The 70,603-nt window shown below is 47.6% G+C and overlaps 2 protein-coding genes across 2 annotated transcripts; one reads left to right on the top strand and one right to left on the bottom strand.

Annotated features, from left to right (window-relative positions):
* The first annotated feature begins 21,830 nt into the window (after positions 1 to 21,830).
* GGT5 (gamma-glutamyltransferase 5) lies at positions 21,831 to 39,090 on the top strand. Its single transcript, XM_010156201.1, has 12 exons — positions 21,831 to 21,991; positions 30,580 to 30,710; positions 32,355 to 32,444; positions 33,555 to 33,744; positions 34,285 to 34,442; positions 34,867 to 35,016; positions 35,420 to 35,553; positions 36,140 to 36,342; positions 36,764 to 36,855; positions 37,634 to 37,743; positions 38,611 to 38,718; positions 38,944 to 39,090. The coding sequence occupies exons 1-12, from the start codon at positions 21,831 to 21,833 to the stop codon at positions 39,088 to 39,090; spliced, it is 1,674 nt and encodes a 557-aa protein (XP_010154503.1).
* Positions 39,091 to 44,920: 5,830 nt separating this feature from the next.
* On the bottom strand, positions 44,921 to 55,662 carry GGT1 (gamma-glutamyltransferase 1). The gene is made up of 12 exons (XM_010156200.1): positions 55,499 to 55,662; positions 54,736 to 54,863; positions 54,413 to 54,502; positions 53,207 to 53,399; positions 51,881 to 52,038; positions 50,849 to 50,998; positions 50,075 to 50,211; positions 49,047 to 49,234; positions 48,126 to 48,253; positions 47,150 to 47,262; positions 46,115 to 46,228; positions 44,921 to 45,064 (listed from the first exon to the last, which is right to left on the bottom strand). The coding sequence occupies exons 1-12, from the start codon at positions 55,660 to 55,662 to the stop codon at positions 44,921 to 44,923; spliced, it is 1,707 nt and encodes a 568-aa protein (XP_010154502.1).
* Between the last annotated feature and the right edge of the window lie 14,941 nt (positions 55,663 to 70,603).

Below are 70,603 nucleotides of genomic sequence, written 5' to 3'. Positions count from 1 at the left end.
CTTGCACTGTCACTGATGCTCAGGTTAAACCTTTGAGATATGCAAGAAACCAGACTTGTGTGGTTCTGGTGCTCGCAATGCTGTCGCTAGAGCTCACACAGCCTTCTTAGTGTAAAGCTAAGAAGTTGTAAAGTTGTAAAAACTTACAACTCAATTATGTGGGGCCTCCGCTGCATTTTACGGACCTCCAACAGGAAGTTTGGGTACAGAGGGAGTGTTACAGCAATGCTTTAGTAAGGGGCTTACCCACTTTAAAATGAAGCAGTGTTTGTAGCGAAAGATAACATCTATTGTAAAGCCAGCAGATATCGGAGGGAGGAACGGAAAACCTTTTGGGCACTCCAGCTTCTCTTGCAGTCTGACTCAGATGCAGCAGTTATGCATCCAAGATGGGAACAAGCCACTGTAAATTTAACCTGATTAAGTTAGTCAATGAATCTGAGAGAAAAAGGTAAATGAGAAATAATCTAATTTAAAGAAACAGCATAGTTTTGTGATAAATTAGACAGACCTTGTTCCTTGTACAGGATTAATTTAATCTCTTTCTGTAAGGAGAGGTTAGACTGTCGTAACAGTGAAGAACTCTGGTTTTTTGGCTGGAAAATTGTTTGGGTGTTGATACGTCAGGGATGGATGAAATGATTAGAAAACATGTAGTCTGTTCAGCTAGACTACCAGTTCATGAGAATTCAGCTGGAACAAATGTGGGTAAAAGGGGAATTTTCAGAACTGTGATGTTTCTGGTCCACCTGAAGCGACTTCCCTTTCCAAAGCTGTCCAGCTCATGCAAGTATCAACATTATATGATCCCTAACGTGCACAGACCTGCTAAGGCTGTAAGTCAAAGTTTCACATGGATAAACATGAGACTTCCTTTGTAGTCTGAGAAAATATTAACCCACTCCTATGTAAGGGCTTCTCTTCTGAAGGAAACTTCAGCAGGCTCTCAGCATATATTTAACCTCTGCAGGGTGATGTATCTGCATGTCTGCCTACTTTCAGTGTGTAGCTCTTTGTACATTTAATTTATTTAGCCAGGAAAAAGGTTTTAAATATTAAACTTCTCAGAGTAAATAAATACATATCTAGGAGCAGGATCTTACAGAAAACTGTAGATTATCAAAGGATAGGACTTTCTGTGGATTCCTCTTCAGATTATAAAAATTCTTAAGAAACACGAGGCTATTGCACTTGTGCACTACTGGTGCCAGGACACCCTCAGGCAGAAATGGATGGCTTCATAGAAATGTTACTCTAGCTTATCTCTTATGTTGCAGCTCTCTTATTAGATCAGAAAGCATTTTCTTTGTCTTTTAATATATAGTGAAAATTGCAGTAAGTCTTGGTGTGACAAGACCCAGAAGCAGGGGACAGTGGTGCATTGGAATGGGTACCTGCTGAGCCATGTAATCTTCAGGGGTTGATGGAAAGCAACAGGACAGCTCTGCGGGAAAAAGTGTTCCTTGATGCCGCACGTCATCTACAAGAGGAAGAGAAAAAAGACACAGGGTTTTACATATCAGCTAATTTCTGCTGGGGTATATGCAGTAATCTCTCCTAGTGGTTTCTACATTTTTTTTTTACACTTTCGCCTAGCTTCTGCAAACAGAGATTGCTTAAGATGTTGCATGACAGCATGATATCAGTAGTCTCAACTCCAGCTTGCATCCCACAGTCTTGAGAGTACCTTAAGAATAGTCAGATTTAACAAGCAGTGTATTTTGTTGTCTTTTAATGTGTCCTTTGAGTTTTGCAACTTCAGCAGTTCCATCTTCTCAATATGAAGTGCTATAAATTTGTTTTTAATTAAAACTATATTTCTTGCACAATCACACGAATCCAGGAGCTTGAGGCATAAGTAATCTCAACATTTGAACATTTGGGATAAAATATGACTACTGGTGTCACAGTGTGTAAACATAATGCATTATGCAGGGAGCTAAAGCAACCCGTGGATCCAGAGTCTGAGGGATTTTGAATATGGTGAGCATTACTACTGAGACTACTCTCTGAGTTTTGCTTTATTAATATAGAAGTTGAGGTTTGGGCTTCAAGAAGTAAAACAACATTTAATCTACCATTTTCCATTCTCGTTGCTGGTGATCTGTATTCTGATATTTAATTTAGCAAGGTTAGCCTGAGGGGAAAACTACTTTGCTCCATTTGCAAGGAGCTTTTCCTGTTGATTTTGAAGGAAATGGCACTTCAAGCTGATAAACTAGGGCTCCATTTGGTTTCTAGGTATTTCCCCGTATTTCTAAAGCAAAATCTTAATGCAGTAAGATAAGCATGAATTGCTCAGCGCTGACTAATACTTGAAGTGTGCAGTTAGAGCTCTACTTGCTGTTCGTGTTTTGCCAAACTGACATTCCTGTATCTCAGGTCACGAGGTTTCTGCAAAATGCCATTGACCACAATGTCACCTTTTCGTGTCTGAGTTGCAGTTCCATACTCAGGGATAGATGTGGATGCTGTGAACAAAGGGGATTGCCTTTGGCTGCACCTGTCATACTGCACTAAAGGGAGGAGTGGGGTCCCTATGAAATGCTCCTCTGACTGTGGACTTTGTGACAGAGCCCCAGATTGGCTTCTGAATTCTGTGCATTTCCATCTGTAGAGCTTGGGCCTTCCAGAGAGAAGCTGATGTATGTCAGGTAATCATTTTTCTCACTTAGAACAAATGTTTCTTTCTGTTCCCACACATTTCCTATTGTATTCCATAACAACACGATATTCAACAGTGTGGTGGAGAAGCATCTGTCCCTCAACAGAGGAGACAGTGCTATTCCTTGCTAGGCTGTGCTGGGTACCTAAAAACATGATTGCTCTTTTTTGTGCCTGAAAGGCAGTTTCTCTGTCTACAGGATTTGTTGTAGGTGGGTTTTCCCAAGGATCTTATATAGCCATTACCGTGGCAAGATGTCCTGGGATTAGTCTGTAGCACAGAATCATAGAATTGTTTGTGTTGAAAGGGACATAAAAGATCATTCAGTTCCAATCCCCCTGCCATGGGCAGGGACACCTTCCACTAGACCAGGTTGCTCCAAGCCTCATCCAGCCTGGCCTTGGGCCCTTCCAGGGATGGGGCATCCACAGCTTCTCTGGGCAACCTGTCCCAGTGCCTCACCACCCTCCCCGGGAAGAACTTCTTCGTGATATCTAATCTCAACCTCCCCACTTTCAATTTAAACCCGTTACCCCTTGTCCTATCACTACAGGCCCTTGTATAAAGTCCCCCCCAGCTTCGTTGTAGCCCCTTCAGGTACTGGAAGGCTGCATCCAGGTCCTTTTATAACCCCAGTAGTCAAAAAAACCCTAACCAAGTAAATGCAGCTCTAAGCTGTTAAATAAGATGAAATATAATAAAGAATAAATAAAAGCCTTAGGAAGGGAGGCAGTTCAGATCCGTAATATGGATGAAATAAGCTGTAGCTGGTTGGTTTTGTGACTGATAGAGTATTTCATGTTATTTTTATCCATCCAGTTAAAACCAGATACTGCCATTTTTAAAGAGCAGTGAATCTATTTAATGATACCTTTAATAATCTCCTCTTTCCTTTTGAAAGCACTATTTGGGAAGCAGAATGTCTCTCCCACTGATGGCTGTCTGCCAACTAGCTTTCATCTTTATCCTTTCTGATTCTGCAGTCATTTACCCATGTGAAGCACTTGCTCTTAGAACATGCAGTTTTTAGCTCTTGGCAGTCACGATGAGAGAAATCAATGTAAATTGCTGGGGTGAGTGACCAGGAGGTGACTTTCAAAAGCCTTGAATAGTGGGGGCTTCAGCCTGACAAGCAAGATGTTGTATGCATGAAAGGGAAACTGCATAGAGCTTGTAGAGGAGGATCAGTGACAGGACCTTAGAAAGGAATATGAAAAAGAGCGAATAAAGAAGATCCACTGAGGTAGAAAGGAATTATTTCTTGAGACTCATGCAAGAAGCTTCTGAGAATACCGGATGGGGTTCTGGGTCTGCAGAGACCAGTGGAAGAACCTGGGTTGACCTCAATACTGGGAGATAATTGTCTTCAAAATGACTTGTCTGTAGACCTTTTAAGATAAGGACTAAGGGAGCTAAGTATTCTCTGACAGAAGTTTCATGAAGTTACTCAGTACTCTTCTCAGGGCAAATCCAAAACACCCTCATACCAGCTACTGTGAAGAAAATTAACTCTGTCCTGACTAAACCCAGCACATTCTGCTATCGAGCAGCTTCAGAAAGGGGAGCCTTGAAATGGCACCTGGAATTTGTTTGCGTACACTTATCCACACCACAGTGATTTGGGACTAAGCTGCCTGATACCTGAAGGAGAGATGCTTTATTTTGACTCTGATTTGCTACTACCAGATCTGACTGCTCCAAGTCAGGTGAGCATTTATGAGGTCTTTTTAGAAGGTCTTGATTCTAGATTTTTTTAAATTATGTGCAGCATCCCTGGAAGAAACATTGTATTTCGCATCCCTCGCGATAAAGTCATGCTGGTCAGCTGAAAGGATGCATGGAAAGGACTATGGGACATCTTTCTAGTAGAAGAATGCAGATTCAGTTATTACAGGGCTTCCAGTGACATACTGGGAGAATATGTGTATTTAACCTAGAAATGAACATCTGTCATCGATAATTTCTTCATGTAAGTTTGAATTTTGCCCTTCATCTTGGACTCTGAATCCCCTTGAGTTTGTGAGATGGGTGCTGTTGATTTGACTCTGTCGCCCCTCAGCTGCTCCTCTAGAAAACTCAGCACTGCATTTCACATCTTCCCGTGCTGATTCACTCTTCAGAGCTTTACACAGGTTTATTCTCCATTCCCTTTTCTTTATTTGACCTAGTTGTCTGTGTGGGGAAACCACAGATCTGCATGAAGATGTTTACAGAAATGGCCTGGACAGTTGTATTCAGCCAAACACATTTTTAAAGATAGTTTGGATTGATATGATCTTTAATTTCTTTTCAGAAGCTGACACCTTCTCGTTCCCTGAAAATGGAAGGTGGATGTGTTTCCTTGCAATACAAGGGAAATGCCACTTTGAAGCTGCTTTGCTAATGGTGGTCAGGTAACACCATTTTGAATGCATCGTATTTCCCATTATCCATTATTTGCTTCTTTTTTTTTATTTATTTTTAAGTCTGTAAGCAAAATTGTCATGATAAAATCTTACAGTCTTATGAGACCGGTTCTTGCATAACGTTAAGAGTTTCTGCTTTGGATGCAGAGCCAAGCATTGAAGAGCATTTGAAATGTTGAGATGAGAGAAACTGTCTTGGAACAGGCTGTTCTTATCCTGAACCAAATTTCTTGGGATATTTCCAGAAGTACAGAACATAACTGCGAAATGGGACCCAGGAGAAAAATTCGGGACCCAGCAGGACATGACCTGTTCCTCTATTGCTTTGCTCCATTCGGTGTCAGAGCCAATCTAAAGCAAACTGTCTGCCAGGGGCACCAGGCTCATGCCTGCCATGTGTGACAGCAATGACACAGCTGGCTGGAGCAGATTAATTACCAACTAACAGTTCATCTTAGGCACGTGAAGTTCTCAATCGCCACATTTCCCAAGTTGAAGTTTATTTTGTTCCATGAGACTGGATTTAAAATAAACCCTGTAGTTCTTCACTGAGTGTCAGCCTGTACTAAATGTAGGGAGGTCAGTGGGATTGTAACAGGTTCAGGATGGTACCTGAGGGCTTACAGAACTATTATAAAAATGGAACATCACAATGTTCTGTTCTCCAAAATACTAAAACTTTATAAGCTTGCATCTCAATATGATATACTGATCATGAGTATCACAAAAGGTGCCTTTAAAATTATTCAAGTTTGGAGAGTAACTGAAGTGTTCGCCAAAGAGGAAACATAAATTTTTATTCCCACTTTGGTGGGAAATGAATGTGATTTGTAGGATTACTGTTGGTTAAAATAAAATAGTTTATTGGAAGGGATTCAGAGGAGTTCCATGTGCAGTGTTATTGCTGTTGTGCAGTATAAATGTATGGCTGTTAGCTACGAACAGCTCCTGCTCTACGGAGCTCAGTGACAGAACGAGACTGGGAATTGCACATGGACTGGGCTCTCGTTCAAGAAGAACAGAGTTCAGGTTGTGTGGGCAGGTACCTCATGCCTTCCTATCCTGTTCTTGTATCCTTCATATTCAGAAGTTTAGGAATTGCTGAACAAGCCACCACAGAGGGAAAAAATATTGGCAACTGTAGATGTTGAAGGTGATGGTAGCCCGATGTTATTGAAATGCTGTTCCCCACTGCTATGAGAGGACTTGTAGGTGAAAGGGTCAGCTGCATTTCATCCTGCCAGTGTTTATGTTCTCTAGTTTGCATGGAAGAGCAGCTGAACCAAATCTGCTTCCTCTGACTGCCTTGCGCTTTGCACCTTATCTGAACATCTCCAAGGGTATGTCAGCTTGCTGTGAACAAGGGATTCACAGAGTGCTTAAACTAAGCATGTAAGAAATCTCACAGAAGGCACTTAAGCATGCATTTAAATGCTTTGCTGGATTGCCACTAGTCACATAGCTTTTTAGAGCCTCAGTTTCCCCTTTCTGTAGAGGGCTTTCCTACTTCACAGGAGTGTAGTGAGGAGAAGCGTTAATCCCTGAAGATTGCTCTGGCATTCATGTGACTGTATATCATAAACACCTTCAACAGAGCTCTTCTAGACTTCTGGTTTTTTAAACAGACTATTTCCATTAACCTTTTAATCTTATTTATTTAAATTCTTCTGCAGCTGATTAAACAGCAAGCCATACAGGAACATCTTTCAGTACCTCAGAAGTAAGGTCAGTCAGCGAATGATCCCAAAATCAGTGCTATTTATGAACTTGCTCGTTTTCATAGACAAAAGGACTCGCTTGATGCATGATAACTTTGCTTTGTTTTAATTTTGGAAATAATCATAAGAGGAAGAGTAAGACATTTACAGATAGAGAAAATAAGACTTCTATGTAGGTAATGACAAAAATTTTTTGGGTTGTCTGACTTTAAAGGTGTACATGAATTTTGTTGCCTGCCTGGCTGTGAAACTGATATGTCTTTCTAAGACTCCTACAGAGAGAAATGCAGTGCCTTTTTGATATGCACACTACATTTTAATCTTCGCACTCTTAATCGTGTTAGCTTTTTGACTGTAAAAAGAGAGCTGTGTAAGTGTTGTTTTCCAGGTGGAGTGAGGAACATTTCCTCCCTGGTTTTATCCTAATTCTGTCACTGACTCGCTCTGTAGCACTAAGTGAATTACTAGTATCTTTCTGTGGATAAGTCACTTCTGTATCTCTCAGCCTCTGCTTTGCTAAGAATGATAACAAGGGTTATATGACTGATCTGTATGCACTGAGGCAAACTGGAATTCTGCTACTGGGTTGCTGCATTCTACTGCTTGACCTGAGATAGTCACATGAGCACTGGACACCAGAGGACAGCATGTATTGTGCTTGGGTAGGAGAGCTTTTGCTTAGTGCTTCTGTGCATGAGAGACAGAGGTAAGAGAAACAGGTTGATTTAAGAGTCAAGTAGAGACACATAGATGAGCGATTCTGATGGCCTGATTCAGTCCAAGTACTTAGGTTTTGGGGCTAGAATTGTCTAGAAGTATATTAGGATTGAGATCAAGGAACACATGAGCTCCTGTTTGATGGATGCAGTGTCCAGAGTAACTTGCTTTGTGCAATTCTTTGTACACAAAAAGGCATAACTAGAACAGCCCATGGATTTGTGGGTGTCAGTCAGCCTCAGGGGTTAAAAAATCAACACCATGTATGTCAGAAGAGCTTTGGCTGGACCTAGAGCAGTATCAATCATCTTCTCCAGGGCTATCAACTGTTCTGTGCAGCACAAGGACATGATGATGTAATGCCAACAGTATTAGTGAAGCAATGATTAGCCAACAGCCTGGGGAAGATCCCTTAGCCCTCTTCCTGTAGGTGTCCTCATCTCCCAGTCTATTAACTAAATTGACTATTAGTTCCTAAATGCATGGATGGATCGTGCATAGATGTTTCTTATAATACAGCCCACCTGACAGGACAAAGTACTCATCAAAGCATTATTAGAGGACAACAGTAGCTCTGCCACTGGGGACTCTTGGGTCCATCTCCACCTAAACTTCACCAAGTTTTGTGGTGTATCCCGTTACAAAGTCTGTACAGGCACAGAATTAGGGTTAGGAATCTGAGAAAGAGAAATCCTAGATGTACAGTGAGAGAGAGGTGCTCAAAAGGGGTTGCCAAAGTAGTTGGAAGGCTGTTGGTAGGGTTCCCTCAACACAATGTCACCTCGGATTGTGGCTGAGATCCTGTCTTAGAACCCAGTCTAGGTTTAGAGTCAAAATTAGGGCCCTGAGAATGAGAAATTCAAGCCATATAGGAAAAGTGGAGTTCAACAGGGGATACCAAAGAAAAGTGAGGGCTTCTACTAGGGCTGTCCCCTGAGTGGTCCTTTGCCTGGGAGACTGGAGTACCCCATGAATAAGTGCCAGCCAAGGTGTAGGTGAGGGATAAACCTGAGTGGCTCTTAGGCAGGGACGGTTGAGGTTCTTCTGAACCAGAGCTTTATACCCCTCTGGCTCCTTCTAAGCTGTATTTCCTGTGCTAAGCATGGATGGTGGGCATGGCAGCACCAAGGTGGACACCACAGGGCACTGGAAATGTAACCAGAGCCAGAGGTATACTGTGCCTGCACAGTAGCCCTCAGTGCCTGGGGGAAAATTCACCCCAGCTAAAAGGATGAGGGCTCTCACTGCTAGAGGAGAAAAGGACATGCCATGACTATTTTCCCCTCGCACAACCAGGGTTAACACAACACAACCTCATCACCCACTCATTTTTCTTGGGACAGAGCTACTCTCCTGTGTAAACAGAGATTAAGTTCATTGCATCTTCATAAGGGATCTTGCTATCAAATTGCATTTAGAATTGCAGAGAGGTCCAGGGAGAGGGCAGGGTTCCCAGTTTCACTAACAAACTTTGTTCTCAAGCCTGTATCTTTTTTTTTTTTTCAATAACTTCTCTCTATTTCCCAGAAATGAATTCTGCTTTTAGCATTCGTGTCTCATATATCCAGCATGCTGAGAGACTCCAGCTCAAGCTTCTTTACTTCCTGTCCTTAATAGCTTGACCCCTAGGCATTCACATTGCTTCACCACCATCACCAAGCTGTAGTTTTGCACTTCCTTGCCTATTGCTAACTATTTTATATTGTTCTCTGCTGTTCTCAGAGTATTTGGGTTGGACATTCCTGTTACTTCTAGTAAAAGGAAGTAACTAAATACCAAGGAACACAGAAGAGGTGACCCTGGCGTCAGATTGCATGAATGTTGCTGTATATTGATAGAGAGCGCAGGGCTACTGGAGTGCTAGTTCTTCAGCATACCTAAAGCTGTGGTCATACACATTTCTCCTTGTAGGGAGTTACTGACAGTGTCTTGAAAAGCCAGCCCTTTGACAAGGATCCTTTTGCTCTGTCTACACTCTGGCTAGAGCAGAGTTAAGTCAGCCTTGAAGAAAATCACGAGTTCACCCATTATCTTTTAAATACTTCCATTTCTTTTACGTCATTTTACTATCACTTGACGGCTGATCAGAGATGCCAAATTACAACCGCAAGGAAAACAATACTTCTGTTCTCTTAGCAGAACAATATTTGCAGGATGAGAAGCCATGCTGAGCTGTCACAAGCAAATAGGCATCTGCTTGGAGCAAGGAGGAGACTGAGGGTTAGTTCCAACTTTTGGCCTTGGTATGGAGGATGCTACTGTGACAGTAGTTTTAAAATTGTAGATACCTGCCCTCTGCAGCAATTAGTCACTGTTAATCCTCACTTTGCTGAATCACTGAAGAACCACCATTGGAACTGTTTGGCCTCAAAAGCAATTTCTGTCTTTAATTTCATGTTGAAGCTGACTGTTATGGACAGCAGCTCTTAAGTATAGTCTGACCTAATATTACTCTCTGTCATGTTCTCTGTTGGAAATGTTTTCCAGTCCATCATGTGTTTTCAGTGAGACAGATATGTTGTCACTTCTTCTGTTGTGGTTATCAGTTCAGCAGTTAATATCTTTCATCTCAGTTGACTTCACGTGTCAACATAAATATAATTGGGATAGGAATTTTCTTTTGGATGTCTAGTGTGTCATGGGAAATGAAGTTTATAATTTGTAAGATGTGAATTGAGATGGTTCTGTGTTTATGTTGAACTCTCCTGTCACGGCATATTTGCATTTATCAGCAGATCCCATTTAACTGGCCAATGCACCCATGAGGCATGAGCTAAACATTTGCTCATGGGTGCAGGGTTATGATTGAATGGATAAAGCCTGTGATTTTAAGATAGCAGTAAGCAGTTGCTCAAATCTGCCTTTTTCTTTCTTGTTATAAATCCCTTTTTAGTTCATATTCCAGGACCCCTGCTGGGCTGTGACTGTACTTCAACTTGTTTTTCAGAAAAGCCCCTAGAAGTTGGCTCAGTTAACTAAAGGGTCCTTCACAGGACAGGCAGCTCTTTCAGTCTCAGTGAGTTTCTTTTTCTCTGATTGTTCATTTAGAGTAACACTCCCAAAGCCTTTATTCCAGTGGCTCCTCCCTGGGACTTCAGGAATCAAGATGCTGCAGGCAGGAGGGTGTTAAAGGGGAGATGATTAACAGTAGGTTTCAGTAGAAGTATCAGTTTTACCTGCTTTGAGTGTGGTTCTTCCCCAATAACCTTATTGCCCTGGACTCACGGGAGGTGCAGCAGTAGGTGACAGGCCTGACAGCACAGTGCTCTCAAATAATGAAGAGGCAGTGTTTCTTGCAGGTCAAATACTTTGACAAGTCCTGTTTTTCTGAAGTGGAGACTCAGCACTGCTATTCCACTGCTGGACTAACAGCAGTCTAGGGGGCCTAGGGTGAAGAGCCCGAAGGGATGCAGCACAGTGAGGGTGTGGACTGCTTCTCTATAAATTCAAGCATAACCAGGAGTGTTCACAGCCACTGGAACGTCACCGTTGGTGCTGGCAAACTCAACAGGACATTTCTAATAGTGAGTTTGGCCTGTTCCAACCAGCAATTCCCTCTAACAGCTCCCGGGTGTGGGTTGGCAGTTAGGGAAGTCAAGGAACTATTCTCAAAAGGCAGACTGCTGCAGCCATCCAGTTTTAGGAGTAACCAATTTACTAGCCTGGACATGGCTGCTCTGTGCCAGCTGACCTCTGTGTGCCCAGTCAACATTCCAGTAGAGCCCAGAATGAACCAAGCCTCAGCTCCTGTTGAAGCAGGGCTTGACACTGATGGAGTGATAGCTGTGGGTCACTCCCACGCTTTCCTCATCTCCAGATCCAGAAGCTGGTTTTCTAATAGGGCCCCGAGGAATCACAAGATTGCCTTTGAGGCTTGCAAAAGGAGGTATTTGAAATATAATTTTGCAGATACTAAGGCAATAGTTAATTGTTATGGATAGTTCATTGTTGTGTCATACTTAACGTGCTTTATTGTGGTGCTGTGGCTTTTGGAATTGTAACAGCATTAAAAAGCAGATAAAAAACAGACGGTTTCCTTAATTTTCAAATAGAATAAGTTTTTATGTATTCAGTGTTTTGCTCTGAAAACCTTTAGCATCCGGTAAATCAGAAGCCAGGTGAAATTAGAGGAATTCTTGAAACTAAATTATCAAGGCTACCAGATACATAGACCACACTTGTGGTTCAGGAATTGTCTGAGTTGCAAGTATTTGGAGGCTGGGAGGGCATTGAGGGGAAAAATCACTACACATTCACTGCTATACTCTTCCTGCTATAGTCTTCCCTGGATATCCGCTGCCCGCTGCTGCCAGAGGCAGGATGCTGAGCTATGGGGCTCTCAGTTAGACTCACCTGTCTGGTTTTGTGTTCTTAGATAAATGTAGTCAACATCTAAGGCTATTACATGGAAAGGGTGGAAATTGAATAGAAGCAAATGAGACAAATATTGTTTAGATGAAAAGGTGTATACGACCACAAAACCAGGTCAGGGCCGCAGTAAATATCTTTACATTTGGATTGGAACTAGATGATCTTTAAGGTTCCTTCTAACCTAAACCATTCTATGACTCTATGAAAATGGCTGATTGTTTGGTCTTGAATAAACAAGCCTCCAAAACTCTGTGTTGGGCAATCTTGGCCACTAGTATGAGCGTGATGTATGTGTTTATGTGCATGTCTGCCCCTGTTCAGACTGACTGAATTTCAGGGTCAGACAGGGAAATATAAAACACGTACAGTCTGTTGAGAGTCTGGGCTTGGCAGGCTGCTGGAGTCCAGCACAGATCTGCCCTTGACTGCAGCAAGTGTCAGACCTTGAGGAGGAAAGAGGGGAAGTTTGACTTGGCTCCGAGACTGTTAAGTGGCACCTTTTTAGCACTTGACATGAAAATAGAGGCTGACATCCAGGAACTGAGTATCCCTTATCTCTTCTTAGCCACCTCAGGTTGTGGGGAGTGAGAACAGACAAAAGAGGGAAAGAAAAGTGATGATTGCTTTTTGGCAGGAGCAAAGGGCATGCTGGGAGTTGAGCCCAGAAGTGTTCCTGTTGGACTTGGGGTACACCTTGGTGGTGGCTACCTGGGTTTGAAGGTCTAAGTTTCCTCATTCCAGGAGGTGATAGATGCTGCGCAGAGCTGCTGAAAGGAAAGAAATGCCCCTGTGGCAGAGACATGGCCAGGCTCTGCTGTGTCAGGGGGGAGTCACCAGGGACAGAGTGGCCCTGGGCACCAACTGACCAAGAAAGAAGAGAGATGAAGTTTTAATAATAAGGCACTGCCCTTACTTTTAGGCAACCCAGAGGATATCTGTAACCAATTATTGACTCCACATGGTATGTGGACCGCATGCTTTATGGTGTTGTTATTGCTGTGCAGCACTCAAAAGGCTGCACCAGGGATTGCCAGCTGGGAAGGTCGTGTGTACGTGATGTGGATCTCAGGAAAGCAGCATAGAGGAGGATAGATGCTGTCTGTGTGAGGAGAACACCTGCAGTCACCTGGTGGGAGAGCTGTGGATCTCAACTCGCTGTAATTCATCCTGGGGCCTGAACTGACAGAAAGGTCGGTCACTACTGGTGTGCAGTACCCAAAACAGTCTGTCCAAACTACGTACTAAATGTGGAAGTATTGCAAAAGCTGCTGGTGCAGACAGGGAAGGAGAAGAGGGCCAGAAAGCAAGCTAAGATGCCATTAGCCCATGGTGTGGCACCAGGAGTTGGGTTTTGGCTTCTTCGATACCAGAGAGGATGATGTGTGAGGCTGAAAGAGCAAGTCCATTTCCTTTTGGTTTCAGCGCCATTCTGGCTGGTAGCGTGAAGCTCTTGAGATGCACTCTGAGATCCTCTTTCTGTGCTCCAAAAGCTTTCCAATTGATTTCATTTTCATTAAAGTAGGAGACCCTGACCCGTCACTGCTGGAAATCTTTTAATCTGTGGCAGACAAAAGCCAGATGTTTCTGTGCGCATTATTTACTTGAAGTCCTTCCTGCACTGACCCTGTTTCTCTTCGTTAAACGCTGCTGCTTCCATCTGCCCCTTGAGATAGAGGCCAGTAGCTCTGCTTTTTCTGCAAAAACAAAACCAAAAAAGAACCTCTCACGGTTTTCTTGAGTCAACTTCTTTTCCTTCCTTTCTTTTGATGACTTCTATGGAAGCCTGTGCATCACTAGCTTAAGGTTTGAACCCTGAGAAGGTGTGTGGTGAATAAAGCAGAAGTAAACTAAAGCAGAGAGATGAAATGTATGGTGCTGGTACAGCTACGTGATTTGGAAAGGGATTATGTCATTGTTGGGAACTTTGATTTCTTTACCCAGCAGGAGCCTTGCTCAGGACTGTGGTTTTTAATGTTTGCTGTTGCACTGTCCCACTTCCCCAGAGCTCTCTCACAGGATTTGCAGGAGGTGGCAGGTACCGAGCTTTAATTACTGCTCTAAATATTTTTGTTTTCTGTATTTCTGCTTTTCCTATTTGTGCTATCTGTAGTTAACAGACAGTTGTTGCTGTCTCTGAAAGAATACTCAGTGCCTATTTATCTGCTCAGGTATTTTTGGACATGTTCCAACATTGTCTTGGCAATCTGGTAGTATTATACATAGCATCCTATACAGCGTTCACCAGCCTAAGTGCTGGTCTGAGGAGCCAATCCAGATTTTGGATATAAAAAAATGGAGGAAAACCCCCAAAGACTTACTTAGGAAAAATTTAACTGTCTAGAAGTTATTGCTGACAATAACTTTCTTGCATTTTCCAATTTGGTAAGCTGAAAATGTCTTACTCCAATATGGCAAGAAACCTAACCAGCTGTTGTGCAAAGAAAGGTCTTAAAATCAAATACACAGTATAGAAAAGAAGGGAAGGATATGTGTGAAATTCTGAAAACAGCTTATTCTCTATCAAAATAAAACCACATAGTACTCATCCAGGTCAGCACCATATTTAACATATTAAACATATTTAACATCAACAAAGATTAATATTCCGATTCAGAATGTGGGGAAGTAGGGTTTTTTTCCATTCCCATTGCTCATTCTCATGAATGAGCAACAGTTGAATTCTTGCGATTTCTACCCTAAGTTCCAGCTGAGTAAATTCTGGGACTGTAATGTCAGCGTGTCCCTGGAGGAAAGGGTGTAAAATTTTGAAGGAAGAAAGGAGACGTTTACAGTGATCACTGTGTGGGAAAGTGGTTAAGGATAAATAATACTACAGCTCCAAAGGGAATTGTGCAAGCGACTGGAAACACCAGGATTGAAAGGATTTGAACACTCGGGAATTTCCACAGTAAAACAGCAGTGAAAGATAAGCAGTGGAGGACAGAAAACAAATTCCAGAAGACTCAGTTTCTCCCTTCCTGCATGCTGTTCTTCCACTTTCTGGTGAAGAAAGCAAACACTTTCATGTATTCTTGCACCAGAAAAGCGTTGTTTCACAAGAGCTCCCAGAAGGAAGGGAAGTCATTATGAAGCGCTGCTGTCATCCCTGGACTAAGAGCCAGGAGTCTACATCTGTAGTTGCACAATCAGCAACAACCCTCTTTTTTTGCACCAGGACATAGCAAGGGCTGTTTGTGGAGCTGCTTTTTCTCCTTCTGCCAGCCTCTCCATTGCTTTGCTTCTGAAGTAGGTGAGGATCGTAAGCGCAGTTAAGGACCTGCCCTTCACCCCTTCCCACGCAGAGAAACTCAGCTTGCACTGTGCTTGCCAATAAGGATCGTGAAATCCTTATTGACTTGCATCACTTGCACATCTGGCTTGTATTTCCAGGACTTACTCTTCCTGAAGAGCTGGATGTGCAGCAGGGAGACAGGGCAGTGGTGCTGAGTGCTGAGGCTGTGTTTAAGCAGGGACTCCTGAGAGGGGAGTCCCTGGCAAGTGTGAGTCTCTCCAGCAGCTCGTGGCTTCCCAGACACACATCCTGGTCCCTTCCTACCCTTTCAGCAACACGTTCTCCCTCCCTCCACCTTTCAGTACCAGCTCTGATGCTGAAGGACGTCACTGGATTCCAGTGAGATGGCTGGGGATGCTGTGCGTATGCTCTCGCTTCTCAGGAAGAGTTGCAGGAGTCTGCTGTCTCCAGAGGAAAGTGGGATCTGTTAGGCTCTGCGTGTTCTCTTTGGAGAGGAGATGAAATCCAGATGCTATTCCTGGTCTTTATTCCTGACTCAAAGATTTCAATGTGATTATGCACTTTGGAAAAGCAGCCGTACAGCTCTGTCATTTACCTGGGAATCCCAGAAAAGCCTGATCTCATTCTCTTTTCAGTTCTCATTTAGGGGATTTTTTAAAAAAGTATTTCCCCTCCTTGCTACTTCTTCTGAGAGGATGAAGTTGTTTTCAGATGGTCTGACAAAGACAAAAGTCCCTATTGTTTCTGCATACCCTTACCTAACATCCAGATCTTGAAAAGAAAAGAAAAAGTAGTGCCAGCTGCACAAACAGCGTAATGCAGACATAGCTCAGAGTCGCAAGAGGCTTAGCGTGTGCAGCCTGTGGGGTGTTTCCCTTCCTATCTCCTGCATGGTGGTGCCATGTGTTGGCTGACAGCGTGAGGCAGGAGCATGGACCAGGGACCCAGAGCATGTGGAGACGGCAGGGGGGAGATGGCGGGATGTTTGGTGGGGGAGAGTCCCTGCTTTGTGGAGGTGGAGTTAGGAACCAGTGTGATAGGGGCTGGAGGAGCAGGGAGAGGGCTGGGGAGAGGACACACAGGCAAGCTTGTGGGTTTTGCCAGCATTGAAATAGTTCTTTACATGTCTCCCTCTGCCATGAAGGACAGCCCAGCTCCAAGCCCAGGTCTTTCAATCTCCCCTGGCATGGGTGTATTGAAACCAGAGGAGTTTCCAAAGCCTCTGTGTGAGGATAAAGCGGACTGCTCAAGCTGACCTAAGGTTTCACTGCTGCCCAGGCAGGGAGGTCCCTCTGTATTTCCCCTCAGTGCTTGTTGTACCTCCTCTCACCTTTTAACAGCCTCCTTTTGTTCAACTTCCCCTGAGTTCCCAGGGCTCAGCTCTCACGGCAAATCGCAGTATTTCAGGTGCTGCTTGAAAAAACGGAGGGTAACTTCCCTTGGTGTGCTGACCACACTCTGAAGGAGTCCAGTACCTGCTGGCCAGGTTTGCAGCATGAGCATGGGTGGTTCCTGCTGCAAGCCAGGCCCCTCACAAGAGAGCCGGTGCTGAGCATGGTGTTACTCTGCCCAGGTGCCCTCCTCTTTACCCAACTTCATGTTCAGGTTCATCAAGGTCCCTGTAGATGATGCTCTGCTTGTCCTGTCAGCCACTCCCCTTAATTTGCTTTTAGCCAGAGATTTGCTGAGAGTGCATTTTTGTCCTTGGTTTTCTTTCTGGCTTGCCAATTGTATTTCAACCTGCACACTTTTTTCTGAACATCCTTCTAGGGCTTCGGGCATTACAGAGGTCAGGATTTGGGCACGTTGTTTTCTTCCTTCTGTAAAGATCCCTGGCAAAATTACGCATCAGCTTCCTCAGCTGATCTGTTTCCCTTGTGCGTTCAGAGCGGCTCGTGCTGCCTTATGCTGTGCCATGTGGGAGCCGAAGGACCTCCAGGCTGCACGGGACCCAGGGACCGTCTCCACCCAGGACAGCTCTTGAGCTGGGCACGGCAGCGAATCATTATTCCACTGATTGTGGCTCACTGAGATCTTATAAAGCGTACGATGGCAGCTCTATAGGTTGTTACATATAGGTACATGTGCATTTAACTACAAATATGTTATGTTTAGTACTTTAAGTGAATGTAATGCTTTCATTTGAGTGAACCCCCCCCCACAGATATCCTTTGGGGTTACTACCATAATACTTTGGCCTAATTTAGCCAATACAGAGTTCAGAAAGAGTTTAGTGTCCCTGTCTTTGGATGCACACAAGGCTCTCTTGTTTTCTAGTGTCAATACTTTCAGCTGCTATAGTAATTGTACTAATGAGGCTTAGTCTTTAAGAAAACTGCTGGATTTGCTCCAGAAGAGCACTCGAGTTAGAGTGAATCAGAAGGTTTCACTGTTAATCTAATCTTGAGTGCAGCTGCACTGTGACAGAAAGCATAAAATGCTGATGCCGTGCAGTAAACTGCGCCCGGTCACCCAACAAAGTTCATGGGGTGAAGTTTCTGTTAGGCAGTGGTCTCTGCCGTGTGTCCCACTAAGCAGAGAAGGGAAATAATCGACTTCCAATATGTTGGTCAAACTGTATAACAGAGGATGTTTGGGATGGGCAGAGCATTATTTTAGGCATTACTTTGTAAACAGGCGGGAAGGAAGAAGGAGGCAGCAGCTCTGCCTTTAACCCAAGAAAACTCAGCAAAGATATGGGAGTTCCTGAGATTCTGCTGGGTCCTTTTTTTTATTTCAGTGAGAACTGACGCGTGTCCCGTGACTGTCCTTTCCTTTCGTTCGTGCTTGCAGCCCACAAAGAGAGATAATTCGCAGTGGGAAACTAGAAGTAGGGTAGCTGAGGAAAACAGTGCCTGAGTAGTGTTGGACTGCTGATACATGTCCTCTTCAAACTGTAGCTTTGCTGCCTCCCGGTCATCCATCACTGCCCTGCTGCTGCACTTCTAACACAGGGACTGCTTGGGATCACCCTCAAACCCCACTCAGGGCTTGTAGGAGGGATCTGTTTAACCATTACAGCTGCAGCCAGAAGTGTGTTTTCACGCCTTGAGATAAAGTACTGCCAAGTTTCTCAGCTAGAACTGGGAGAGTTGTTCCTGGCATGCTTTGAAATTAACAGGAAAACCAAAGAAATCTTGATTCAGAAAGTACTTAAATGTAAATCTCAGTGGAACATTTAAGTCCATGACTAATTTTAGAGCATGTTTCCCTTTTCTGATTTCAATAATGAAAGAAGCAGTTTGATTTTCCTGAATCGCAGGAGTTTGAGCTTAACTTTCATCATCAGTTCTGAGAAATGACAGAGGAAAGAGAGACATGAATGAGTTGTTCATCAGTACCAGAATTTCCAGTTTCTAAGTATCTGTTTTTCCATGTCGGAAAACTATAAAAGCTTGGTTTCTGTGGGAGCAAACCCATGGCCCTCAATAAAGAAAACCTGTTTGCATGCAAAGGAAAACATTGCGCGAAGGTTAGCGTTTCCCAGTTTCTGAAAGATTGTACCGAGACAAAAGGATCACGTGGAACTCACAGCCACAGCTCTTAGCAGATTTGAACAACAGTTTTCCAGCATGCTGCCTATATTTTTGTAATTTGATTATTTTGTAATTTGATTTTTGTAATTTGATAATCAAATTCTTGGCTTATATATAAACATGACTGGAGGAGACGATGAATGGCGTATGAAGTGCATCCAGTTTGGCTTTTGGTTGTATGCTATTGGAAACTTTTCCTAGACTCTTGTCCAACAGTTTAAACTTAGTTTAGAGCTGGGAAATGCAAAATGTACTTCTTATTTATTACAGTAAGATCTTGGTGACTGTAGACAGTGCTCTGCAAGCAAACACCAGCAGAAAGAGGCATCCTCTTGAGTATGTTGCAATGTAATTTGGACAGTGCAAAGGCAAAGGAGGATGTTGAGGACACTCGCATGAGAATGCTTCACGAGTTTGGGGTGTGTGTAGGGTTCTTTAACTTATACTTTTAAAAGATGAAGAGTGGTAAATTGAGGGTCAATCTCTTAGCTGTTCTTTACTGAGTAGAAATGTCTGGCTTTCTTTCCAATGATGCTCTGCTCTTCCCCTCAGTCAGTGGAAAGCAGCACTGAAGAAAAGGAGGCATGGAGAAAATGCTTGAAATGCCATTCATGCCACAAAGCTACTCTTTTGCTGCAGACAAGGCAGCAACCTTGTTTTCTTTACACTGACCCTGGACTGTCATGAATCCTGCTTCAGCAGAGAGATCTCCATCTTCTCAGAAGATGCCTCCTTGAGGTGCATCTCCAACTTTATTCTGCTGAATGAAAAGCATGTGTACAGCACGTGTGGATGCTGGTGCTCTTTGGGGTTGGTTCTCCACCTCCAGGATCCTGAGGCTGGTTATGAGGGCTGGCTTTCAACTGGCAACCAGCTTGCTTTCCCTCAAACATGACTGATACCAGCCACCTTCTGAACTCAGCTTCAGTGTCAGAGAAACAGGCTCTACAGATGGTAGCTCATTGCATCAAGAACATGTTGGAGCTTGAGGTAAGCTCCACATTGGCTTAGTGCACTGCTTCCAAAACAAGCAAAGGTGCACGCTGTCCCCAGCGAGGCTGAAGGAGAAGCTCCTAGTGCCTCCAGAGCCTTCCCTGGTCCCTCTGGTCCAGGGATGATGATGAGATTAGACTAACTGCCCCATGTACTCTCCCCACCAACTCAGCCCTTCAACACCTCTGCAATAACCTACAAGCAAGGGGAATTTCTTCCCAACTCCTTCTCTTGGTATTTATGCACTGCTCTTAAAATCTGAGGATTTCTATCGCTTGATGATTTCTTACCCTCCATAAGGCAGCTGTGGTACTCACATCAACCTTATCAGTGCCTGTACTTCAGATATTAAATAATTTTCTAGATTACACATTGAAAGAAGGAGGCTCAGACTTCATTTATGTACCTAAAAGACAAATGGGTTTGTCTGTGGGAGGCATCTGTTAGTTGGAATAGATCATAACCATGTCTTGGCCTTCCCAGACATGGTCTGGGAGATGACATTCTCTCTTACCTTTCTTGCCTCTTCCAGGTCTCCTCCTTGGCAGCACAAGGGTAATTTTCCAGATACAGACGTTTGAAGTGCTGAGTTGAAAGCCAAATTTGATGGAAATTTGAAGACTGCAGTTGAATTCTCCATGGCATTTGATGAATGCAAATGGGCAAAATCCATTCGAGCCTTGAGTCTGTTGGTACTGAGTGGTCAGGGTTTCCAACCATTCTATGAATTTCCAGGGAAGAACTTTCCCAAAAAACCCCACCAGAATGATGATTCTTTAAGTGCTATAGAATTATTTTTCAAAAATGAAACATGAAAGTCATGTTGGGATTGAGAAATTTTACACGATCAGCAATATTTTGCAATGGGGTGAAATGGAAGAGTCACATTAGAGCTGTGGAGGCTTGTTACACATGCCAAGTGTATTCGCCAAGTCAGGCAGAGATGTGGAGACAAAGGAATTATTCCCCAGGGACCATGGTTTTCTCTTGGACAAAACCATATATTTTTCTTGGCCTAGTCTCACTTCCTCAAGATAATCTTACGGGAAGATGCAACTACAAAATGACAGTCTCATCTATCAGATCCATTTCTTGAGACATGATACATGAAATAGTTTTAATTAGCTATGAGATAAAGTTTAGTGAGTACAAGTTCAAAGTCTATACTGAAATACAGGTGTAAATATGCGCAGGTGAAATAAATAGCTTCTCCCAAAACTAACTGGCAAAGGATCACAGATAACATCTTCTAGAGTGATAGCAGGCAGATGTGAGGCCATAACCAACTTTTTAAGTGCAAGGAGAACCGTATCATTAAGAGGCTCTGGAAGAGCCTGCTGCGCCCGGTTGCACTGTGTAGCAATTCATGCTGCTGATCTCTGCTCTGCTAGGAATCAGGTCTGGTCTTATTTAGCAGCTATTCACTTCCTGGGTGCTGTGGTTGTTGACCAACACAGGCTGGACCCCAGAGCTGTTCGCTCTAATGTTTGGCAGAGGCGCAGAGGCGTGCTGTTTTATTCAAGGTATTCTGCAGTTCTCTCCTACCGAGGATGTATGGTGTGGACACTGGCAAGATGTAGTGATGAAAAAAGTAAATAAACAAGATTATAATAAATTTCAAGGTAAAGTCAGAGTAAATACGAAGATTACAGCTTTGTATTTTGTATTTAGCTTTTACTTGTTTGAGTAGTCTTGTGGAAAGAAAATACCCCAAATTCACAATGTAGGACTGATGTAATTTTCCCAGTTCTTCACCAGGTAGGCTGTCTTTGTCTGGCCATTTGCTCTACTTAGCAAGAATGTGAAGAGAGGGAGGCTGTGTGAAGCCAGTAAGTGGTGTAGAGATTTCACTTTGAAGTGCTCCAGCAGTGAATGTGTTAAATGTTTTCATCAGGGACTTTAAAAAAAAAAAAAAAAGGCGGCATATACTGGATATGCCAGAAAAAGTTTACTTTATAAAAGAAAGTAAAAAGCCTCTCACACATAAGAGAGCAGGAAAGGAGGAGTAATCTTTAAAAGAATGTAATTCTCATTCACAGGGAGCAGAGCCCACTTGACTGAGACCTCCCTCCCCAAACTGCCGGGATCCTCTACTTCTACGCCGAGCAGAGCAGGCGTCTTCGCAAACGGAGTAAAACCCTCCCGGCTGCCTCCAGCGTCGCAGGAATAGACATGTCTACGGGGAAGGTCTGTTGTCTGGTGCTGCTGACCCTGGGGGTGCTGGCGGTGGCTGTGGCACTCGTGGTCATCCTGACTCAACCCAAGTGTGGTCCTCAGCGCTACCTGCACGGTGCTGTGGCTGCTGACACCGAGACCTGCTCTGTCATCGGACGGTACGTGCGCCGACCTCTCGGTTTTTCATGTTACACGTCTCATATGTCATGGACTTGGACCGACAGACAGGTACACATACCCACTACGGGTTTCTGCCCTGTCCCTGCTTCCTTGGCTGAGCAGCAATGCTGCTCCCTGGGAACAGCATCCATCGGCAGTCGAGCAGCTCCGATGGAGCCCTGCTTCTGCTTATTTTCATTATCCAATGTCACAAAAATTTGCAGCTCTGCAAATCCTTAGCCTTTTGGAAGGTACAAATATTTATAGTGTAAAATACAATGTTGTTTTTAAGTGGGGAAGCAGGAAATTAACTGCTTACTTAATGGTGGGGAGTCTGTCAGAAATAAATTGGCTTAGAAATAAATTAAGGAAGAAGTGAGAGGAGCTAGCAGCGAGCTGCATCTGGGCTTCGGCAGAGGCAAGGAAGGCGGGCAGGCTGAGAGGATAAGGGGGACAGGGCGTCCCAGCCTTCAGAGTGTGTGTTTTTGGACTGAAGCCTGCAGCAGGTGTGTCTGCTATCAAAAAAGACACTGTATTGTCAAGAGCAGATTTAATTGAAATTCAGTCAAGACAGTATAAGTACAAAAGGCATACTTACATCACTTGGAAGGAAAGATGTAGGTTTAAAAATTCTCTACTTGCCCAGGTTGTGACACTTTGTTTAAGTTAACTTTGTTAAGTTTGAGTGGCAACTTCTCTCCCAAATACTGACTCCTGTGTTATTATTTTACTATTCCTGTTACTTCAATCCTTAAATGCTTATATACATGAAAGTAAAAGGATGGACCTTCACAAGCTACATGTGGTGCTGGATGCTCCAGCAATGGATGCTGGAGCTGTGTGCTCTACCTTGTGGCTGAAGGAGGTAGACGTGGTGCCATCACACCGTTCTTGTCATCTTGCACATCTGGTTCTTGCAATGATGTGCATTTGTGAGTAGCTGGAAAAAATGTACTGTGGCTGCACATATGTCAAGGAATGAGATGGGTATTTTTATGCTAAACCACAGGTTAGTTCTTCAAAGAGTAGAAGTATCTTTTAAATCAGTATTAATGGAAACAGAGGAAAATACATTATTGAATTACCCAAAAATCTACCGGGAAAACCACAGCACTTGTTTCACAGGTATTGTCATTTTTAAGTTGAAGTAATGTAGAATCAGCTGGAAGGCATTGAAGTGAGAGCCACAGAAACCTGGGATCAGGTTGACAGCTGAGCAGCTTTGGCTACCTGGCTGCTGCTGCTGGGCTGTCATCTATTTCCTCCCCTTCTCTTGGCAAGAAGCTCCACCTGCTTCCATAGCCGCAACCACTGCTGTAGCTGTGCCTCCAACCCGCTTGCTGACAAGGTCTGTGGTGCCCTTCCAGTCTGACAGTTCGCCTTACATTTCCTATAAATAGTTTGCCAAAGAACACCACAAAATTCAGCCCTTGCTTCAACTTCCCATTATACTTTTTCCCCCTTTTCCCCAACTTGGAGCGTCTGCACATCATGCCCTGCTGCTCCAAATGTACCAGCTGTCTCTTCCAGCCCTGCCAAGCCCCCTTGGATCTCCCCAGTCAAGACTGTTCTCCTTTACCTTGGCTCTACACCACTCACCCTCTGCCCGGTGGTTAGCTCTGCTCCACTGTGCTGCATGCTGTCTGCTGCCTTTCCCAGCATCCTTCATGCCCAGCCATCCTTGGAAGTCTTCTGTGCTCATTTTGTGCTGTTTACTTGGAATGAACCAAACTTCTCTGTTGTTCTCCAAGCTTGAGCTATCTGCTATGTTCTTGCAATAGATCATAGTAAAACTCTTTATAAACATTCATCTGCAACAGAGCTTGTGATCAGAAGCTTTGTGTAACATTTGCCCTTTCCTTTGTATTGTCCTATTTCTTCGTCCCCACTGGCCCACAGTGGTTTGTAAGGAAGAAACAGTTTTTTCTTTGGGGGAAGCTTTCTGCATGCTCTGTAGGGCATGTAATCTTGTTTATTTTCTCCCAGACACTTTTGTGCTGTTATATCTGTATGGCACATTTTAGCTCTTAGCACGATAGTCACCACTAAATGAATTCTCACAGCAGTCTGGGAAGTGAGAAAATGATGTTATCTCACCAGTATGAATAAGGAAGTCTAGCATGGCAATTGTACTGCGTGGGGTACACCTCAGGCTGTCATCTGCGTGGCTGTGCAGGGTGAGGGCTTCTTCGAGCCTGACCCGGGGACCTTGACGGGAGCACCAGGAGCTGAGGAGCACGCAGCAGCCTCCTAATCTTTGCTGAACAAGGTTTTAGCATCACATAGGAATTTTGTCACAGCAGTAGCAATAAAATCCAATTTCTCAGAGAAGTCTTAGCCATGAGGCCCTGATGTCCCCAGCTGTGAGCTGCCACTTCATTCACCTCGACTTCAGCAGCAAAACGAGAGTTGGGCAAAGCCAAGCACCCCTTGATGCACAACCCAAACTCCTTCCCAGACACTGCCCAGCCCATCAACTGGTTTTGAGATTAGAGTAATGCCGTTGACTTCTGCTGTTCAAAAATAATTCAATTCCCAAAATCATGAGATTTAGTAAGATGAAGAAAACCCCAAGATTAATTCTTTTTTCTTGTCCTGCTCTCCTAAATACGGTATTTAGATCTTCAGTCTTTTTCTGCAGGTATGCAAACATTTCCATATTTTCCATGTCCTTGTTTTTTCTCAGCCCCAAAGCCATGGCTGTTACCAGGTACAGGTTTTTTTGAGGAAGGTGTGCTTAGCCTCTGCAGCCCAGGGTTGGAACAGGCCCGTTTCATCTATTATTGCTTAGAAATCACAAGAGAATTAATCTACCAAAAGCTGGTTAATCCATTGATAACCACACGCACATGCATTTTTGTATATATACAAGTAAGTTTTTTAAAAAATCAATGTGATAAAAATTTTTAATGATCAGTTTTGGGGTTTTTTCCCCCCAAAGCAAACAACTTCACCAAATTCAAGTAAATTGTTTAAACTGGAGGCAGACTATGTCTCTGGCTTTGTACTTGCACACTGCAGAGCCTCCTAACAAATTTTCTAGGGGCGTTTAAAATAAGTAAAATAAGGTAAACCAACAAATTTCCTCAGTTTAATTTTTTTGGTAATTGCTGAATGCTTTTAGTGGAAACACACATAAAGGAAAGGAGCAACCTCCAGCACCATGGGAAAATAATTAGGCTTGGGTACAGCAAAGCTACAGTCAAATGAAAACCACATGTTGTAATTGAACCTGTCAGCCTGCCTGGCTCACTGGTGAGCACGGGAGTATTGCACCCGTCCCTAGAGGCACACTGCAGGGAGATTGAACCGTGCCGTTTGCCCCTGCCCTCCCCGACTGACCTCTGCTGGGACGCTGGACTGCCCCCCCACAGCCACCCCTTTCATCCTGCACATCCCCCCTCCGAGCTCATGGGAACCCATGCGGGGGATGCTCAGAGAACCTCTGGTGCAGGGTGGGCTTGAAATCAATCGTACTGCTCCGGCACCTAGAATCTTGGAAGCTAAAAGCAGGACCTAATCTCTGACCTACCTAGAAATTTTAGTTTTTAATTTAAAAATTTTGCTTCCTTAAAAAAAAACAAAAAAAGAAGAAAAAGAAAGAAACCCAAACCACATGCCCTGTGAGTTGTCATTAGCAGTAATGAGATTCCTGGGGCATTACATGGCACTGTGCTGGTTTACTGAGAGAGTCCTAGTCTGCTCCTAGTAGAACTTTTAATTGAACTTACAGAGAATAACTGAACCACACCTTTCCCAAAGAGCAATCTCATCTTTTAATAAGTGGGTTGGTGGGTTGGGGAAAACACCTCAGGGCCCTTGTGTTTCCCTCACTGACAGTTGAGCTGTGAAGGAAGGGTCACTGAAGGAACAGTGTAGCTCTGTAATTCCTTAGTACGAGCAGGAGATGGGGCACAGACTCACAGCCCTTCTTGTATTTCTGTTGTGCTCAGCTGTCATCTTCAGGCTTGGGCTTTCCAGCTCTGGAGAAGATGTTTGTACATTCTGGGGCTGTGTAAGGTTGGACTTTCTGAAACTTTATGCAACTCTTTGGCTCCCTGCAGAACCTCCAGCGTGTCATCATCCTTGCTGGCAGGTCCTGTGCTAGACTTGCTCTTAGCCAAGTGCCCAGTTTTCAGTGGCAAATGAGTTCGGGTCTTTGGCTGAGAATGGTTTTATTGCTGGAGACTAGGGACTGAAAACAATACTGTGTAGCTGTCTGGTCCAGGGGCTCTGTGCTGGAAGAAAACTTGTCCCTAAATGAAGTGAGACACTGATGAAGAAGGATGGGAGGCTACAAGAAGAGTCAGAGCAGTTTTTAATGCAAGTGTGTAGATTTGGTACCAGGAAATTTGATTGTTGGGAATCCATGAGAAGACAGGAGGTGATTGCCCTAGCAGCAAGAGGTACCCAAACCCACCGTCGCCTTCATCTCTGAGTCATTTGTTCCCTCCTGGCAATGGAAGAGGCTTTTTCCATCAGCCATGCACAAAGTTTTATGTTCCTTCCAATGTGATGTTTGAGTTCTGCCATTCACTGCTCTGCATCCGTTTGTTTCCCAAATGACAGAAGCAAGAGCCAGCGTAAGGCCAGAGAGAGATTTAGTGCTTGTTCCCAGTGATGGGATTTGCTGCAGCAAGGCGAGCTGACCTGACCTGGCCTAGCAGCCACCTCTGATCCTACTTCTCCAGTGCAGCATAAACCCTGGGAACGGGCTTTTTCTGAAACAAACACCCCACTGGGGGACACGGTGGTGGAGAGGGTGAGAATTTAACAGTCAGAAAATGTCTGTGGTCCTGGGAAGCTCAGTTCTCGGCAGAGAATATGCTGCAAAAATCCTTTTCAGTGACGGCCCAGCAGCATTTCTGAGGAATGTTGATATCCCAAAGGATTTGCCTTCCCTTCTTCTTGTATTTTAGCAGTTTTGAATTTGGCAACTGGCCCTTTTTACAGAAACAGCTGTTGCTTTTGCTCTTCATAAATCTTTATCAGGCAGCTCCTCTATAATTGGTGGTCTCCTCCCAGCCCCCAGCTTTCTTTAACAGAAAAAAAAAAATCCATATGATTTAATACCTTAGCATTTCCAGTGTATTTAAGATGGCTTCAGGGCTCCTTCTAGCCCAGGGCAGAACAGCAGATTTGGTCTGCAGCCCAGCACAGCCCATCTTTGCTGTGAGGATTGTGCGAGCAAAGTGCCTTCCTAGGAGGGTGAATCCCTCTTTTGCTGCTGCTGGAGTGAGACTTGGTTGCTAACACCCTCTCCTGCTCCTGACTTTTGTGAAGCTCCATTAATGGCCAAATCCTAAATATGGAACTAAGTGACAGGAAGGATATGGGACAAAACATGCTGTTATCAGCTCTTGTCAGCTGTAGCACTGGAATGTCTCTGGAGAGACCTGGTAAGGTACCACACCTCGATGGAAGGGATGTGTGCTTCTCAGGGGTGTTGCATTATAATTAAGGTAGTAGTAGCAGTGATCCATATAAAGGGAGCGACTTAATGGGACATGGTGTACTCTGTCTGCCTAGCTAGACAGGAAAATCATGATGGCCCTAAATTCCCCAGGCATCACTTCCAAGTAAGTGGCAGCACTCCGTCTGAAAGCTGGTGAGCCAGGCATGGGGAGCTGGGTCTGATACACGAGGAGCTAGCTCAGAGGGTGGTTTTTTGTTGTGTTTCAGACTCAGAAAGGCTGCAGGGAAGGCCTTTGAGACCGAGATCCAGGCTGCAGAGAGCAGAGTGGACCCTGTGCTGATGAGGGGGGACACTTATCAGGCCTCCTGGGTAAAAGAGCAAAGTGGCTTGAAAGAAATCTTGTTAACAGCCCCGATCGGGATTTGGTTTTACCCTTGCTGGGTTCAGTTTCTGAGCTTGAGCTAAAAGCCTGACTGTAAGGCTTGCTTTTCCTTAGCTATCACCGTGCCTGTCCTGTGTCATGGGACACCCCTTGTGCTGGGGGAAAAACTAGGCAGGCACATGTACCCCCATAGAGCCAGGGAAACAACACGGGTGTGGTGTGCGAGCCCTCCAAGATGTGTTTGAAAGACTCAGGGAGGGGAGTGCTTCCTGCCAGGCTGGGAAAAGCCAACATAATGCTTAGTTTTGGGGAGAAATCTCGGCTCCCTTTCCCCCTAACCCCTGTCCCCCAAAGATGCAGCAGACAAAGGACGATGCTCAGCATCACGCAGCCCATCCCATACTGAGATGGTGTCAGATGCTGCACCCTGTGCTAGTGGGTGGGAGCCTGATCCCTCCACCCTTTCATGCTCACTGAAAGGCAGCCAGCAACTGGAAAACCCTCCTTCCCTCAAGCAAGAAACATGTTTGCCTATGTGTTGTTAGATGTGGCATTTGCCGCCAGAGGTGACGGTGACAGTTGCCACCAATACAGACTCAGTAGGCAAGCATGGAAAGCACTTTTGGATCATCTGGAAACTCTATTTTTCTTGTCATTCTTGTTTATGTTGCAAAGTGTGATTGATGTGGGCTAGTGACCAAAGACAATGCAAAACATGCTTTGCTTTTCAGTGAAAAGGTGTACCTGTGTGGGCTGCTAGTGTTATTTTTGCTCTATGCTGTGTTAACACCAAGGCGTCACAGCCAAGAATCGGGGCGTCACTGTGCTGGGCACAGAGCAGGAACAATAGACTGTCTCTGGCTTTCCTGCAGTGTTGGTGTCTCGGGCATGACCCACCCAAAAACTACTGGGTGGCCTGGCAGGCTGGAGTGACCAAGTGTCCGTAAGTGAGCACTTGGCTTGCCTCGGCCGTGCCAGGCAGGATGTGTCCATCCTGCCTGCGCTGCTGCCGTACTCTCCACTGACCAGTGAATGTCTTCTCCCGCTTGTTCCTTGATGCTCTCAGGAAATCTGTTTCCCTTTTTACCAGTGTCATAACAGTCGAGGTCTCAGCTCCCTGGAGAAGGTTGCTGCTCTCTTTAGCAGTCAGCTATACCTTTTCTGCCGAGACTGGGACCTCACTTGTCCTCCCTGATCTCAGCAGGAGCCAAGGGCACAGATACAAACTGGAGTTACTGTCTGTAGGACTAACTGGGAGTGTTGGAGGGAGGGAGCATGGATAAGGTCATGCTAAGTAACACCCAAGTTTGTGTGCTTTGGGCATATGGCACTACATTTGTGGTAGTCCTGGCCAGTGTAGTGGTCCTTCTCCCGGCCTTCCCCAACTTCCTTACTTGCTTCCTGGCCTTCTGCAGGCGTAACTCACTTTCTCATGAAGCCCTTGTGTGGTTAGGAATTAAAAAGCTTCAGTTTCAGAAAAACACCACCCAGGAATGTCCGTGTGGTGAGAGTCTTACCCCTTCTGCAAGAAGATGAATGGGAGAGCCTGAGCCTCAGCCCCCACTGTCAGAGCTACTGCCAGGGTGCAGCTTGCTGCTGGGAGGCTAAAAGCCACGCAGGCCCCAAAGAGAAAGCCCCCTGGTTCCCTACCATTGCTTTTCTCCCCACTTGTCCACATGCCATTTCCTTATAAGCAGTGATTCCAAAGGCACGTACAGAAACAAAGGGAAGCCACAATCAGAGTGCCTGCTGGCAGCATCCTGTTCCCAGCCCCAGCAGGTCCCAGCCCCAGCAGTGGATGTAAAATAAACAGCCGTCCCTATCCGTGCTCTGTGTTCCTGTCACAGCCTCTGGGAGCACTTGCACTCCAATTAATGAACTATTCAACTTGCCCTTCTGGCTTTGCCTTATCTAAGCAATACCCCAACCCAAACAGTCAGAAACCTTCGTAGCAAACAGCAGCGCTGGCTGCTGGCAGGCTGTGCGAGGAAACCCCACCCCACGCAAGGAAAAGGTTTGTGTACGGCATTTGCTGAGACACGTTTCTCCAGCAGAAACTCACTGCTGTCAGCAGCATGAGGCTGCCTTAATGCCTGTGTCTTCCTGGTGGGGCTGTGCCCAGGTAGAAACAGTTGAGGGTTTTTTCCTGTTCGTTTTTTGTTTGTTTTGCCTTTGGGGATGCAAGAAGGGAATGGGATTTTTGTGCTAATATCCCATAAACCCAGGAAGGCACGTTGTAGGAGCAATGAAGTAAGGCCTGAGTTTTGTGCCAAATGACATGTTAAGTCTCAGGATGTCTCACATGGGCCCATCGTTCCTGCTTCGGTGCCCCTGTCCTGTTGACTAGCATGTGCCTTTTTATTGGGAACGGTAGGTGGTGAGGTAGAAGTCAGTAGTTTGGTTGCCAGCATGTGGAAAGTTCTCTCCTCTGCCGAGGGCATCCATCCTCCTTGCTGTCCCTTTTTGTGAACAGCATTTGTGAGCAGCTGCAGTTCTCTCTGTCCTGTTTGCCTAGAGGAAGAGCAGCCTCACACAGGTCTGACCCCTGGCTGCTCTTTCCTCCTGCAGACTCTCCCTGCTTTCCCACTCATTCTTCTATCTCAGTCCCACAGAGGAAGGCACCTTTCTGCACTCTCACACCGCTGCCAATGCCCTTCTCCAGCTGCTGGCTGCTCTCGTCACGCTGGGGCTGCCTTGCAAGTGCCCCAAGGAGATGTTTTCGTGTAGCTCTTCCATTCTACCATCCCTGGATTTTAACACTTGTCTTTTTTCCTCCGTTTCCACCACAGGGACATCCTGAAAAGCGGAGGCACAGCTGTGGATGCTGCCATTGCTGCCTTGATCTGCACATCAGTGATGAACCCTCAGAGTTCGGGCCTGGGTGGTGGGGTCATATTTACCATCTACAATGCCAGCACAGGTATGGGCCAGCTCTGGCCTCTCCATGGTGCCCGGTCTCCCTGCAGACATCCAGCTGCCATGGAGAAGTCAGAATCCTTCATGTTCTCTCAGAGCAATTTTTTGAACACATTGCTGCATCTTCCAATCATGAACCCCGTTTTTGCTCTTAACCCAAAGTCTCTGTTACAGGGAGTGCATCTTTTCACAGCAAGAATATGGGGGGGACCACGGGGACAGAAGGAGCTTTGGATTTAAAATGAACTGACTTTGCCTCTCCTTCCCCCTCCAAAGTAATCCCAAATTAGGTCTCAAGGTCACACAGCCGACCGTGCAGCGGGGTGTGAGCGGTGCTGTCTGAGCTGCCGTGGGGCTGCCGTGGGGGCAGGCGGGGGCGAAGTGACGTGCCTGTGCTGCCAACGAGCGCAGCAGTATGGGGCTGTCGCTGGCTCAGCTGAGCCCTTGGGCTGGCGCTTCAGGGGTTATTCCTGCGTCAGCAGCCCAGGCAGCACCCGCCGACATGGCGGCTGCATCTCACACTGCCCTCGCTGCCGTGGGTACGAGTCCCCAAAGCAGGAGATGCATCTTCTCTTTGAAATCTAAATCTAGCGGCTTTCAGGGCCTACTGGGAAGACCTTCTGTGTTTGATTTAACTCCTAGTGTTGTGTTCCTGCTTTTATACTATTATTGTTGGATTTGGGTTTTTTTTAACTGCCTTGGCTCCCAAAAGCCCCCAGAGCCTGTAAATCTAAATAGTAAAATCAACAATGAACACAATAACAATATTATAGTTTTAAAAACCCTGCCAAGTAGTCTCACAGAGTCACAAGTCTGGAAATGCTTGGGTGTATCTTATGCAATAGCATAATTTGGCAAAACACCTATATTTTTCTTTTTTTCCCTCTTGGCAGAGCCCTGTGACTTTGTCTCCTATCGACAGTCCTCTTCTGCTACCTGAATCATCCTGCTGCACAGAGCTGCGCGTAGCCGCGCGCGGCTCCGGTGCCTGGTGCACCAGGGAGCACGGTGGGCTCCTGCAGCACGGCCAGCTCTGTGGACTGCGGCAGTCAGATAAATGCAAGGCAGAGAAGGAGGCAAAATAATAGGCTAGACCTGAAATATGAGTGTATACAAGTGGGTTTTTGTTCGGTTTTTTCCTTTCAAGCTTCCTGATACACAGAGGGTCTTTCATTGCCACCGTCCTGCATACAAACAGGATGGATGTGCCTCACCATCACCTGGAAAATGGCCCACCAGGGAGTCTGAGGCTCGTGTTAGGTCTCTGACATGTCCCACCTGTAGAGGAAGTGCAGAAACCTGCACATCAGATGTGAAGCAGCATGTCCCAACCCACATCCCAGGCTCAGGAGCCCTGGTGCGGGGACCTTAATTGGCTGGAGACAGGCCCAGGCCTTGCCCCTGTGCCTTCATGGCCTCTAGGTACACAGCACTCGGCTTGCTCTTAAACAAAAGCACGGGAGAAAACAACAGTGTGTGCCGACGGCAGCCTGACCCTGCAAGCGCGTGTGGCAAAGGTTCAGGGCAGTTGAGCACAGTGCCACGGGCTCTGGGCCAGCAGCCTCTGCGGTGCAGGCAGCTGGCTGAAGTGTGACGGTCACCTCCTTCGGGAAGTCAATGCTATGTACTGTCACCTTCTCCCTTCTAGGAACCGTCGAGGTGATCAACGCCCGTGAGACAGTCCCGCGAGTGTTTCTGCCCAACTTGTTGTCTGCCTGCGGGGCTGGTTTCCCCATCGGTAAGTTTACAGACTGGGCCATGAGGGCTGTGTGCCCTCCTGGCATGCAGTGCACAAAGCTCAGGGTGGGCAGCGGAGGGCCGTGCTGCCTTTGTCGGAAGTTCTACTTAATTGCTCCTGCTCTTCCTGGATTGGTTTTTGCAAAAGTAATTAAAAATACTAGGTGTGTAGAATTCCTGTTTCGTGGCAGCCTGACCAGCAAGGGGGTGTAGAGCAGAGAACGAGGAGAAATCATGACGTAATTTCTCTTCATAGGAAGTCTGCATTTCAAGCCCAGATTTCCCAAAGCACTCATTGCCCAGCAGTTCTTACAGAGAGAAATTAGTCAGTGGCTGCTCAGACTTTCTAGAAATGAGAGAAATCAACCTAGTGCGCTTGCCCATGTCCTTACTTTGGGAAAGCAGCCTGGCAGCACCAGGAGTTGAGTCGCTGGGCTCCAGCTAAGCCCAGCTACCACCCTGGTCCCATCCAAGGAGGCTCCATGTCCACTTGCTGTTACTGCTTTGGCAAGAGACGCTCTCGCTTTAGCAGCACATCTTGGGTCTCTCCGCATTCTCGCTGCATTCATTCTCCTTCCCTAGCACATCTTCTTTTGGGGTGCGTCCTAGTTCCTGGCGGAGATGTTCTTATCCTTGGAAGAGCCTGAAAAGGAGTCAGGAATAACTGTAGTTGGAAGGGATAGTTGGAGATCTCTGCTCCAACTCCTGCTCAAAGCAGAGTGATGTCAGGGTTAGCTCAGGCTGCTTGGGCCTTTGTCCCATCACATATTTTATCTTCCCCAAGGACAGAGTTTCACAGCTTCCCTTGTTGTCATGTTTGCCCAGGCTTGGCGTGACTGTTTTTCTCTTATGTCCAGCTGCCACCTCCCTTGCTGTAACACGTGCCTCTTCCCTCTTTTGCTGTCACCGTGCACCCCTGAGCCGGGCTCCAGCTCCTCTACACCCCTCCATTAGGTAGTGGGAAAAGTATATGAAAGAAAAAGGAGAGAAAGAACCCAAGGCTGCGTGAGGAGCTTTAGGCCTGTACAAATCCACCTCTCCACTGGAGTGCTTTCAGAGGCAGAACCCACAGGTCAGTGACTGGGTGTGACACTGCCGTTCTGCTCCTCAGGTTCCCACTGGATTGCTGTGCCGGGAGAACTGCGTGGGTATGAAGAAGCCCATAAGCGACACGGCCGCCTGCCATGGAAAGCCCTGTTTGAACCAACCATCAAGCTCCTTTCACAGCCACTTGTCATTTCCCCGGTTATGGACAAAATTATGCATCACCCAAACTTCTCCACTCCAGGAAAATTCCTGTGGTAAGACCCAGGAATTAAAGTGCAGTGTGAGGCCCACTGTTCCCTCAGCTTCAGAGCCGTCCTCAGCGAGCTGACATGGAGCGCAGGCTGCTGCAGCTTCTGCTCAGTAAACCCTTGCTTGGAGAGGGAGGGAATAACTGAAGTGTTTTGCTTAAAGGTTTTTTTTCTGTCAGCAACTTTTTTTTTTTTTGTGATTTAGAGTGGCTTGGCGTGGGAAAACTGTCTGCTAAGCAAATCTGCTCATGAGGAGGAGCTGGCTGGATGTGGCCTGTCTCCATCTGTGTGGCAACTGTCCCCCTAGAGCAGACACTCGTTTGGAGAAGCCCCGCTGACCTCAGCCAGGGTCAAGGCGTTAGGTCCTGTGGAGCCAACTTTGTCTGGGGAAGGAGAGCCTGAGAAGACTTTCCCCCGTGCAATCTGCACTGGCTTGGAAAGTGTACAGCAGGCATCAACCAAAGTGGCTTTGGGGAGGAAGAAGAGATTGGCCCCGGGGACAGAGCAAGCGCGTGCTGTAAACTGATGGGTGTTCTTCTTTAACAGCCCGCTGATATGTGACGGTGAAAGGTTCCTGAAGCACGGAGAGGCCTTCATGTGGCCGGCGCTGCAGCGAACGCTGAAAGCGGTAGCGGAAAACGGAGCTACAGCATTTTATGAGGGACAGATAGGAAAGGCCCTGGTGGAGGACATCAGGAAGGCTGGTAGGTAACAGCTGTAGTTAACAGTAACAGACAAACCTTTCCCAGACACTGGCTAACAGTGGGTTGGTACCAGGGAAAGCCAACACATGCCATTCGCTTGTGCTGAGGTGCTGCCTGGCATGGGAAGGGGGCACCTTTCCCCAATTCTCATAGCTCAGGCCCGGAAGCAGGGCTGAGAGCTACCTACCGCTCCGGCATTCACCCAGTGCTCACACACTGGCCTCTCCAGCTCCCCTAGGCTGTGTGATGTCCTGGGGCTTGGCATGAGGACACATGGAGACATTGCTGTGCGTGGTGGAAGAAATTTGGATTATACAGGGATGGCTCTTTACAAGCTTCCCCAAGGCTCTGATGTCGCCAGCCCGTAGCACGCAGTAGAAGTTAGTGTGCTAATTCCAGCTACCCGTCTGGTTTTCTCTTGAAGGGTCCACTATCTCACTGGAGGACCTCCAGGCATACAAAGCAGAGGTGTCCTCAGCTCTGAACGTTACCCTCAACAATCACACCACAGTGTTTTCTCCTGGACCGCCCATGGGAGGTGCTGTGCTCTTGTTCATCCTCAAGATATTGGAAGGTAAATTCCTAAGGGAAAAGGGGCAGCAAGAGGTTTGCGAAGAGTGTTGCTGTAGAGCAGTAAAATGTAATGGGTGGAAATGGGGTTGGCAAACCAGAATGGGCCCCAAAGCAGCAGTGTCACTGTGCTATGCAGCAGGATGATGAACTGGCTCATTCCTACAGTGTCAGTATCACCATAGCTGCTGCGAAGGCCAAACGATTTTCCCAAGGCTTCAAGAGGAATTAAGTCACAGTGGAATTAGTACTTGGTTGTTGCTGTGCCCACACCCTGCTAAAGCACAGGGGAAGCTTGATAAGAACTGGGATGGGAAAAGGAGGTTTTTTCAACCTCTTTTTTAAACAATTCTTGAAAAAGCATCTCTGTAGATCCATTAACAAAATTATTTCATCCTGTGCCACAGAGTATAAACTCCGTGAAGCATCACTGATGACTCCTGACGAGAAGGTAGAAGCCTACCATCGCATTGCAGAGGCCCTGAAGTTTGGCAATATGCTGAAATCCCGTATGAGTGACCCAGCCTTCTCCGAAGCCCAGGTGAGCTGGCATGGTGCACAGGGGCAGCCACAGACACATGCAGCTCTGGCAGCTTCTTCTACACTGCTGCTTCACAGATAGGGTTTGTTTAAACCTTCATTGCCACCGACTCGCTTTAGCCTACGTGCTAAGCCCTCAAGCAGGCTACCTACCCCTCTGCTATCCTGCCTGCCAGCACAATGCTACAAGGCCAAGTGATGCTCTGACACCCTCCTGCTTTTCAGACACAGAGGGAAAAAAGATACTTAGAACTGCTAGTCAAGAGCAGTGCTGCTCAGCGGGCCAGCCAGAGGCAGGATTAGGCCATTTACTTTGCTTGCAGTCTCTGCTCAGCCGTAGGCCAGCGCTCTCTTGCCTGATAAAGGGTGTGCACCTGCTCCTGACTGTGCTGAAGCGCCTTGACACTGAGCTTGTTTCATTTTCTGTGATGAGAGTGGCCTGGGGACCCAGTCTGGGTCTGAATGCTGCCAACGCAGGTCCCCGGGCTCTGACTACTGGGGCAGAATCCCCCAGACTTCGGTGTGCCCAAAGTAAGTCCTGCCTGTGCTTTGGGGACACAAGCTCAGTGCCCTTGCTGTGATTGCAGGTGACTGTGGAGACCATGCTGTCTGACAAGATTGCTGAACTTGTCAGGCACCGAATAGATACCCGTGGAGACCACCCACTCAACCACTACAACTTGCTGGAGTCCATCTACAGCCACAGATACAAAAGCAAGGGCACAAGCCACATCTCGGTGCTCGCTGCAGATGGCAGTGCTGTGTCCGCCACCAGCACCATCAACTACCCGTGAGTAGCCGAGGGGTCGGTGGTGGCGCCTCACAGGGCATGTATGGGGTTCACAAAGTCCCTGCAAGGGCTGCTTACTAGAAATGCAAACCCCCGGGGCTTCATGGATTTAGGCAGTCCCTTACTCGTGAATGCCTTTTTCATGTGACAGCAAAGGTCTTTGAGCAGCAGCCCAAAGGGACACCACAGTTCACACAGATGTAACAACCTGCTGAGCTCCGCTGAGTTTCTGCGGGTTGGGCAAATCCCCACATCCACTAGTACCAGGGAGCTTATCCCTGGCTCCAGCACAAGCACCTTTTGGACAGCCTCTCTGGGGCAGCTGCAGGCTGGGAGGAGGTGGAGGTAGCCCACAGGGTGCCACGCTCAGTCAGTGCTCTGCAGAGCAGCACTGAAAGGCTACTTCTTCCCCCCCTCCCAGGTTCGGCTCCTTTGTGTATTCTAACCAAACTGGGATCATCTTAAATAACGAACTCGCTGATTTCTGCATCGCAAACAGGAGCATTACAGCAGGTGAGCATTCTCCTCCTCGGAATAGAACACAGGGCTGAGAGGTGGATGAGCAGGCTGTGTGCTGGGCAGGGACTGTCTGGAAACTGCAGGAACTCCTTCCTTTCCGAGGTCTGGATGAGAGCAAGTTTGGTTTAGACTAACAGAGGATAAAGCCCTGTAGCGTGTCTGTGTCTACTCACATATGGCCTTACATGGAAACATGGAAGTTCTGGGTTCTGGCCAGGGAAATCTGAGATTAAAAAAGAAAACCGAACAAAAAAACTGAAGCTGATTGATAGGGAGGGAAGGAGTGAAGAAACTACTGCTAAGGCAAGCTTGCTGGCTTTTTAGGCCCCTCTGTGAAAAAGCCTGATCTGTAATGCTGGAGGCTTACGCTGAGCTCGGTAACACAGCAGTGTTGCTGCAGAGCCACGGCTCTGTGAAAACCCCAACGCAGTCTCCCTCGGGCCTGCCGAGAGAGGCCGTTCATCCTGCGATGGCAGGAGTGCTGCTCACGTTTCCCTGGCTGGGCTGAATCGGCTGCAGGAAGTCACGAACGTCTGTAGGATGCCCTGCCCCACGGGATGCTTCCCGTTTAGTCTGCGCCATAAAGCTCCAGTGAGATGGGGTCTCAGCACAAGGAAGCCAGTTTTCTGGAAGACTTGAGCTTCTTGAGGAATGAGCAGCAGCTTGGTTTTCCATGGGGAATGCTAGAAGGATGAGGCAGATAAAGTTGTGTGTCCCTCCAACCCCCGTAACAGCCACATGGGAGGAATAATGCTCTCTGCCTCTGCCCTAGGAGAGAAGCCTCCGTCGGCAATGGTGCCTTCCATTCTCATCTCCAAGACAGGAGACACGCTGGTGATCGGAGGAGCAGGCGGGGGCTGGATTATCAGTGCTACTGCTATGGTGAGTGAACAGGTACCGCACAGTGACGCCTGCCACCGAGCCAGGGGAGCACAGGCTGTCCCGAACGAGAGGAATGCATTTACTGCTGCTGGGACTGCTCTGTGGAAGGCAGCAGTGAAGAGGGCTGGCTGCACACTCAGTCTGTCCTCTAGCATTCCTGTGGTGAGTGCCAGCTGCCTCTCTCAATTCTTTTGTGAAAGGGAAGAAGTTTGAATAATCAAATAACAAGTTAAGGAAGTTATTGGGAGGAGAGATATTACCCAAAACCTTGGGGCCCCAAAAATAAACTGATAAGTTACGTGATGGAAAACAGAAGAAAACCAGCACCACACCTATACACGGAGTAACTAATATTAACGAAAAAGAGCTTGCTGAAGCATGGAGTCTATGTCTTGTTCAGCAGCCAAGAAATACAACCAGATAAGGCCACAAGAGGAAAAAGAGGACTTTTTTTCCTTCATCTTTTTTCAGCTGGAAAGAAGCATGGGAAGGAGTCCATGCTAGGACCTGATCTGAAAACAGAACAAGCATCAGTAGAAAGCTGTAAGAGCCATCAGTAGCTACTGAATTCAAGGACACCACTTTGGATCAGGGAAAGCAATCTGGGAAGTATCACTGCGTGCTTCCCCTGCTCTTACACTTGGCCTGAGCAGCTGGTATTGGTCACCATGAAGACAGGAGACGAGGCTAGTAGGATGTCTGCTCTGACTCAGTGCAGCCTCTCTTCCAGTGCAGTGTGCGCCATCCTGCAGGCAGGATGGACAGTGGTGCTGCTCTGGCTTAGCACCTGTGCAGAGGACGGCAGGATGTGACCCAGGTTCTTACTCAGTATTTCTGGCAGTCAGTGTGGGATTTGTTTCTTTGCAGGCGATCATAAACAAGCTGTGGTTTGGCTATGACTTGGAACATGCCATTTCAGCTCCCATCATGCACACTGAAGGTGACAATATCCTGTTTGAGAAACACTTCAGTCAGGTGAGTGCCATCACTTGTCTCCTCTTCTCCTTTTGGTGAGAAGAAGATTGCTTCTGAAACTCTCCTGAATAATCTGTATTTTGCTTCTAGGTAACCTCCTTCTTGCTTAAATCTCACTTTCTCGACCTGACCCCACAGACACATCCTTCATTTTCACACCTGGCCATGGTAAAACCTCAGGCCCCTGCCCCATTCACTCCATTTCCTCTTCTCTCCCCTCTGCAGGAGGTTAGGAGCGGCCTGCTGAAAAGAGGACATAAGGAAAAGGAAGTTACATTGGCAATGAATGTCGTGCAGGGTATTTCCAAGGAAGGAAAATGCATCTCTGCTTACTCTGATAAAAGGAAGCTGGGGAAGTCAGCGGGATATTAGCATGAAATGCCATCCAGCTCACGGAACCACAGCAAATAACTAGATCCAGGACATGCTTTGGCTTGGACATGCCAGTATTGCCTGTTCCCATCAGGATGCCTGCTGGAATATGGGCAAAACTTGTGATTACAGCTAATTCCAGCAGACTGCATGTCACCCTCAGGCAATACCAGGACAGGTCAGCCAGCCTTGTTTAGAGCTACACCCTCCATTACATACATGATGTACAGAAAAACTTATTTCTTGAGTAGATCAGCTTTTCAGAATAAGAAAATACAAAGCTGGAAAACTGGTCCAAAACCCACTGGAAACGCTGTGAAATGACCCAGCTGTATCTTCCGTTCCTGCTGCAGAGTCTCAGTTACGAGTAGAATTGGTTTCTTTCAGGCTGTTGCCACAATACGCTTATTATTAATGGGGCTCAGCAATGTGAATGAAGTAACTGAGTAACTGTTTTGGTTATGAGGATTACAGGAACTGTCTGTAGGGTCAGGATTTTAAAATCTTAATCATCCAGGCTTAGAGGGTGGGTTTGAAAAGGGAAGAGAGCAGAACTCCACACTCCTTGGTTTTCCCACCCAAAGAAGCCCTACTTTTCACAGAGGTGGCAGGTGAAATCAGCACACCGCAGCACAAGTCTGCCGCCCCACCGCTCTGGGCCTTGGGCATGCAAAGCCCCCACAAGCTCCGAGTAACCGCGCCGAAGCTTCCGTCAACCCTGCACGCTAGTGACTTGGAGAATAAACCTCCCATGGGGCGACGTGAACTCTCTGCTCCCGGGATGGACAGGCTTCGGCTCAGCTCCCTGCTGGTACGTCTCCCTGTGGTGAGGGCAGTCCCAGTCCGGGCCAGTTCTCCCTCCTCAATGCTGGTGGAAGATAAGTCATTTGGGAAGGCAGGTGGGGGTTGCAGTGGAAGAGCTGTTGGTTTTGGAAGCTTTCTAACCTTCTTCAAAATGCAAAGGGTGATACATGATCAGAAAGCTTCGTTTGTGGCTCAGTCCGGCCAGGCAAACCCCGGGGCTGCTGAGAAAGCGATGCAGCACTATCAGGCATTAGCAGAATACTTTTCCCCCACTGCCTAAGGACATGCTCCAACTCCCTGTTTCCCACAGCTAGTCTCTAATGTTCCCTTAAGATCACAAGGAGGATATTGTAGGAATCCTTAAGAACTATCACAGTGAAGAGGAGGAAGCACCTGAACTCATGCACCTGGATGCAAAAGGTCTTTTGCAATTACTCCATAACCTTGCTCTGCTCAAAATGGCCAAGGGAATCAAACACTTAAGGGTGGGCGTGGCGGGAAGTGAAACTGAACCAGAGCAAGGCATGAGCAGGGCATTCCCCTTTACCTGTCAGTTCTCACCTCGCACACAGCCGTGGTATTCCTAGTACACAAACAAACAAAACCCCTCTGTAAACACCATTACAAGTATTTGAGCACACAGTTAAACAAGCAAAGCCAACCATGGCCATCCACACACTCGTGCAGACATAGCCAGGTAGGGGTTAAGCCTCTCTTCTTGCCCATGGTCTGCCCAGTAAAGCCATCGACTTGCTGCAATCTCAGCCTTCACTTCCATCTTAATGATGGCCTGAGCGAAGCTGACAAGAGCCAGATGTGTTTTTCTTCAGAAATTGCAGGCCAAGAACTGTAGTATGACTGCAGCTGTACCACAGCTTAATGAAAACGCATTCCTGTTGCCAGCTCATAACCGCAAGCACTTCAGCACGCACCTGGAAGGCAAGCCACTCCTGTACAGAGCCAGCGTCATGCCCTGCCCCTCCTTCCTCGGCCAATCCTCTTACATCCCCCAGTTCTGGAGGGACTGCGGTTTCTCCATCAGAGCTGCCTACTCAAGCCATGGAAGCGGGACAGCAGCCTGTCAGACAGCATTGCGGTACCGCTGCGTGTGGCTAGGCCTGGGCTTTGAGGGGAGGCAGTTTTTATGTTCGGTTGGAAGGGGTTACTTTGGGGTGTTTTGGTGGTCGTGTTCAGTCTACGTTATCTGTTGAAGTTTCCTACTTCCGCTAGCTCCCTCACCTCGGCTACCAGCTCCGGGTGCGCTGGGACTTGTGGCAGCAACACCAGCCCAGCTGCAGCTGTTACAGCGGAAGCGCTTTCGGGCACTAGACACCATCAGCAGCTCACATTTCAGGACCAGACGGACTAACTAGACCAGACGCTGGCTTTAGCAAGACGTGCAGTTATTTCTAGCTAGTCCAACCATGCTTAGAGCTTGCGAAAAGCAACCAGGAATGGCACTGGCTGGAGACAGGGAGAGCAGTTCTTGCTTCCCGGTCAGGCTTCAGGCCAGCCTTCAGCATGCCCTGAGCCATGCTGTGTCCTGTCCCGCTCGCAGAAAAAACAAGTCACCAAATAACTAAGCCTCAGATGACTTTCACCTCTGACGTACCTCAGGGTAACGCACACCTCAGCAGTCCAGCCTGTCGCCTTCCCAGTGCAGTACTATCACAGCTACTTCCCACCAGGAAGACGTGGGAATATGATCTGTAGTCCAGCACTCACTGCAGTTTAACTACTCTGCTACTAACGTTGAAACTGAGCCAATTAAGCAGTTTTAAAACCCATCACAGCTTTAATTTGCAAGACAGAAAAGGAATGAGAGTGCGGATCTCTCACTGCCGCAGGCACTTCCAGTCCTGCACTCCTCACTAGCAAAGCGTGGTGAGGCTGCGGGACTGCGCCTCCCTTGGCACCTCGGCTCTTGCCCTGCCACCTCCTCGCCGCTGCTGAAATCTGCTTGGGTCAAGAGCCTCCAGTCTGGTCTCTCCCCATTCATGCTCGTGCCAGCAGGAGAGCATTATTTTTCTACTTGTCAACGTACCTGGACTTTAAAAGCATCACTGTACAGAGGCTGCTCTATTTTTTAATGAAGTCTTTAAATTATGTTTTTAATAAAGTGGTTTCAAACCTGTCTGGGAATTTCTCCTCTATGCCTGACACACAGGTGGCTGTTTGAGAGAGGATTTTCACATGGGTGTTTCCAGCAGTGACAGTTCCTCATTCTGGAGACTCAAAGTGCCACTGGAGAAACTGAACGGCGCAGAAGCCTGCAGATGCCACTTGCCTCTCACAGCGAAACCTCTCTCGGGTCTGCCACTTCCCTGCAGCTCTTCAAGAGGCTGGATGGTTGCCAAAAGAGAATTGTGCTAAGGTTAGCCTGAAGAACAGGGCCAAGAGGTGACCCCCCAGCCCCTGATCCGTGCTGCCTTTTAACGGGACGGCTCCCGTCCCAGTCAGCCTGGATGGGTCGTGGCAACACGTCCTGTTCCCACACCCCGCACCGTGTCGGCCAGCTTGCACTCAGACGCCATGTCTCTGCTCAGAAGCGGAGGGGAGGCGGTGGCATTCGAAGGGTGGGACATGAGCAGGAAGAATCTTGTGGCTAAAACGTTCCGACAAGCTGAATGGCCGGTCGGGAGGTTTTGCAGGATGAGCCACCGAGAGCAGACAGCCTCGACGCAGCCGGAGGAGCGGGACGTGGAATCAGAGCAGGTGGCAGAAGCGCACACCCTATGTACCGCTGTGTCCAAATGAGATGTAGATGATCACAGCATGCAGAAGTAGCCACAGGTGGGGTTTTTTTTAATTGTAGGTTGTAAGTGCAAGCCTTAGCTCAGTTCAGTATTAACAAACCAGCTGACACTGCCAAAACAATCAATTCCTGCAGAGACCCAAGAATGCAAATGCATTTATAAGCACAGTTTTCAGAGAAATGGTTTTAGCCATGGCAAAATCTGAGCTTTCCACAAGGGAAGTTGTGCACCAGAGGTTATAAATAATAGGGGAGGTTTCTGATAAGGTCCAAGAAATTCAGGAACAAGAAAGACTGCTGTGCCCGAACTGTTAGAAACAGCCCAGCAGCAGTTACTCAAACTTGTTTCAGAAAGCACTGTTCAGTCCTTTCCCAGAAAACATCCACCTTCCAGTTTCAGAGCACAAGCTTTCGGTGTTGCAGCTCAGACTAACCCCAGCGACTGGAAGGTTTCAAGAAGCTCATCTCGCTGTGCAATGATTTCATTTCTCAGAGCACACTTGGCCAAGAAAAGAGTTCGGCTAGTCCCAAGCAGCTGATGCTGGTCCATACAAACTCATATCAAAGCTTCCCAAAATAGCCAGCAAACTGGATTTAAACAGCAGCCTGCCTGAGCGGCACCCACTGTGGAATTACGAGGAGCAAAGTCTCACTTCAGTGATACAAGGGTAGAGGCTTGGCCCCCGACGAACCTCATCCTCAAAGGAGCACGATGAGTCTGGGCCATTGACAGTCACTGCCTCAGCTGCACCTCGCGCAGCACCGTCAGCAGCAAGCGCCAAGGGGGAAGGCGCACCGCGCGCACCCCAGGCAGCTTTTGGGAAAAGCCACCCGTTCAGTGGGAGTGATCTAAGCACATAGACATCTGCCAAAGCTGTGACCGATTTAAGCATGATCTAGCTATCATTTTATTCCACAAAACCAGACTCACTTCCCGAAACTATGGGGAAGGAGCGGGTGCCTGATGCCTAAAGGCTCAGCCTTTCATTTTCACTTCAGTGCGTTCTCTGTTTTGAGGTCCTTACAAATTGACAGGAAGTTTCAACAAGCTGCTGATCAGTTGCTGTTACTTGTGTTTCAAGGATTTCATACACATCCCTAGAGCTTGACAACACCCTGCAACATTCGGTTTTGACCTTAGGCTAAGTTTATCTGATGTATCAGAATGTGCCAGTTGGGACAGTTAAACCACACACAGCCCGTGCCGGTGGGTGAGCACCAACCCCACCGTGCAGGGACACAGACACTCTTAGCTGTTCCGTGTCAGGTACGGGTGTCTGAGAGGTCATTAACTGTCTGGTTAATGGTAACTTACCTTCAAACAGGAGTAGCTGCGGCGTGCCTTTTTTTGAAAGTTTCATTTCCTCAGACTCTGGTATTTCAGGCCTGCAATAGCATGCGGCAAAAAGCAAACTGGAGAAAAATAAGATTGTTTTGGAGTTAACTTTTTTTTTTTAACTCATAGCTTCATCAAAGGTGTGAAGACAAGAGAAAAATCTCAGGAGAGTGTCTCCCATGCAGACTCCCACCATCCCTTTTCTCCGTAGCAACTGTGCAGGCAAGAGAAACGTGTGACTCCGTATTTATTTATTTTAGTTGTGCTCAGAGTTTTACAGGTAGCATCTTCCCTTTAGACCTTCTCAACAGAAATATAAAAAAGTTTGAAGCCATTTCCCCATACAGCCACTCATCTCCCATAACCAACGGAAGTGAAAAGCAGAAACATCTTCTGTTAAAAGAAAGAATAGTGAGTTTGTGAAGGCTTATCCCAGGCTAGAGCTGGGCTTCCTGCTATGGAACAGATCTATTAGCTTGTAACTTAGAAAACCCAGTCCCCAGAGTCCTGTAACTCCCATCTACCCAACAGGAAACAAATCTCTTCTCTAGCAATGACAGGGACATGTCCGGTAGCTGACGCTGTGCAGGGGAAACACTTCCTGCAGCTTGAGTGACCTGGACCTTCTTCAGAAACTCTGGGTACCCAATCTGTCTTCATGGGATGGAGAGGAGGCAGGGAACAAACTCTTCAAGGCAAAACAGACTCTTCAAGTAAGAACTGCACATCCTGGTAGACATGCCTGTCTCGGCAGACTGCTGTGGCATGAGGCACTTCGGTCATGGCTGTAAAAAACTGCCCCAGCTCTGGCAACAGAACCACAGGTGAATTTGTTCTCTGTCCTGTGAGAAGTCCCTGAGTTGCAGACCTAAAGGATCTTCCCCCCAAACACACCTCAGTGTCACTAGACCACTGAAAAAAGGAGCCGAGCCACGTCAGTAGCCTGCAGGGAAGCCACCTTTCCGGGAATCGGAAGCTGCAGCCCATCCTTCATCTGTTCTGAGAATGGCCTGCACAACCGCGCCGCCGCTCACCCGCGTGGTATCGTGCTTTCTCTTCTTTAGTTGTTCTTCTATACCCTGGAACGCAGAAGTGAGTGAGGACAACCGAGAGAGAAAACGGCACACGAGCAACAGGGCGCAACCTGCACCCCCCGTGACAACCCAAGCGTTCAGTGCCTGTCTTAGGTCTAAAGCTACACGCTGTTCCTCCCCTTCCCTTCCCTTTCTGGGCTGCCCTGCTTGTAAAGAGCTGGAATGGAGAAGATGTGGCATCTGTGGTGCTCAGTGTGGGCTACCAATACTGGACAGTACCTGGTCACACAGCATTCTGCTTCAGATAGTCATACCCCAACAGCCCGAACTGATGGGTCCTGTTTGGGAATGGGGGAAACACAGACCTTGTAGAGAGCAGGGCATCCTCCCAGTGCTGGAAGGTATCTCGGCTGTTACCTTAAGAAGCAGCTTATTAAAGGAGGACCTTCTACACAGTTTGATGAAGAAAACTGCCGTATGCAGGAGTGTTTTCCCTAATACAGAGATACGGGATGATATGTGCAAAGACTGCGTCTGTCTCGAGCCTCTGGGATGTGTAACCCTCAGGGTGATGAAGCTGCCAGCTCAGGCGGGTGGTACACAGAGCAAGGCAGAGCTTGCCATCAGCTCTCACCCTGACAGTGCTGCTCAGAGACCTTGACAGGGAAAACATTTTCAAGCTTGTTCTCGGGCCCCTCTGTGCACCCTCCCTCACTAGCTCTGTGCCAGTGCCTCAGGATTCATGAGGAGGTTGCACAACAGGACTGGAGTCCCCTGGGGGCCACTGGATTTAAACTGCTGATGTTGTTTGCTATTTTGCAAATCCTTTGAGCCAAACAACACTGCAAGAAGATACATACCCTCAGTTTCAGATGTGGGTCACACTTGAATCCAGTAGGTTTCAAACATGTGGCTGAGGTACACTTTGAACAGCTCATTGTTACCCAGAACTCGACCTGTGCCAGCTTTCACACTGCTCCCCTAGCAACGTTTCACAAAGCTCCGTGTTTTTCCGCAAGTACACGCCTTCCCAACACGAGGGACCCAGCACCGTACCAGAAGTTCACGCACACCCCAGACGCCGCGTAGACAAACCTCCTCTATTTGCTGCTCAAGCTCCGTGATATTGGGAAACAGCTGATCGTGAATTCTGGGTTCTTCCACTGCTTTCTTCACATCATAACCAAACCAGATGGAATTGATGATCGTCTGTGAAAAGCAAAAAGCCTTAACGTCAGTGACTTGCCTTCAAAACATTGCAGCAAGTCAACTTGTATATGCTTAGGATTCCCACACAGAGACCATGAGTTCCCAAAATTAACACGGTAAAAGGATCAGCCCCTCATGCTATTGTAACTGGATTTATGCTGCTACGATTAAGGTAGTGCTGGCTTAGACACACAGCACCTCAGCAAACACGGAGCTACAGCTCCCTGCTACTGTGCAACTGCTTTCCTTACACCTGGCTCATCCCTACATCCTTAAATTGCAGGTTGGAGCTGCTGGCGAGTGAAAATAGCTGCCGGATCAAGGGCTTAGAAATCTGCTTGCAGCGGTTTTTATGGAGACTTCTCCTCTAGCTCAGCCAGAAAGCCAGATCCAGCCTGGCGCTCCACGAGCTGGCGCTGGGGACAGCTTTCTCCTGCAGTCACTTTTGGGCTAGCTGGGCATTTGAGTGGCTGCCACAGCAGCTCACAGAGAGCCTGCTCACAGGTGGCTGGACACTTAGCTTCTCTGTGTGACTGTCAGCCAAAGTTTAGGATGTTGGACGGGAATGGCTTTAAACTAAAGAGACTAGTTCGTGGAGATCCAGAGAACAGAAGTCAAAGCTAAACTAAGTCACAAATCTGCCACAAGTGGTAAGAACAACTTGCCAGAGGCAAAGACCTGGAGCCACTGAAGGAAGTAATTTCATAGCAGACGCTTTAGCTCTGGCAGGAGTTGGCGTTGGAGGTCTGGCCCGCCGAAGGCCAGGCAGGAACCTCCCTTTCAGGCCCCCAGCCCCCAGCAGGGAGCCACAGCCGTGGTCACATCACAGGTGGAGCCTTGAGCCCCCTAACCCAAGTGCTGCCTCTCCCCCACCTTTCTTTGCCTCAGCCTTGTCCCCAGTTTGCCCCGATCACCACATACCAGTGCTGTTGCTGTAGTTATTTTTGTTCCTCCAGATGCACCAACCACCATCCTGACCTTTCTTGTTTTATCCACCAAGATGGAGGGGCACATAGAGGACATGGGCTGTTTACCTGTTGGGGGGACACACGCAACAGAGGCTCAGCTTTCCACCTGCAGTTTACAAACTGCCAGCTCCTGCTCCATGTCTAAACCCAGAGCCTCAGTATCCACCTTCCTGACTCAGCTCACGTGTCTTGTTCAGCCCCTGGGGATGCCAGTACCCCCTGTACCCACCCCTTCTTGCTCCTGCTACGCACAGCTTAACCCTGGTCCTTCACGCAAAGGCTGAAGGTGCCTTCATCCACAGTCCTGTCCCAGCTGGGGCTGTCTGTGATGCAGCTGCCTCTGGTACACCATGGGACTTCCCTTCCTGCCCTTTCACTTCCCTGTCCCTCTCCAAAGCGTGAGGTACGGGAGGGCAGCAGAAGCCCAGCCTGCCTTAGCAGCAATGAGATGGGTCTGCAGGAGCAGTGGTGGAGCAGGCAGGTTGCTTGGGGTATGTGAACTGGATCTATCCGAAGCTCCCCCACAGCTCCCAAGGCAGCACAGGGAGAAGGCAGGACAGTGCCATCTAACACTCTGCAGTCAACTCCTGCTGCTGCCTCCCCCTTAAATCAGTTCAAAGAAATCTTTTGCAGCCCCAAGTAATTTCATTTGACATGTACTGAGCTCCCTGGGACAGGATTTCTGCTTGCTGGAAGGAGGCATACACCAGAGTTTTTCCTTAGGCAGCCCCTCCTCCTCCAGGGTGCACCAGGGGCAGCTGGCTGTGTGCTTTTGGCAGGGATGCCGGGTGACTTCACCCCTGTCCTCTGCAGAGAGCCCCAGATCTGTGCCGGACCGCAGACACGCTGCATCCTATCTTACAGACAGCACGCCGTGAGTGTGCAAGATGGAGCCGAAAGACCGAGTCAGGAAGGTTGTTTACAGCTACCTGGTGCTATGAAATTTGCTGGAGAAGGAGGGATCCCAAATCCATTGATTATGTAAGGTGAGCTGAAGTCGTCCATCTCATCATTAAATATGATTCCACTCATGTTGGATCGTACATCAGAGCCAAAGCTAGAGAAAACAAGTTGGCACAGACATGTCAAAACCAGAGCAAATCCAGGAGAAGCTTCAGGTGAATTACTGCAGCGTGAAACTCTCCACTCCCTCCTGTTGTAAAGGACATTCTGACACTCCCTGGGGGAAGGAAGCAGTTTATACCGTGAGTACACAGCTACACAAAGTGGAAAGGCAGCCCAGAGCCCTTCTGTATAGCTCTCCTGCAAGGACCCCAAGGGGAAAACCAGCACAGCAGCTCAGTACAACTCATTCTCCGTCCAGCTGGGCAGTTCTGCACTGCATTCAGAGGCAGCATAGCTCCAAGGCTGGCACGTTTGGGGATGGCAGGGGTTTTGCTTAGGTGTGTCCAGCTGGAGGTATCTTCTATGGACAAAAAGAACCTCTACACCAGCTTCCGGCCATAGTCGTGGAACATAGCTCTTCCTGACAGCACTCAAAGCCAAACACTGCACTTCCAGGCCAGCTGTATTAGCTCAAATTCCTTCCAGATGCCTGGGAAGCCAGAGCTGGCAGCAATACCACTGCTTACGATAAGATCCAGATGCAGTGAGTGTTTTCTTGGTGGGTGAACCCAACACAAGAGAGGACACATCTTGTCCTCTGACCCAACACCACAGGCCTCAGTATTAAGAACTGACCTGCAAGCTCAGCAGAAGTGCCCATCAGCAGTGCTACCCACCACTACCCCGCTAGAGAGATGACAGTTCAGCGATGTCTTACACCAACCACAGAACCACCACTAGGAAGACGGCAAAGGCCTACGTGGAAGTAATGTCTGAGCTCATACTATTGGTTGATGGTGCTGGTGGCGGACACAGCACTGCCATCATCAGCCACAATGGAGAGGTGGGATGTACCGGCATTATCTCCAGTGTAATATACTGGCTCATAGTAGTCAACTGGATGGGAGGTGTTGTCCGTGATTTTCCTCCGGAGGCTATCCGCAAAGAACTCAGACGTCATGTTTCTGATCGCCTGTCAGAGAAATCCAATGCAGTTACTCAGCAGAATAAGAGACACGTAGTTATGAGGCTGATATCCAACACTTCAGGCCACAGAAGAGTGGCAAATCCCAGCAGTGAGGCTATAGTTTTCCAGCAGGGACTTTCCTCCTTCTTGAAAGATGGACATTGTACCAAAGAGCACTTTAAGCAGTCACAGAAGCAGCTGTTACAATGCACCCCTTTGTGATGGAAGTTAACCAGCATCCAGTACTGGAGATCAATGGAAAGCTGTCCTCAACACCGCTGTAAGGTGTAGGCCAGCAGTGTTAACACGTGCTTCCGAGAGGAGAGGGGGCGGGTTGAGAGGACTAGACCAAGGCAAGCTCTCGTCCTTGCTCTGTAAGTTCCATCAAGCTGGGCTGGGCTCAGGTCCTGCTGCTTTTGGAGAATCACAGAAGTAAAAGCTCAAAGAGTGAGGTTGGGAAAAGCAGGGTCCCTGCCTCGCCCCGTCCCATCCGTTGGTCCATTTACTACAGGCAGGACTGTGGTTAGAGAGCCACAAGGATGCTGGAAAGGTCATCTAGTGAATAAGGCTTCAAACAATATGAAACCAGGGAGGGTTAGCCCTAAATATACTCAAACCCTCCTGGTGAATTGCTTTTCCTTACAACAGGAAGGTTTCCTCCACTTACATCCCTCACAGCTCAGCCGTGAGTCACACGGGACTTCACGTTTTGATTCAGAGACATTTCAGTGCCCGTCAATAGCAGTGGGTACAGAGCACCCCTGACAAAGTTTAGTCACCCAAAAACATTAAGCCGTGTTCCAGTCAACCTTGGTGATGCAGAAAGAAAAGGCTTTTGCCGGGTACCTCTGTAATGTTGACAAATTTTGGATCTCCCAGTAAAGTCCTCTTGGCGTAGGCAAAGCGAAAGGCCTCCACAATGCGGTGGTAAGTCAGACCTTTCTCCTCTATGGATTTGATGCTGTCAGCAGAGAAATTATACCCTGGCAAAGAAGACAAACGATTGTGAACACAAAGGAAAGTACATGCTCAAGGGATTGCTCATAAACCTGTGTCCAATGGCCGTCTTCAAGGCCAGGCTGGACGGGGCTTGGAGCAACCTGGTCTAGTGGAAGGTGTCCCTGCCCATGGCAGGGGGTGGGACTGGGTGGGCTTTAAGGTCCCTTCCAACCCAAACCATTCTGTGAGTCTATGAAATGGTACAATCCCGAAGCCCAGTCTCTACAGAGATGCAGTCACTGGACTGTCCTCATCTCCACATGGAGAACACAGGAGCTCTGGCAGTTGTGAGCACTGTGGGAGTCATCAGCAGGATTTGTACTTGCAGAGACATTTTCCAAAGAAGCCTCAGGTACAGGTTAGTTTCCACCCATGCAGATACCAGGGAAGTGCCCCGATCAGGAACATATTTTTCGTCTTGCACCTGTCTTTCAAGTAGGAAGGTGACATCCCTGAGTTTACAGCAGAAGAGGAATGTTTCCGCATCTCTGATCCCTCCTGGCGTCTCGGACTTCCCACCTGCTGAAGGGCTATCAGGGGAGGCCCAGACAAAAAAGGCGTTGCCTTTGGAGCTCTCCCGGCTCCTCAGACCTGCAAGGCACTGCTCGGTGGCACTCTCACCTTTCAGGATGTTGAAAATGAGGGCCAGCACTGGGCCACTTAGGGGGGCACTGGGTGTGTAGAGGGTGAACTCCCCAAGCCTGATCTGTATGGGGTCTTCAATCACTGTTGCATTGTAGTCCCGCAAGTCATCCAATGTGACAATGCCCCCTGGAAAAGAGAAGGAAACTATAGATGTGGGTTTATGTGATCTCTGGTGGAAGAGGAGGTAATACTCCATCACCATGCATCACAGCAAGGACAGGAGGGAACCCAGACACACCCCAAAAGTTGCAAGGTGAAGAGAGCAAAGATGGGTGACAGGAGATGAATTTATTCCTTGATAGATGCAGCTGAGGCTCAATAGCCTAAGCGTGAAGTTGGGCTGATTTACAGCAGCCAAAATTGTGGTGATCCATCTTTTTTTACAAAGGACACCAGCAACGTCAGGTATCAAAACGTCCTTAAGAGTCCTGTTTACAGGAGGAGGATGCAGCTTTTGGGTGCAGATGCTTTGTGCTACCCCACGAGCACAATAATTTGCATGTTCCATTGCCTTTCTTATCAGCTGGGGGAAGACGGTAATTAACCGTGACAAACACAGCCAGGTAATGACTTAGGCATGTGAGCTTGAGCGAGGCTGGCCAACGCGAGCTAGTAAGGATAGGATACTACCACCATCTAGTGGCATCCAGAGATTAAACAAGCTCCGCGTTTACAGGACCGTGTATGTACGGTTTTAGGTAGAAACTTGTTGGATTCAGGCTCTGTAAACAGTATCGACTAAGCTACATCCAGAAATGCATAGACTACTAGACTGTACGGTACAGAAATGCACAGTATATACTATCCATTTCTGACTTTCAAATGCATCCATTAAAGCGCTAATGGCTTCTCTTGGGTGTCCTGTTGCCACAGATCCCAGTGACAGCATTTTGGGCAGCAGGCTCGACCCGCTTCCAAGGCTTCTGCAGGTCACCAGCTCCTCCCTGGATGACGAGCTGCAGCCGTCAGGCCACTCATGCTGTTTTGGACAGATGTCCTGTTTCTCACCTACACTGCGGATGTCATCGATGATCTGTTTTGCCAGGCTTCCTGTGTAAAAGGCATCTGCTCCTTCACTGGCTACGGTCTCGTATGTGTTGGCTAGTTTAGGCATCTTGATGATATCGCCCTCATGCAGAATTTTCCCTCCTCTGCAGAACACTTCGCTAACAGAGAAAGGAGATTGAGACGATCAGATCTAAGAGACAATTTCAAAATTACGTGTACCTGCACCAGCTGACACAGCGTTCATGCTAGAAGTTCCGTGGGGAGAAGAGAAACTGCCTGAGCCATGCCCCAGGGGTCCTGATACCTTGCACCGGGACACACAAGTGAACAGTGGTTTCTGGCCTGGGGTTCCGCATTGCTCAGAATGTGCTCAGTGAAGCCTGCAGGAGGAAGTGTTCTTCACCAAGGCAGGCCACCCTCCCGCCCTGCCCAAGGGGCCAACAGCTGCCTCAAGATGCCCAGGAGGGGCCACAGCCCTTGAACTCATGCAGAGCCCTCCGGTCAGAGCACAGACTGTGAAGCTAGGAGGCTCAAAGCTTCCAGTGAAACCAGAACAATGCATTTCGATCCCTGTTTGTCAGAGCACTTGGAGGTAGACAGTTTCCTCTCTAGCTCCCTCATTATGGATCATGACTGTGCTGCTGTGAGTCTGCCAGATGGAAGTACAGGAGACGAGCCCAGGTTGTACATCCCCATCGGATCGGAAACCAACCTGCAGCTAGCAGAGACTTTAGGGAAAAGAGAGGATTAAGCAAGATTTCCAGTAGGGCTGGACATAGACACCAAGAACTTGACTGTAAGAGGAAGTGGAGGAGCATTTAAAACCTCTTGTGTTCATAGTCATTGCCAGAAGTGGATGCTCAGAGGCATTGCTCGAGGAAGGCAGACTACAGATTAAGAGATGACCCAAATTCCCACTGCCTGACAGCAGATAAGATGTTCAAGGAGACTCTGCAATTCCCCCAACTGTGGGTAAGATCAGTTTAGTGCACTTACAGCATGAGGAAAAGCTGGGGATTCAGAAAATACATTGCCATCTGACAGATTTATCCCAGCATGTACTCTAATTCCACCTTTGCTCAGACAAATGGACTTTAAGAGTAGAATTTATCTCCCTTTAAAGGTCAGGACTGAACATTTCTAAAATTGACCACATGATTTAGCACCTTCAGGTGGCTGGAATAACATCAGCAGGTACTGTGAGTACAGTCGCTGGAGGGGAGTCACACTCCCCACAGATGCTACATTACATATACACTGAGACTTTTCAGCTAGGATGCAGTTACCCCAAATTTCTCTGCACAGACCAGCAACTGCTCTACCTACCACAGTGAGGGATTGCTTTCAATTGACTCCTCTCTTGACTTGATGGCTGCTGCAAGGCCTTTCCCAACAGGGAATCCTTCTCTTGCCAACTTGATGCTCGGCAGAAACAGGTCTTTCCATGCCAGTTTGCCATGACGTTTGTGAGCCAGTTCATACCCACGGATTTCACCTGGAACAGCAATGGACCGTCCTCCTGGAGCAGATAAGGAACGTATTAGTCTTCCATGGCAAGAAAATAAAGCAGTTAACAGAGCAGGAGGCAGAGCAGGTCAGCCCTGGCTTTAGGCGGTGATGACGTACGCTATGAGCAGCTCAGCCTATGCAGACGATGCTAACAGAATTGCTCTGTCTGACTTAGGCCCACATAGTCTGGACTGTTGCAACACCTCTGCCATCTTGCTGGTAACTCAAGATTTCAGGCCATTTCCCCTCAGCAGGCTCTGTACCGGAGAAAAGCTGCTCAGAACACAGAAGCTGTGGTAGCTGCCTGCCGTTGCCAACCCTTCAGAGAACACACTACATTAAGACAACCCAGATTCCGCACGTACTCAAGCCAAGAACTGTGTTGCGGCATTGTAACTGCAATTGCAATAGATTGATTACTGCATTGCACAGTGATGCAGCAGTGTGCTTCGATCCTGGTTTTATTGGCATCTTCAAGAAGTTCAACACACCTCTCAAACCCCCTCCAAGGTGATGTACCTCCTTGATTACAGGAATGACCACAAAGAGAACCAGTTAGAATTTCTTCCTATTTTTTGATTAGAAAATACTTCCCCAAAAGGAAGTTACTTCTTCTCTAGAGCCCCTGAGCCATCAGTCGAAGCCACCACAGAAGATATTCAAGAAGGACACTTGAACTGACAAGAACTAAGTCAATCCACAGACATTCATTCGAAGGGGTGGGAAGGAAAGATGGCAGATATGGAACAGGCTATACTCAGTCCTTTGGATTCACCTGCGCTTTCATGAAGTGAAAAGCAGAAGGTGCTGAGGTGACCCATTAGTCTGAAGGACACTATTTTTAGCTTCCTTGTCAGGACAGAGTTTGCAGATTGTGTAAAGTAGATGACATTTCTAGGCAAGGAATCCTGTAGATATGCAAGAACCTAACCATAAGAAATGTTCTTAATTCAGACATGTCAGTAGCAGCTAATGTTGGAGCTATGTGGTCCCCCCAAAGTAGTGAAACAGCTTTTGCCATACCTTTCAGTGAGAGCTGTGTGTTGTTCCCAAACATGTCCTCTGATGCGTTTTTTGGAGCCACCTCTCTGGCATTAATGATTTCCACTTTTCCTTTAACGACAGAGCAAGTAAGATGATGTTTAGCTCTGCACTCAACATGCACGCTCAGTCTCTGCTGAAGAAGTCTGACCAGTGTGAGCCAGTTTCTTGGCAATTATTTTGAGGGCAGCGTGCTCCCCCAGCGTCTGTGAGAGTCAGTCTTTTACCTTCACTCAGGTAGGATAAATCACCTGCTTTAGATAAACAGTTCTCACTGTTCAGCTGTGCGTGGCCCTGTCCCTTACCTGTGCTGCTGTAGATGGTAAAGAAGAGGCCCCCTCCAATGCCCATGCTGTGAGCATTCATGAGTCCTACACAAAGCAGAGCTGCAATCGCAGCATCCACTGCTGATCCACCTTGCTGAAGGATGTCCCTGTGCAGCAGAAGAGAAGGCATCATGGTGACATGTTACAGTGCCTCAGCTACCTGCGAGCAGTGGAGGCATCTTGTCAGAGCAGATATGGCAGATTCTCTAATGCATATTTGTCCGTGCCCAGCCTATAGGTTCCTCAGGAATAGGAAGTTCTTAGAGAACCTTAGAGAACAGAGTCTAGGTGCAGGCCAGATCAGCCCTCATTAATGACACATCCAAACTAGCTTGAAAATACCAAGATGTGTCAAAGTACATGTAGGGATAGGCACTGCAGGCACTCATTACACATGAGAAATAAATAACACCACTCTGAGGAGCCTGAAATCTGCAGCTCTTGCATCTAGAACTGGAGGACAACTTGATAAATGGCTTTTAAGTGGAGCTGAAAAAGCACTGCTCCCGTTGTTCATGTGTCTAGGGATTCTTTGCCTGCTGTGCTGCCTTAAAGCAACGGCAGCGACATTGGTCAGGCATGGTGAAAGCCCAGGTTTTATTATGGCCTCCCCTTTCTACAGGGAGATTATCTGTGCTGGGCAGCTAGGAGGCTCACACCTGGGCATTGGAGGAAACAACAGTTTTGTCTTGCGCAAATAGCTGTCAGAGCTAACGAGAGTCACAGCACAATTAGCGGGTACCTTCCAATTATGGAGCACTGCCCCGCGTCTGTAGCCACAGCCGCTCTCTTATACGTGTGTGTGTCCCCTGAGTCAGGGCGCAGCCCGAAGAAGAGTCCCAGGAACAAGATGAGCCCCAGCAGAGCTGCAGTCAGGACTCCGGCCACCACATAGCGCTTCTTCATCTTCCTGTGGGAAGAGACAGGATCGTCAGCCTCGCTGCTCCTGGGGCACATGATGAGGCACAAGAGCAATGTTTTCCTCTACCTTCTTTCATATCCACTGTTTCCCCCTCTGCCCCCCTGGCAGCTGACAGCTCTGCACGTGGAAGAGCATTTGGGGAAGGAGCGGACAGGGGAGGCATCAGCCCAACACAGGCCTTGACAGGTACATCAGGGTGATGTGCTGCTTTGCAGTGAAGCAGAATATCAAGAGGGGAGGGGATGCCCAGCATGTCCTGCTACCGTTACCTTTCAGCAGGTACAGCACAACCAATTGCTCTTCGTTACTTTACGCGCTGAGGATTTTACAGGCTCAGCAAGCATTTAAGTTATTGCTCTGCCCACAGGGGCCCAGTGTCAGGCTGGATTTCATCCAGTTCCTAAATCCAGCAACAGCAACCAGAGGCTTTTTACCAGACTCCCCCCTCCAACATACACCAGCAGGCCTTTGGCTCCTTTGTGAGTGCCAGAGTCAAGGACAGCATCCTGCCCGCCCCTGGAGGCAGGCTGGCTTTGCCCTCTCTGCCAGTCTCTTCTTCCCGACTCCATAGCCACACGGTGAGTCCATGTATGTGACTTCTCATCGTTCCAGCTCTTGCTTTTTAGCAGGTTTCCATGAGTACTGAGCTGTGGGCAGTGAACAGCTGCCTCCTCCCCTGAATCTCTCACAGGGAGGGTCTCCCAAATACTTCCTCACTCAAATGCATACCAAGACCTTTTCTCTGGGCACTGCTGGTACCATTTCTCTATGCCCCCGCCGCCTCTGTGCGGAACAACCGTTCAAACAACTCCGAAGCTTTTACCAAGTTCCCCTTTTCCCATTACTGCCATCCTATTTGCAGGGCAATCTACTTCAACGAGCATGCCAGGGACTCCTGGAAGGAAGCCCTTTGGTAACAGCTCTGAAGTGTAACGGTACCAGCAACAAAAAGGAGCCAAACCAGCAATTATCACTTGGGTGAGAACCTGAGGTAACCTCATACACCAAAAAAGTAGCAGATTGACAGGCGAGAAGGGAAATCTAAGCAGCAGAACTAAGTGGTGTTAGTCATGACCCATCATATTCAGAGGTTTAACTTGATATCATCTGTTGTTAAATGCCACGGCTGTGAAGCGCCGTCCAGGAGGTTGTCAATGGCCAGTGCAAACAAACAAGCAACCTCGGCCGAGGCTATTTGGCACAGCCCATTGGGAGCACAGCACCCCCTCCTGTTCACAGCCCTTGGCCAGAGCCCCTTTCCAAAGAGCCTGACACCTTTAGAGCACAATGGACAGTCGTCGTGGTTGAGGACCAGCCGGCAACTCAGCACCACACGGCCGTTCACTCACTCCTCCCCCAGTAGGATGGGGAGGAGAAAATAGAAGGAAAGGTTCGTGGGTCAAGGCAAGGACAGGGAAGGGTCACTCACCATTATGGTCATGGGCAAAACGGACTCGGCTTGGGCAAGAAAAATCAATTTAATTAGTTACCGATCAAATCAGCGTAGGATAATGAGAGATAAGACTATATCTTAAACCCTTCCCCCTACCCCGCCCTTCTTCCCGGGCTCAGCTTCACTCCCCATTTCTCTAACTCCTCCCTTTAAGTGGCACAAGGGGATGGGGAATAGGGGTTGTGGTCAGTCCATCACACCACTCCTTCCAGCTCAGGAGAGGATCGTCACTCTCTGCCCCTGCTCCAGCGTGGGGTTCCTCCCACGGGAGACAGTCCTCCACAACTGCTCCCACACGAGCCCTTCCTACAGGGTGCTGTCCTTCAGGAGCAGCCTGCTCACACACGGGCTGCCCATGGGGTCACAGCCTCCCTCAGGCACCCCCTGCTCTGGCGTAGGGTCCTCCCCAGGCTGCAGGAGGTCTCTGCTTCCCTGTGTCCCTCCATGGCTGCAGGGCACAGCCTGCCCCCTCACCACAGGCTGCCGGGGAACCTCTGCTCCAGGCACCTCCTTCCACCTTCTGCACCGACCTGGAGGTCTCCCCAAGTGTCTCGCTCCCATCCCACTCCTCTCCCCACACCAGGTTCCACAGCAGATTTTGTTTCCCCTCTTAAATACGTTATCCCAAAGGCGTTACCACTGTCACTGTCTGGCTCTGCTGTGGCCAGTGGTGGGTCTGGCTTGGAGCTGGGGAATCTTCTCGCAGCTTCTCAGCTGCCCAAACCCCACCACCCAAACCCACACAGCAGTGCTCATGTCTCCGTGTTTCCCAGTCCTGCCCACAGCTGCTCTTGGGGTGCACAGGGTCACAGCTCACCACGAGTGAGCACCAGGACACCAAGGAGCTTCCCAGCAGCCATACTCCAGATATACACCAGGAGGAATCGAGAGCTACCGAAGCGATGGAGAGGCATTGCCACCTTGTTGGGACTGACCGTTCATGACATACAGCTTGAAAAGATACACTTGCACCCATTTCCTTTCCCATTACAGGATTGTTCCAGCAAAAAAGACCCAAATTCATCATATTGCCTTCAGGGACCAACCTCCCCCTGCGCAGTGCAGCTATGGGCTTTCACCGTAACTACTGCACCTGCGCAATCGCCAAGATACTCTTTACCTTACCAAAGCATCTGCCATCCTCAGAGACAAGCCAATCCATGGCATTGAGGGTGAAGAGCGGATCCAGCAACCCCACCCTCCGCGAACGTTCGACAGCCCAAAGGAGAGCGAACTCCAGCAGTCTGAGCAGCGCCTGGTGCCTTGCAGCAGCCGCACATGCAGGATTACGGAGCAGTGAGTGTGCCAGCACTGAGCTAACTAGGGGAAACAGGCCAGGCCAGCCAAACCAAAACTTTTCTCAAAGGGAGGAGATTAGCAAGCACTGCCCCCTCAACCTCACCCCACTCCTGTCATTCCAAGTGAGGAGATACACATTTGCTGTCCAAGCCCTGTAGATGTGAGTCTCAGTCAGAGCACTAAAGATGTCCAAAGCAGCTCAAACCAGGGTGTAAATCTACAGTATGTGCTGTTCTGTAAACAAATGTCAACCGAGGGCAGTAAAAGGTAAATGGATGAAACCTCTTTCCAGGTTCTAGAACTTGATTTACACTCAACTACTTTTAAAAGAGACCCGTGGCGTGTTTGCAGAGCAATGACTGCAGGGAAACAGAGAAGCCATTATGTCCCCAACAATAGCTCACACACAGCCTCAGAGTTTAAAGACAGTTTTGTTTGTTGGCAGAGGGAGTTCAGCCTCAGCACTGGCAGTCTCCTCCAGGCTTCACAAGAAATGCCAGGGGATCTTTTATCTGCGCCCCAGCTAGGCAGAAGGTACTTTGTTCCGTCTGAAGGCTGCTCTATGCGGGGCTGTCCTGCCCCGTAGCTGGTGTATTAACTCCTACGCTCCTGGCTGGGTTGTGCGGCTCTCCGCGATGCCAGCCTCACGGCCAGGCTCCAGTAAAGATTCACTGCCTCGTCAGAGCGCAGGACAGGAGAAGGGAAAACCTTAGATGGCACCTCTGCTCCCATCTTTCACCTCCTCTCTGGATTTAGATGACACTCGTGAGCATCCCAGACCCGTAAAAGCCCCATGCTGAGTGCCCCGCTGCCCGGTGAGTGCACGTCGTACGCCTCAGGCACAGCTCCCGGCCTGCCGCCAGTCCCCAGGGCAAGGATGAGACAGGATACCAGGGGCAGGAACAAGCACAAAGACTGCCGTGAGGAAGACACTGACCGCTGGGCACTGCTCCTACTCTGCACTGTGGTACCACCTTGCCTCTGGGCCGGGCCACTGGGACCCAGCTGGGGCCAGAAAAAGTGAATGCTCTTCATACGAGTGCATCTGTGCAACCTGTCAGATCGATCCTGCTGAGGAAGAAGCAGATGTATGAGCTGAAGTTCTGCAGCCTTCTCTTCCCCAACAGCACAGAGAGCAAGCTCAGCTGAGAATAATCCTTCTCCCTCAACTCAACCCCCGTAAGCTCCTTAACCGATTTCAGGCCTGACCCTAGAGGAAAGCATCCCTTGAACAGTCCTTACTGCCTTCTTAACTGTGGCACAGCAGAGAGCCAAACAGCATTTTGTTTGCTGTACAGCAACCGGGACATGGACCGGAAGCGTGTAGATACCCCTCTCCACGCCTGCCCTGTGCCCTGGGGAGGTGCACTGCAGGAACAGCTGAGCTTTTGCAAAAATGGTCTTTCTGAGGTCAAGACCCCGCTGTTACAGCGGTCCAACAGCCACTCCTAGCCATGGAATTTAAAATGTAGCCTGAATCAGTCTTAATTTATATTGGGAGAGGATGAGGACCAGCAAGTAGCAGAGTTACGCCTGTACAAGCAACCCCGTGGAGCTGCATTCAGGTGTGTCACAAGAGTCACAGCCTTACTGAAACATGGCACCGGTTTGAAGTAAAAGAGCCCCAGTGCAACAGGCTAGCTGGTGTCAGGCAGGGGATACAGGGTCTGACAGCTCTGCCAAGAGAGCCAGGGGAGCTGTCGGGATGAGGAACATGCCATGGACAGGGAAAGTACCAGGAGAACTGAAAGAGGAGAAAGAGGTGATACACCAGCCAGAAAGCAGGGGAGAGGGAAGAGTGGGACACCAGGGGATGACAAAGGAGTCCAGGTATGGTCAGGCACTGCCTGTTCTTGAATGAAGTAGTGCAGAAAGCATCCGCTGACAACGCCTAAAACTTTAACCACACAGGCTTCTGCTTTAAACCCATCTTGCAAGAGCTGCATACCTCAGCACCCTCACCTAAGAGTTCCTTGCACTCCCAGCCCCGTAGCCAATGCTTGGCCATCGGCTTTGAGACATCTGTCCTTGCTTTCCCCAGGCAGAACGCATTATGCAAGGACAGATTTGACATTTTGAATCCTGTCACAGGACACAGGCTATGCTCTTCCAATAACACTCCAAGTCTAATCCATATAAATAACATTGCTATATTTAAATAATTAATGCCAAGCAGTTGAAATCATGTTTTCACACTCTAGAATGTATGTAAAGGGCACAGCCACAGGATTGCCACAGGGCCCCAGGAGCATAAGCCAACAGAGGCCTTGCAAGAGCAGAACCTGGTTGCTAGCAGAGGCCTGGGGGTTGTTCACAGTGTCCCGTTACTGACCCAGCACTATGTGACAACGGAGCCTGCACCTCCACACAGGTGGGGCCACCCCTGAATGCGTGATGAGACCGTAACACAGCTGCTTGTGCTGGCACCATGCTTCAGGATTGGGTATGCAGAATCGATCACTCTGACAGCCTGTCTTGCTACGGGTGTAAGTACTATTTGTCAGGACAGGCTACTTATTCCCAAGCGCTCTTCCCAGCATCCTTCCTGGGGCTGGGCCATATTCAGAGGTGAAGGAGTTATATCCATTCCTCTGCTAATGGCTGGTGGGGGTCAGTCCTTGTCAACCACCAAGCTGGTGCTGGTTGCCCACACCAGCATCTCCTTGCTTCCCTTTCTCACTGGGAGCTCACTGAGAGGTAGTGTAATGAAAAAAGCAAATTGTTCCTTCATTCTGTGGGAAGCCCTTGCACTAGGGCTCTGTGCACATGCTCAATTAGCCAGGAGACAGTTTAAATCCTCAGGTATAACTGGGCTAAGCATGCATTCCCTCAGTTGTCAGTAAAGACAACGGCCAGCAACTTCTGCTTTCATCTGCAGGAATATACAGGGTCATTGGCCCCTGAGCAGCTAATTAGCTGGGGTTATCTGCTCCAAGACAGCGTGCACTGCAGAAAATTAGGACAAAACCAATACAAAAAGTACACTGGGACTGTCCATGGCTATTTCTGGTGAGTTCAGCTCTTCCTTACATTTCTGGCAGTTCTGTAAGATTCAGTATGACCTGGCTGACTAAGTACAGTCTTTTCCCCTTTCCTACTAAAACTGGTTGTTACACCTTCTAGGGCATGCTATGCCTTCTCACACACCAGACTGAAATCTTAGCTTGCCCATTCCCCACCAACCACTCCTTCATTGCACCATTTACAGTTCTTAGGTCCCGGCAGGCTAATATATGCCATAATTACCCAAAGGCCAGGGGATAAGCACCTTACACAATACGGATTGTGTAAAGACGATGAACATAGCTGTAACATCAAACCTGCTTCCTGCCTACCAGGTTAGAGCTCTCCGATTGCAATGGGGCCCCTGCCTCTCACCAGAGTTCCAAGGCAGCGATGAGTGAGCTGGTACAGGCTGTACCTACCTTTACACTTGGACTGAACTGGAACGGCTCAGATGCAATATTTCTACTCACTCACAGGTTTGTGTTAGCTCAAATGGCAGAAAACTTTGTCACTTTGTTAGCGATACGTTCATGTCTGCTCTTCTATGGCTGTGTTGGGAGAGACACAAATTTCCCGAGCACACTCCTTTTGAGAACAGTCCAAAAGAAAAGGGTTTGTTTCCCTGTGCCTTCTGTCCTGTACTCACACACGAAGGTCTGGTCCCGTATAAGCCTCCCCACGCAGCCTTGCCCTGTAGTTACTGGAGTAAGACATGAACTTAAGCCATTTGAGATTCTGATCTACAAGTTTATGTGCTAAATATATTTTTCCCCTCAGGCCTTTTACGATGACTTACAGTAGCTGTCACCAGGATGCCTCTGATCAGGGCTCTGGTTTGGCTGCCAACCACCCAGGCAGACAGAATCTCCTATCAAGTGCTCATCTTCATGGTGACTAGCAGGCATCTTTTCCATAACTATTCCATAACCTTGTCCACGCAATGCCTTCTGGAGTCTTTAAATAAGTTATTAACAAGCACCTCTTGTATCTCTAGGAAATCATTCCCAATTCAAGTCTTACCCAGATTTCTGTAGAAAACCGTGACTCAAATATCTGGAACTCAAAAGGAGGAGATATTTTAAGTCTAATCAGTTCTAGGCCACACAGTGAGACAGGAGCTATGTTCTGGTATTAAGCTGGAACTCTGTGAAGTTCTTGTACTTGTCCATCACGAGATATTTAAGTTGAAGCCCTGTGCCATCTTCAGCTCCACCAGCAATAAGGGAAATAAAGCAGAGTTCAGCCAAGGCATGAAGAAGCCCAAAGAGGCTTCCACATTCAGATCCAGACACTGGTCCTGCCTGGATCAGGGGGACAGAGCAGTCCCTGGAGAAAGGCATGAAGTCATTCAGCCCAGTTAAAAGCCGCCTTCACAGCTAGCGCCTCCGTGTTGGTTCCTGTCCAGAGGGCCTGCACCCTGTGTGACGTGCTGCCTGCCTCCACTCAGATGCAGGTTAAGAGCCTGTAGCACCCTCTTCATTAAGTCTGGCATTGAGGCCTTGTGCATACAGATAATTTTTAGGGAGAGGGCCTCAGCACAGATCAGTGATCCCTACTTACTGCTGTGATGTCAAGCCAGAGATAATGTACACCGAACAGAACTAAAAAGCCCTGAATAAAGCAGCTGTTCCGGCTGCCTTTCAGGTATGCTGCTCCCAGAAAGAGCTGTTGTGATCAAAATTTGCAGCTCCTCCACAGGCACTGGGTTTTCTGGAGCCTAATGGCATGTAGTGTTTATCCAATGTAAACTCCGAGTTCACGGAAAAACAGACAGTAATTTCCTCTTAAAGCACGTCTTTTTCAACACAATACTGTCATGTTTTCCTGCAGCATAAACTATGAAGTAAAAAAGGCAGAAAGGTGGAATAAATGCAAAATACCCCATTCCACATGGCTTTCACAGTTTTTTTCTAGTTGGGGACCCCCCCAGAAATCCAGAACTGGCAAACTCAATCTCAAAAGTGCGAGTTATTGAAATAAAGTTTTATCAACTCATTCAGAACATCACTCCCAATTTAAAACCAAAATGCTACATTAAAATAGTTAGTTCTATTCTCCCAACTGTTGCAAAAGATGGTTTTAGATGCTCTTCTGCCATTAAACTGGAAGTTGCTTGTTAGACTGGAGCTTATTCAGACTGGTGAGTCAGGTCCTAGCATTCTTTTTCGGCAAGCTTTTATCCGATATATTAAAAAAAAAGTCATATTGTCCCATATTCTCCTGAATAAGAAATCCTACACAGCACTTCCAAGCCGAGGGTAATGGCTTAGCGAGTGTAATTTCTAATTCCCCCTTACCTCTCGAGAGCATTTGCAAGTCCGTCCTGTCCTTTCGCACAGATCTTTATACACTGATATCCTTTAAATATCCTTTCTCAAGCAGTGAACCCTTTCTAGGGATAATACATCCTCGTAGCAGTGACCACTTACCTTTCTCTAAAAGCTCTCCAAAGCGTACCATACTGTTTGATATTTGTACTGCCCTGCTCACAGAGATTAACCCATTGAAACTCATTATGTTTGAATTCACAGTACCAGAGGAATGTGTAAGTAATCATTGACTAGGTGAAGAGTCAAGAACTCACACCTTTTAAAATGCATATTTTAGCATCCACAATATTTGTGTATCACCAGCAGAATCATTCTGTGTTCTTGGATTCAGTTACTACACGGTGCAAATATGAGTTTTCCCACACCTCATCGCTAGCTCTCAAGTTCTGATTAAGCAACTGAGCAAATATGTGGTCATCTTGAGCAGAAGTGCTCCTATTTCAAAGTGGTCATGTACCCTCTCACCCCTCTTGCCTAACCAACCGGCACCCTTGTAGTTCAAAAAGAGACGGGATGCTAAGTGTCTGTACCTCGCAGCGCAAACCCAGACACGCTAACAGATTCAGCTGTGATTACATATGGTGGGAATAACCTTTGCCACGTGTGAGCGGCTGCCTGCAATGCAAGATCAGCTCACGTGCCTGTTCTTCAGCAATCACAGCTACACACAGCCTTAAACTGTCATTGGTTTTAGTTCGGATTAATACTCCAGCTGCAATGAGAAGACGCAAGGCCTGTTCTGCTGCCCCTGCTCCATCAGCTGCACCCTCTGGCAGGACGACTGCAGAGCAGGAAGGTAGGGGTAAAGAAACCTGCCCTCCATCACTAAACCTCACTGAGGCTTTTAAGAATCAATCCTGCACATCTGGCTTGTGCTAAGAGTAGAAGCACAGTTGCAGCTCAAAGGTTGCAGCCCACCAGTGTAGCAAAAACCCCAGTGCCAACGCAGACGCAAGGTCACGAGCGGCCTGAAGTGTCTTTGGAGTCCAAGGACTCAGCTACTAAAGCTTACGCCACTGCTGCTGCCCGCAGCTTGCTAGAAACCTCAGGCCCAGCTTTTAACACAAGAGCTGAATCACAGCTCTGAATGCCCATCCAGAATGCAGCACAGGCAAATCACAGCTTGCCTGAACCTCGGGCACAGCAAGGATTCAAGCCCACATGTCCTAGGCCTGATTTTTACCCAGCAGGCTGTCCTGCAAATGCCAGGATGAAGCAAAGTCTGCCTGGATGCCAGTCAGCCCTGCTAGATGCCATCTTCTGACCTACCGCGACCAGTCAAGCGGATAATGTCTCAATTCCAAACCTGTCCACTCCCTCTGCCCCTCTCCCACCTCTGACACACTAGATCATTACTTACTTCAGAAGGATGGTAGCTATCCTACAATGACTCATTAACACGGTTTGGCCAAGCTCCGAGAGTACAAGTTTTTGAGAACATGAGCCATATTGCCTCTGCTTAAAAATACACCTTTTCTGTAAAGGCAGCAAAATAGAGTTCTGTTTAACATTTACACTTGGTAAAATCAGTACTATAAAACGTGGGCATTCCAGCCTTGAGGTATTCAGAAGGGATTTAGCAGGTGCGCATCTTTCAAAAAGGACTTTCAAATATCCCTTTCAAGACACTGCTTCAAGAGGGCAGGGCCCTTCAGTCATGTTGCTGTTGTCCAAGACATCTTGAGCAAAAGTGGAAGCTTTCTGGAAAGTGAGTGCTGGCACAGAACATACTCTGCAGGCTCAGAAGGATTGGATGTATCTGCTGTTTCTACTGGCCAGCCTGACGTACACATCCAGAGTCCGGGCCATGTTCAGTTAGTAACACGTATCGCTCTCACTGTACCCACGTTCTTGATGGGAGACCCATGATGCTCCACAAACCAGATTGTGACAGGGCCTGTTCCGGAGCAGCTATCCTCTGAAAAAGCAGACAGTGTGGAAAGATACCGGCTCTCTGCCCCAAACAAACTGAACTACACTTTCAGTCTGTCACACCTTTAATATTAAATGATGAATTTACTAACCCCACAGGTGTGATGGTACCAGGTTTTATGCTTAACAGTGACTTTAGAACCATAAAACTGTGTCCCTGAAGTAGGTCTAGCTCAGAAGAGTGTCTCCCTGTCACCACATTTCTCTCAGAGGGTGCAAGGTGACAGGGCAAGGCTGCTAGCTGTAAGAAACCCTGTTCTAAACCATAACTATCCAACTGTTACTCTTCACCCCCACTGCTGAAAGGCAAGTTTTATAACAGGGAGTCACCAAAATTAAGCAAATTCCTATGTCCTTCTTCAAGGGCAATGCAGTCTCATCTGTGGCACGTTCTTACCAGCACAGCGCTGGAACAAGTTGGATGCTCCTCAGCAAGTTACTCTTTCACTTATGCACAAATCGATTTGAGGATGGGGTCAGAGGAAGTTACGAAACCTGAATTAGTGTCTCTGGTTCTGAAAGGTGAAGAGCTTGTTACGCACAACTACCTCCTTACAGTTGTACACAGTCCTCGGGAACTGTCCGGTGTCTCTGTCTGTGGATCAATCTAATAGGTTGTGCTGCTGTAACTCAGCCCCGCGCGTTCCAAGCGGCAAAGCCAGGCAGAAATACCATGGTTACTGCAGGTGCATCGCTGCCTTGTTACTCTCAACATCTTAACCCGTCACAAAAAAAAAGAAAAAAATACCTCCTGCGGGGCTTGCCACCTCTTTCCATTTGTGACATCCGTGGCATGGTCACCTGTAACAGTCTCCAAAAACTAGCATGCACGATCACACTGAAACATGAGCAATGGAGCGAACTCCCCATTTGTTCCTCCTTTGGAAGGAGTGCACCTGCCAGCCTATGAAGCAACACCCTCACAGCTCTTGTAACAAGAACTGGGGACACTGAAAAGCATCGAGCAACCTGCAGGCACTTCAGGGTGGTTTTTATTTTTGTTTCTTCCCCAACCCCCTACTGATTTTTCGCACAGGAATTTCAGGAAGCCGCGCCAGCAACGACTTACCCAACACAGGTCACGCAACCACATCTCGTGTTCAGACTCCTCCTTTTTATAGCAAAACATACAATTCAAGGACACCTTTTCCTGATATTTTAACTAATGCATTATTGGAATAGAAGCTGTTACAAGATGTCCTGATTTTGCAGGTTAGCTATTTCTTCCAAGAGGAAGTCTTTCCCCTCTAACAGAGCAATGTTGCAATCCAATACTGCTGAACATCAGCACCAAACAGTATCCCGAGTGTCCAGTAACACAGAGATGTTCCTAAGTGTGTAAGGCTGCTTCTCACCAAGTTTCATTTCTGACCCCTTGCTCCCCTCTCCTGTGTTTAGGGCAACGAGTGGAAGTTAAGTCCCAGTTGCACAGGTAGCAGGCAGTCCTAATTTAAGCTAAACACCACATGAGAAACACTGATGCAAAAAGGAGACCGCTGCTGTAAAAGCCCTGGGAAACAAGTCACTGGGGGAGACTCTTAAGAGCAAGGGTACTTCAGGAACTGGAAAATGTGCCTAGAGCGCCATAGGTCAAATTGACTAGGAGCAGGGACACAACAGTTGACTTTCAGAGCTGAAACTAAATAAGCAGATGTTTGTCCACAGCCAAAGCACCTCCTTCCCCTACAGTTGCACTGTAACACCTGATCAAAGAGGAGGAACCCACTAAACCCACATGCTCTCACTTAATGAAGTCTGGTTTCCCATAATCATCCATATGTGCACACTCCTCCCTGGGGCAAAGGTAAGCAAAATGAAAGATAACTGGTTAGTGGGGTGGTTTCTTAACCCTTTCGCCAGCCACATGGCCCAGTTCTGGTTATATTCTCCTATGCACACAGGTAGCCGAAGCAGTGTTACTGGGACCGTGGCGCATCGGACGGCCGACGAGGGTCCTTGGTGGTCGGAGGTGTCGTTGGTTGCTGTGCAACAGGAACAGCGATTTGCTTTTGACAAAGACCACTGGCATGTGTTTAAAAGGGGAAGTTTTGGTACAGCCTTTTGAGGTTGTACTTTTCTGACATCAAAGACGAATGCTGCTGGCATATTAGTGAAATCATTATGATCCCAATGGGTTCTGATTCTTGTAAAGTGGTTATAATCCTAATGATATTCCAGATGTAGGAAAGAGATAAATCTAAAGGAGATGATGATTAGACAGTGGTGTAAGATACTCAAATGGATTATGACAAGCATACTGATAGGTAGATTATATAGCTTAGGTTATAAGGAAGGTCAGTGCAAAAAGCTGTTTCCTGAGCTTTCCTTGAAAGGTTATTTCAACATCTTGTGTCACCTTGTTCTGCCAGATAATGAGGATACATGCATGAAGGAAGTAACAGCTTACTAGTGGTGTTCTGTTCTGTAAGAGCACTTTCGTGATTTTGATAATAAAGGATGTTAACCCTTACTTCCTATTTTCTATTCAAATTACTTTCTATAATAACTCAGTATGCCAAAGTGAGCATAATGACGGTAACAATGACCAATTCATTAAACTTTATCTCACTTCAAGTGCTGTCTGACAATAAATGCAAACCGTCTGCTCCTCCCTTCCAGAAAAGGGTGACTGTCTTCTGTTCAAGGTCTGTCTTCTTTTATCGCTTTTCCTCGATTTATTATCTTTCTACTACCTAGACTCATGGCTGAACACCTGCTTGCCCTTGGGAAGCAATGACTGAATTCCTTGTTTTGCTTTGTATGCGTGGCTTTTGCTTTACCAGTTAACTGTCTTTATCTCAACCCACAAATTTTCTCACTTTCACTGTTCTGATTTTCTCCCCACCCCACCGGGGTGAGCGAGTGGCTGTGTGGGGCTCAGTTGCCAGCCAGGATTCAGCCATGACACCACAGCATAAGAAAAGGTCGAGAGCAGGAGCAGGTCCTTGTTTTCCAAGCATGCATAGGAGAGGGACACTCTTTTGTTCCTATAATGAGCACACAGTCTCCTGAGTGCTGTTCTGGTCCTCCATGTATCCAAATATTCATTTTCCTGGGCAGCACATATTCCATTTCACACAAATACAGCTGCCCTTGATAGTTCCTTGCAACAGAAATTTCTTTACAAAGAATTAAATATGGCCAGCTTGATTTCTTTCAGGACATTTCTTTCTGTTTTACAGACCAGTTTCCTCATACACAGCACTCTGCTGAGTGCTCTCCCTGCTCTGCATCAGGAGCCGTGTTCTCTCCCACAGCATTGCCTTTCCACTCTGCTTCTGGAAGACACTCTCAGCATCATCCCATTGTCCTTGCAGCTACCTCCTGGCCTTCTGCCTTGCTGCCAGGTAAGAAACCTGCCAGTGCTTGACCTCCCATCCCAACAAGGTCTGCATTTTCCAAGTCACCGCTTAGAAGAACAGAATGATGTGGAAAGAAGATGCAAACTCTATGGATTTCAGCCCACTCCTTAAAACCAGCTTTCTCTGTAAAGGACTACTTGCCAACAGACCATTGACTTGAGTAAGAATTTCTCATCTGTGGGGTGACATGAAATCTGCCTTCCAGTGTTTGTACAGCTCTGACCTCTCTGCAGCTGAGAGTCTTTCCTGTCAGATTGCTAAAGCAGCACTTCTTCTGTCAGCACGCCATGTCACCCATACTACATGCAAAACCAGGGTCAGATTGTAACAAGGGACAGGACAAGAGGAAGCGGCCTCAAGTTGTGCCATGGGAGGTTTAGACTGGTTATTCAGAAAAAATTTATTCGCAGAAGGGGTTGTCAGACATTGGATCGGGCTGCCCAGGTGGGTGGTTGAGTTACCATCCCTGGAGGTATTTAAGGGATTAGGTACTGAAGGACACGGTTTAGTGGTGGTATTAGTAGTGCTAGGTTAATGGTTGGGCTCGATGATCTTAAAGGTCTTTTCCAACCTAAAAGATTCTATGATTCTCTGACTCAGTCTTACGACCTTTTCAACCCAATGAGGAGTGAAAACCAACATCAAGTTGGGTGGTAGATAGGGAAAGGGTTGAATGGGCCGTTCAGAGGTGAAATATCTTGCCCAGTGACCTGACTGAGATCCCAGGTTACTAGATTCCCAACGCCTTTCTCTGATCTCACCCAATTCCTCTTGAAACCCTCAGTTCATGTACTGCTGACCTTATCAAGCCACAGTGTTAAGTAGCTCCCCTAAGGTGAAGCAGCGGCTGTTCAGATTGCCTGGACAGAGACCCTGCTGCCTCGGACCTGACCTTCATTAATGGAGAGAATCCAAAGTCAACACAGTAGATCAAGACCTGGCAAACCCTATAAAAAAGAAACACTTGTTCTTCAAACCTGAGCCTGAAGGCTTGTGAAACAAAGGCATGCTTTAATAAAGTATGATTAAAGAGCTGGAAAAGTATGCAACAAATGGAAAGAAACAACTCCTCTATTTGACACTCCAATCCAACCAAAATATGGAGATGATTGGATAAAAACATGCTGTCTACTCACCTCTTTAAAAGCTCTGTTCTCCCTCAGTGCAGCTGACCTTCAGCTAGTGACACCAGAAGAAGGTGTTTCTGCTTTGCTCTCCTGCCTCTTATTCCTCAAGGGTTTCCAGAAGAAGTGATTTCAAAAGCAAGATCGGTCACACAGAGCTGAGTGGCAGCAAGACTTTATATATGGGAGTGGTCAGAAAGGGCGGGTGATGTAATGAAGCCCTATCTTCGAGCAGGAGAGGCATGCCACCCTCCCCCCTCCCTGTCCCTGAAGAATTGCTGGCTCACAGGGCAAGCTGAGAACAGAATGGTCAGACGCTTTCCATGCCGCACTTTCTCACGGTAAAGGGAACAGCACAGAGGGTGGAGGCAAGGAAAGATCAGAGCTGAATGGAGACAATACTTTGATGTTGGGTAGTC

The sequence above is a fragment of the Eurypyga helias genome, unplaced genomic scaffold (assembly GCF_000690775.1).
Source record: "Eurypyga helias isolate BGI_N326 unplaced genomic scaffold, ASM69077v1 scaffold16677, whole genome shotgun sequence".
Taxonomy (NCBI): Eukaryota; Metazoa; Chordata; class Aves; order Eurypygiformes; family Eurypygidae; genus Eurypyga; species Eurypyga helias.
Note: the sequence above shows the minus strand (reverse complement) of the source record. Positions and strands in the feature narration are given on the sequence as shown.

Coding starts and splice junctions, on each gene's coding strand:
- GGT1 (XM_010156200.1), bottom strand. CDS start 55,662: ATGAAGAAGCGCTATGTGGTGGCCGGAGTCCTGACTGCAGCTCTGCTG. Junction 50,999..51,880: donor CGATGACATCCGCAGTGTAG/GTGAGAAACAGG, acceptor TCTCTTTTCCAG/GGGGCATTGTCACATTGGAT. Junction 47,263..48,125: donor AGCAAATTTCATAGCACCAG/GTAGCTGTAAAC, acceptor TCCCCCCAACAG/GTAAACAGCCCATGTCCTCT.
- GGT5 (XM_010156201.1), top strand. CDS start 21,831: ATGTCTACGGGGAAGGTCTGTTGTCTGGTGCTGCTGACCCTGGGGGTG. Junction 30,711..32,354: donor CATCTACAATGCCAGCACAG/GTATGGGCCAGC, acceptor TCTCCCTTCTAG/GAACCGTCGAGGTGATCAAC. Junction 36,343..36,763: donor ACCAGCACCATCAACTACCC/GTGAGTAGCCGA, acceptor CCCCCCTCCCAG/GTTCGGCTCCTTTGTGTATT.